Source organism: Schistocerca serialis, chromosome 6 (genome assembly GCF_023864345.2).
Source record: "Schistocerca serialis cubense isolate TAMUIC-IGC-003099 chromosome 6, iqSchSeri2.2, whole genome shotgun sequence".
Taxonomy (NCBI): Eukaryota; Metazoa; Arthropoda; class Insecta; order Orthoptera; family Acrididae; genus Schistocerca; species Schistocerca serialis.
In genome coordinates this window covers 639,607,389-639,679,477 of record NC_064643.1, presented here as the reverse complement: position 1 = coordinate 639,679,477, position 72,089 = coordinate 639,607,389, and positions in this window count along the sequence as shown.

The following is a 72,089-nucleotide window of genomic DNA, read 5'->3' as shown; positions in this document are numbered from 1 at the left end:
CATGCTACCAGTGTTAAAGACTGCGATGGAGCTCCGTATGCCACGGCAAACTGGCTGACACTGACGGCGGCGGTGCACAAATGCTGCGCAGCTAGCGCCATTCGACGGCCAACACCGCGGTTCCTGGTGTGTCCGCTGTGCCGTGCGTGTGATCATTGCTTGTACAGCCCTCTCGCAGTGTCCGGAGCAAGTATGGTGGGTCTGACACACCGGTGTCAATGTGTTCTTTTTCCATTTCCAGGAGTGTATACTACTTACAGAAACCTTCCTCGTGAATCATTCTACAATAGCAAATTTCTTTAACTACTTTAAGTGTCTCATTTCCTAATCTACATCCTTCAGCATCATCTGATTTAATATGACTACATTCCATTATCCTCATTTTGCTTCTGTTGATTTTCATCTTATACCATTCTTTCAAGACACAGTCCATTCCGTTGAACTGCTCTTCTTGTTTGCTGTCCAGAATTACAGTATCATCAGCAAACCTCAAAGTGTTTAATTTCTTCTCCATGGTTTTAATTCCTGCTCCAAACTTTTCTTTTGTTTCTTTTACTGCTTGCTCAATATACAGTTTGAATAACATCGGGGATAGGCTACAACCCTGTGTCACTCGCTTCCCAACCACTGCTTCCCTTTCATGCTCCTCGACTCTTATAACTGCCAGCTGGTGTCAGTACAAATTGTAAATAGCCGTTCGCTCCCTATATTTTATCCCTGCCACCTTAATAATTTTAAAGAGAGTATTCCAGTCAACATTGTCAAAATCTTTCTCCAAGTCTACAAATGCTAGAAACCTAGGTTTACCTTTCCTTAATCTATATTCTGAGATAAGTCGTAGGATCAGGATCTTGTGGTCCAACATTTCTACGGATTCCAAATTGATCTTCCCCGAGTTCGGCTTCTAACAGTTTTTCCATTCGTCTGGAAAGAATTCATTATAGTATTTTGCAGCCGTGACTTATTAAACTGATTGTTCGGTAATTTTCACACTTGTCAACACCTGCTTTCTTTGGGATTGGAGTTATTATATTCTTCTTCAAGTCTGAGAGTATTTCACCTGTCTCATACATCTTGTTCACCAGATGGTGGAGTTTTGTCATGGCTGGCTCTCCCAAGGCTATCAGCAGCTGTAATGGAATACTGTCTACTCCCAGGGGCTTTTTTTCACTTAGGTCTTTCAGAGCTCTTTCAAATTCTTTACACAGTATCATATCTCCCATTTCATCTTCATCTACTTCCTCATTCATTTCCATAATATTACTCTCAAGTATATCGCCCTTGTATACAGGGTGTTCCAAAAGGTACGGCCAAACTTTCAGGAAACATTCCTCACGCATAAAGAAAGAACATATGTTATGTGGACATGTGTCCGGAAACGCTTACTTTCCATGTTAGAGCTCATTTTATTACTTCTCTTCAAATCACATTAATCATGGAATGGAAACACACAGCAACAGAACGTACCAGCGTGACTTCAAACACTTTGTTACAGGAAACGTTCAAAATGTCCTCCGTTAGCGAGGATACATGCATCCACCCTCCGTCGCATGGCATCCCTGATGCGCTGATGCAGCCCTGGAGAATGGCGTATTGTATCACAGCCGTCCACAATACGAGCACGAAGAGTCTCTACATTTGGTACCGGGGTTGCGTAGACAAGAGCTTTCAAATGCCCCCATAAATGAAAGTCAAGAGAGTTGAGGTCAGGAGAGCGTGGAGGCCATGGAATTGGTCCGCCTCTACCAATCCATCGGTCACCGAATCTGTTGTTGAGAAGCGTACGAACACTTCGACTGAAATGTGCAGGAGCTCCATCGTGCATGAACCACATTTTGTGTCGTACTTGTAAAGGCATATGTTCTAGCAGCACAGGTAGAGTATGCCGTATGAAATCATGATAACGTGCTCCATTGAGCGTAGGTGGATGAAACTAAAATGAGCTCTAACATGGAAATAAAGCGTTTCCGGACACGTGTCCACATAACATATTTTCTTTATTTGTGTGTGAGGAATGTTTCCTGGAAGTTTGGCCGTACCTTTTTGTAGCACGCTGTATACCCTCTATATACTCCTTCCACCTTCCTGCTTTCCCTTCTCTGCCTAGAACTGGTTTTCCATCTGAGCTCTCTTGATACCCATACAAGTGGTTACACGATGCGAACCACTAGCCAGTACATGAAACAATTCACATGCGAGAAAACAGTCCTTTTCAACGAAATTTACATATGCTACTTGACTGCTGAACAAGTTACTCAGATTAAAATATTGACCCTGAATACTGTTAATTTGTATATTTAGTCCTGCAAACAATAAGTGTACCAGAACTGTTAATTTAAGTACACAGCAAAGGAACATAAAATTTAACACATCTGACTTTCTGATAAAACCGCTTGAAAACTCACAAGCTAGCACTTTTCTGAAATCCTTACCTCATTTGAAACCTCTGAAATGATACGATATTTTTACAGATACATTCCGACATTCACTCTACCTTAAAGTAGATACGAATTTTTTTTCATGATTAAATTTGTTGCCCTACCTGTGCGCACGGAACGCTCACCTGTTCTGCACACTGTTGCTATTAGGAGAACTGATCTGACTGTCCAAAACCAAATTTCGTTTGCCGTACTTGCGATGTGCAGTGCAAGACAGTAACTTAGCAATTTTCACAAAAATGCTTTTGCAGCACACAACTCGCGATGTGCAACGCGAGAACACAAACACATTAATAAAGGCAAAGAATGAAAGATGACGAAATGAACTTGACGACTGCTGATAAACGAGAGCAAATAATCGAAGTATAACTATGTTTCATTAAACCATAACAACAATGCACCCTTTCATAAAGTTCCCACAACGAGACAAGTTAGTAGAAAAATATTTTTTAATAATTTTCCCGTGTATACTTGCTTTCCTTGAAATTAAAATGAAATGAACACCCTTAGCTGTTTACAGGCGTTGACATACGTCAACGGGGACAGAGGAAAATGTGTGCCCCGACCGGGACTCGAACCCGGGATCTCCTGCTTACATGGCAGACGCTCTATCCATCTTTTTTGTTTTTTTGTGTTTTTCTGTTTTTTATCTTTTTAATTGTTTTTTGTTTCTAGCTTTTTTTATCCCTGATTCCGCCGGGAATCGAACCTAGGACCCCGTGCGCAGAAATCGAGAATGAGAACGCTACCGCTTTTTTTTCAGTGTTCAGCTATGAGTAGGTGGAGACAGGGCGGGCAGAGGTGGGAACCCGAGGCCTGGCCGCGATGTTTCCCCATCTGAGCCACCGAGGACACAGAGGACAGCGCGACTGCAGGGATTTATCTCTGGCACGCCTCCCGCGAAACCCACATTCTCAACGTATTGTCCCGCACTACATTCGTAGTGCCCCGCCCATTATACTCATTACTCGCGGCGCGTTTCCGATTCCCGTAAGAGTTCGGGCACTGTTTGTGCATTCGCACAGAAGAAGAAGATGGTCAAGTGGCCGGTGAGCCTTAACTATATATATATATATATATATATATATATATATATATATATATATACCAAGATGGTATCTGTTCTTTCGGACATGTCCGTAAGAACAGACGCCATCTTAGTATATACTTACTTTCCTTGTTACTTGTTTCAGTTATAAGGCAAAAATTATATATTGCATTATAAAATTTCTACACCATTCTTCAATCATACGCAGTGTTCTAATAATAAGAAACTACACAATTACAACTATAAAAAACTGGGTTACCTGACACGTTGGCTTACATAATTCCATCATTAATGCGATCCTACTTACTCGATATTTTTTTGTGAAATATATTATTACAAAATCCTCTCTTAAATAGATGCTGCCTCCACTGCACGGCAGGCCAGCAACCACTTTTTTCGAACCAAATATGTTGCCAAGACTGTCTAACGCGCACTGACTGCTACTCTAAGTAAAACTAATCTCTCTGATCAAGATCTGTGGTCTCAGGAATAGGCTTACAAAGAATATGGCTATACGGATACTACGGAAATTGAGTACATGTATCAAATTCACAATGCCATTCACATTTATGGCCAAAACTACCTGAAAATTATCATGGCAAATAAAACAGCCACCTTTCAAAATGAGGCCTCTGCACTGTGTGCAGCCCGCGGGACCCCAGCTTTTTTACACGCACGTCGTATCAAGCCGACTGCGCACGAGGAGGAGAAGTGTACGCAGCAGGCAGCTAGCCTGCAGTAGCCGCCCGCCCCTACGGCCGACGACACGCTCGGCTGCCGCTGCGAGAGCGCTGAGTTACGGCCGCACCTCCCGCGGCGACCCCTGCACATAAACACCGAGATTCCGGGCCCGTCGCGCTGCGCGAGCACTAGCAAACAGCCGCGCTGTCCCCGAGAAATGACGTTATTTACATCGAGTTAATGCCGGCGGGTTCTTTCAGGGCGTGGTGTCGCTGCGTGTTTTGTCCTCACTGAGCTGCTCTACATCACAGACACGTAATACAAAGTGTGCTGAGGGTCCACGTCACACCAACTATCGCGATGACAAGTGTGGCCATCTGTTTGGTTTCTAATGGGCAATTCAGAATTCCCGGCTGTCCCAAAACTGTTTTGGTATGATTAGAGTTGCACTCTACCAAGACTACAGTTCGGTAGTTTAGGTACCCTACATAAAAGACGTACTAAACGTTAGGATTGCCTCTAGCACTGACAGCATTGGCACGGAAAGAAACATGAACGAATGTGTAACAGGGAGACGAAGACTTCTGCTTTTTCCTTTGGTTGTTTGTTTTGTACATAATTAGAACCGCACATTATTCAGTGTTACTCCATTGTGTATTTTATATGTTTACAAAATGTAAATTGCGATAAAAATTACTTGCGCTTTTATGTAACCAAAGCAATTACTTTTGGTACTAGTATAGTTTACATGCACATTAATAAAAAATATATAATATCGTTGTTATTTTATACTGAGCAAAGCGTTCAAGACGATCAATACCAAGGGTGTCCTGTTACTATTGACAGATGCAAAAGTAGGTCAATTAAAAAGAAGCACTCCGTCTTCAGGCTACGAGTGGCCTACCGGGACCATCCGACCGCCGTGTAATCCTCAGTAGGAGGATGCGGATAGGAGGGGGGTGGGGTCAACACACCGCTCTCCCGGTCATTATGATGGTATTCTTGACCGCAGCCGCTACTATCCGGTCGAGTAGCTCCTTAATTGGCATCACGAGGCTGAGTGCACCCCGAAAAATGGCAACAGCGCATGGCGGCCTGGATGGGCACCCAACAAGAGCCGACCACGCCCGACAGCGCTTAACTGCGGTGATCTCGCGGGAACCGGTGTATCCACTGCAGCAAGGCGGTTGCCAAAAGTAGGTCAACAGCGCAAACATATTTTATATAGGTTAGACGAAGTATTGAAGCAATGTTTGATATATTTTTGTTATGTGTTTTTTTTCATTATTTTACTTTTTGGTTGAGGAAATTACGTTTTCTAGCCGCTGTATGATAAATCTGCATTGTTTTCTCTATTTTTACTACTACATCCCTCTGTTTCACGTTACAAATCAACAATTTTCGAACAAAATATGAATTAAACGTTGAGAATTTTAGTTTTCCTATAACTGCTACTTATTATGAGGTAACAGACAGGAGGATAACTGCGTGGAACAAAAATGTTGCGCAGGTTACCTGACCCTTTATTACCTTCACTCACTTTCTAGGCGGTTCACCGCTTCCGGTTGGCAGGGAAATCTAGTAAGACACTGATCGAATACGTAAAGAGAACCACCGTTATGAGGTAGCGCCCGATAGCTATGCAAGACACACAACATACAGATAATGCCGGCACGGCCTTAAATTAGCGAAGCTACTGGGAAAATTACAGTAGTCTATGCTTAAAAATATTTAAATGTGTGTGAAATCTTATGGGACTTAACTGCTAAGGTCATCAGTCACTAAGCTTACACACTACTTAACCTAAATTATCGTAAGGACAAACACACACACCCATGCCCGAGGGAGGACTCGAAACTCCGTCGGGACCAGCCGCACATACCACGACTGCAGCGCCAGAGACCGCTTGGCTAATCCCACGCGGCAGTCTGTGCTTAACTGTGGTAGTCTACGGTAGCCTACAGTAGACATGCCACATACTTCGTTCATCTGACTGTGGCAGAAGAAAGTACAGAGATGAAAAGATATTGTATAATTGTGTACAACACTATCTCTGTGTGAAACTAATTCAGTATAGGCATCATTTCCCCCAGTCTGTTATCTTAAAGGAGTACTTATTAAACTCTACTACTTTCGAGCGTGTGCTCATTTTGAATCTCACAAACGAATATGGACACATCCTCGCAAGTATTAGTTACAAATCACATTCCACGTATAATTACGAATGACAAGGTAGTTCAGTGGGCACGACATGGAAGTAAGTATCTGCATGTGTCTGAACTATAGAACATTCTATGTGTGTGCTTTTTGACACTTATTCTGAGTTTGTTCCTGTCGACGACACTTTCATGCCGAGTGAAGTGGTGCGGTTCAAATCCCCGTGTGGCCATCCCCATTTAGGTTTCCTGTGATTTCCCTAAATCGCTCCAGGAAAATGCCAAGATGGTTCCTTTGAAGAGAGCACTGCCGATTTCCTTCCCTATCCTTCCGTAATCCGACCATCTGCCCTGTCTCTAATTACCTCGCTGTCGACGGAACGTTAAACTCTAATCTCCCTCGCTCCCAACAGTGTCATGCCTGACCCTGCACGGCTCGTAATTTTTGTCATGTACACGGGCCTGTCACATTAATGTGACCACCACCTATGTTCGACGTCGATGTGTAATACCCACTCACAGATGGCAGGTGGCAGCAATAGCAGTGGGGGATATGTAAAGCGTGAGACGAGGCTATTTACTTCACGTCCGAAAGGGCAAGATCATTAGGTTACGGGCGAAGGGTGGATGCATTTTCGACATGCGTAAGTTTGTAGACTATTGGCTTGCCGCTTTGGTTAAGTAAACACGGCATGGCAAAATGGTGATGTCCAAAACCTGCACCGAGGCAACTGTGATGCACCACGGGCCATAGATAACAGGGTTGAATGACAGCGGAGAAGAGGAATGGGTCTGCAACTGAGTGACTGTGTTGGGTAGCGACAGATTGCCTTTTCAGTTGAACCTCATTTTACGCTCCATCCGACAGATGGTGGTTGGCATGTACGGCATGGGCGCGAACAGCCTGCAACAATCGTCGGAAGGATCTAGGCTATAGGGCGTTCCCTGTGTGATCTCGTCATTCTGGAAGCCACAATGGATCAACACGAGTATGTATCTATCCTTTGGGGACAATGGCCATGCAGTTTCTGTTTTGGTATCTACCAATAGGACAATGCAATGTGTCACACATTTCGCAGTATACGTGAGTGGTTCGAATAGCACTTGGATGAACTTTCTGCACCCCCCTAGATACCACAATCCCTGCATTTAAACCCAATCTAGACTCTGTGGGACCACCTCGGTCGAGCTGTTCGCGTTATGAATCCTAAACCGAGAAACCTAGCGCACCTGGCCGCACCACGCGAGCCGGCTTGCCACCACATACCTGTCGTTTTCTTCCAGAACGTCACTGACTCTCCTCCAGCACGTCTCGCAGCAGTTCACTCTGAAAAAGGAGGAAATGCAGTATTTTGACAGGTGGTAGCATTGTGACTGGACAGTGTATAAAGGGGCAGTCAAATGAATTAGAGAAATTAGAGCAAATACGGAGACTTACAAGCAGTCGTTCTTCCCACGCACAATTCGTGAATGGAACAGGGAAGGGGGGATCAGATAGTGGTACAATAAGTACCCTCCGCCACACACCGTAAGGTGGCTCGCGGAGTATAGATGTAGATGTAGATGAAAGAGAGAACGACTACATAAAGAGGATGGAGGTGTGTGCATAGAATTGCCCTCCATTTGGAATCAGGAACAGAGCGAACGTTCACCGCTGTGCCATTTGTGTTACACGGGTTCGATGTGAGGTCAGCGAGCAGTGTGTGCGTCCGACTTCACTATGAAGGCAGGGAAAGAAGAACAGCGAGATGCAGTGCAGTTTTTGATTGCGTGGAAAGAGTGTCAGGAAGTTAAATTCTTGCCTGATTCTCTTTTGTGTACGGCGAACACAGTAACTCATGTGCCAGTGTGTTTTCTTGGAATAAACGATTTCAAGAAGGTTGGGGGCCTTTGAAACACAGCGGTCGCCCAGGACTGACATCGAAATAATTGTCCAAGGAATAGAAAAGCAACTGAAACCACTCAACAGAGGAAAGTCCACTGGACCTGACGGCACACCAGTTCAATTCTACACAGAGTACGCGAAAGAACTTGCCCCCTTCTAACAGCCGTGTGCCGCAAGTCTCTAGGAAACGGAAGGTTCCAAATGATTGGAAATGAGCGCAGGTAGTTCCAGTTTTCAAGAAGTGTCGTCGAGCAGATACGCAAAACTATAGGCCTATATCTCTGACATCGGCCTGTTGTAGAATTTTAGAACATGTTTTTTGCTCGCGTATCATGTCATTTCTGGAAACCCAGAATCTACTCTGTAGGAATCAACATGGATTCCGGAAACAGCGATAGTGTGGGACCCAACTCGCTATATTAGATACAGGCTCCCAAGTAGATTCCATTTTCCTTGACTTCCGGAAGGCGTTCGATACAGTTCCGCACTGTCGCCAGATAAACAAAGTAAGAGCCTACGAAATATCAGACCAGCTGTGTGGCTGGATTGAAGAGTTTTTAGCAAACAGAACACAGCATGTTTTTTCTCAATGGAGAGGCGTCTACAGACGTTATAGTAACCTCTGGCGTGCCACAGGAGAGTGTTATTGGACCATTGCTTTTCACAGTATATATAAATGACCTAGTAGATAGTGTCGGAAGTTCCATGCGGCGTTTCGCGGATGATACTGTTGTATACAGAGAAGTTGCAGCATTAGAAAATTGCAGCGAAATGCAGAAAGATCTGCAGTGGATAGGCACATGGTGTAGGGAGTGGCAACTGACCCTTAACATAGACAAATTAATGTATTCTCCGCAGCTCGTGGTCGTGCGGTAGCGTTCTCGCTTCCCGCTCCCGGGTTCCCGGGTTCGATTCCCGGCGGGGTCAGGGATTTTCTCTGCCTCGTGATGACTGGGTGTTGTGTGATGTCCTTAGGTTAGTTAGGTTTAACTAGTTCTAAGTTCTAGGGGACTGATGACTTGAGATGTTAAGTCCCATAGTGCTCAGAGCCATTTCTTTGGAATGATCATATAAAATTAATTGTTTGTAAGGCGGGTGCCAGGCTGAGATTCTTTGGGAGAGGCCTTAGAAAATATAGTCCATCAACAAAGGAGGTGGATTACAAAACACTCGTTCGACCTATACTTGAGTATCGCTCATCAGTGTGCGATCCGTACCAGGTCGGGTTGACAGAGGAGACAGAGAAGATCAAAAGAAGGGCGGCGCGTTTCGTCACACGGTTATTTGGTAAGCGTGATAGCGTTACGGAGATGTTTAGCAAACTCAAGTGGCAGACTCGGCAAGGGAGGCGCTCTGCATCGCTGTGTAGCTTGCTGTCCAGGTTTCGAGAGGGTGCGTTTCTGGATGAGGTATCGAATATATTGCTTCCCCCGCCCCCCCTACTTATACTTCTCGAAGAGATCACGAATGTAAAATTAGAGAGATTCGAGCGCGCACGAAGGCTTTCCGGCAGTCGTTCATCCCGCGAACTATACGCGACTGGAACAGGAAAGGGAGGTAATGACAGTGGCACGTAAAGTGCTTTCCACCACACACCGTTGGGTGGCTTGCGCAATATAAATGTAGATGTAGATGTAGACAGGCTCATCGTGTCATTAACCCTTCTGTCACTGCTGCTGTGGTTGCTGTCATAAAAAATGGCCGACAGCGGACAGTGCAAGACATTCGACTCATGTTGGGTATCAGTCTCGGTACCAACCACTCCAATACAACAGAACATCTGGAGTTCCGCAAAATCTGTGCGCAGCGGATTCCCCCACAGCCTGACGGAGGAGCGGAAGTTGAGCAGAACGTCGACAACACTGCAGCACCTGGAACCGTATCACAAAGAATATCGTTTCCTGGCCTATACTGTTGCAAGATATGAAACGTGGTGTCATTATTTTGATCTGGAGGGAAAGCGTCAGAGGGAACACTGAAAGCACGTCATTCAGTCCCACCAAAAACGTCCAAAGCAGTGCACACCAGCTCCTGGAAAGTCATAATGACCATATCCGTCGACTGCAAGGGCCCGCTGCTCATCGAATTCCTGCAACACGGCGTCACAGTTAACGCATAGTGGTAAGTCGACACTTGGCGAGCAAGGAAGTGAGCCATCAAGTCCAAACGTGCCGGAATGTTGGTGAACAATATCATCTGTAGCATGATAATGTCCGCCCACACATTACCAACACATGTTGTTCCAACCACGCAGCAGAAATTTCGTTAGGAAGCCATTTCACATACTCCGTACAGTCTTGGTCTCTCCCTGAGAATTTCCATATGTTTGGAGCCAAGAAGAAAGATGTTGGTGACCGACGATTTGCTTCGGACGAAGAAGTGAATGTCTAGGAACAATCACAGATCCTTAGCCAAATGCAAACATTTTTCCATAAAGACACTGACTGTCTCGTAACGCAGTAGGATAAATTAACTGTTATGGCGATTACTTTTGAAATAATAAGCAGTTTACTATTTTTTTCATCTGTCTCGTTTTCATTTGTCTGTCCCTTATACTTACGAGGCCGATATGTCGATAATAACTTAGACTATGGTGGCTACGCAGATGCAGTCAGTGAGACAGAAGAGTTTTATTAAGTATTCCCTGGTTTATGTAATCTGATCAGATTAGACCTAAGGAAAGGAAAATTAATTAGTGTCTAACTTTTAGTCAACGTCATGAGCAAGAAGATGTGACACAAAGCTTGCAGCTTCGTCGTAATAATGCACTGACGAATACGTTCTTCATAGCAACCTGGCAACTGTAATACCGGCATGGCTCTAAGCCAGACAGTATCTACTCCTGCTATGTGAGACATGGGGTCACCAATCTTGTGGTTGGCGTGATCCAAGCGCCCAAAACTGACTCTCCTGCTGTGTCAACCTTCTCATCTTAGAGTAGCACTAACGGCAAACGTCTTCAATTATTGGATATACATAATCGAATTTTAGTGTGCACCTACGATTTTTGCAGTCTACAACTTCCTATAGGACTATGGAACATTACGTGATGTCTTAGCTCATGTCCTGTTACCCTTTTCCTTCTTCTAGGAAGTGGTTTTCACCTTTTCCTCTCCTCCCCGACTCTACTGGAAACCCCTCATTCCTCATCTTATCAATCCACACTATTTTCAGCATGTCATACGCTTCGATTCTTTTTTCCGGTCTTCTCACAGTCCGTGATTCTTTTCCACTCTCTGCCGTACTAAAGACAAGGAGTCTTAATATTTATACCTTGAGTTAAGACTTATGTTTGATACTAGAAGACCTCTTTTGACGAGGAATTTTCACTTTGTCCGTTCTTGTCCACCTCAAACGTCCTCCTTGCTCCGTCCGTAATGCCTTACATCACTTTGATGGTAGGAAACTCCTTCACTTCGTCTGTTAAATAGCCGCCAGTTTTGATGTCAATTTTCATTTCGAATCCCTTTTATGCTGTTCCGTATCACCTTTCATTAGCCTACTCTCTACTTACTACCGGTCGACGCGACGCAGTGGTTAGTACACTCTCCTTTCATTCAGGAGGCCTACGGTTCAAATCCGCATCCGGCCATCCAGATTTAGGTTTTTCGTGATTTCCCCAAATCGCTACAGGCAAATGCAAGGACGGTTCTATTGACATACCAATGGCCAATATCCTTCGACATCCTTGAAACCATCCGAGCTTGTGTTCTAGCTCTAATAATAATAATAATGTCGTGTGACTAGGGCCTCCCGTCGGGTAGACCGTTCGCCGGGTGCAAGTCTTTCGATTTGACGCCACTTCGGCGACTTGCGCGTCGATGGGGATGAAATGATGATGATTAGTACAACACAACACCCAGTGCCTGAGCGGAGAAAATCTCCGACTCAGCCGGGAATCGAACCCGGCCCTTAGGATTGACATTCTGTCGCGCTGACCACTCAGCGACTGGGGGCGGACCGTTCTAGCTCTAAAGACCTAGATGTCGACGGCACATTAAACCTAACCTTCATTCTTTCATATCTATGTTCCTGTGCTCACGAGACAGATCGTTTCATTCAACAGGTCCTGTTATTTTTCCTCACTTACACAAAAGATAGTAATATCATCGGCGAATCTTAACACTGACATTCTTTCATCCTAAATTTTAATCCAGCTTTTGACGCTTTCTTGTCTTTGCTCCACTGCTTCGCCGATATGCCGGCCGTACAATAGAGGAGAAAGACTGCATCCTCCAGCTTTGTCACAGTGATAGGAATTCCTTTTTCCTGTGCATCATCTGTTAATGAAACAGGAATGAGAACAAGTGGTTCCGGCGCAGCATGAACAGTATCCTCCGCCGTACGTCGTAAAGCTGTTATTCAATTCTGACGTCGCACATTGTTCAACATAAAATACCTTGTTGATATACAGGGTGACCCAAAAGTCAATTAACTTTTGCAAATGCCTTTATTCCCAGAATAATGTACACAGAGAGGTAAAAATTGACACATATGGCATAGGGTTTTGTTGAAACCGAAAACTAGTGTAAAAGCCGGCCAACAGATGACGCCGGACAGCAACTCGTCAGTGACGCATCCGATGCAACCCGTACAAACTCTGTGTCATCATGAACTGCTATCTACAGATTTTGTGACGTGGAGAGCATTTGCTGTGTGGGCACTTTAAAAAATGGAGAAATATGACGAATGGTCGTCTAACGTGTTGTGGACCAACAAGAAATCCCAATTCACACTCCGAAGCTCTGTCAACACCAATAATTGCAGGATTTGAGCTACCGAGTGTCAGAAAACTCTCGTGGAAACCCCACTTCATGATGAGAAAGTGACGGAGTGATGTGGATTTACCCTATCAGTCGTGATCGAATGCTTTCTCTTCAAGGAAACGCGGGATGCCACTTTTCAAACACTCAGCGTGACGGGAACGAAATACGCCGATATGCTACAGAACTGCATAATCCCTAGCATGGGTGATAACACCTGCTGGAAGGTACCACTTTTATGCAGAATGGCGCTCTACCTCGTACACTTGTGAAAGAGCTCTTGTGCACATCGTTTGATGGGGATCGCGTGCTGAGTCACCACGTCGTCATCTTGGCCACTCAGGTCCCCAGACCGTGTGGTTACTGGTTGTGGGGTTTCCTGATGTCTCAGATCTACTGTGATCGCCCGACGTCATTGGGGATGCTAAAAAACAACATCTGACGGCAGTTTCTTACCATACTTTCTGGCAAACTGTAAAATGCTATTCACAACATTGGCCCTCGACTACACGTATAGCTGACGGATGACGGTTCGTACGTCGAGCATTTGTTATAAAGAACATCGTCTTTACTAGGAATCAGTTATAATATTAATTACTGATTTTGTGTCATATGAAGCGCCATCTGTTGGTCATTTTGTGCACTTTCTGCCTTTCGACAAAATCCCTATGTCATTCCAATCATGTTCGTCAATTCTTACCTATCCACCTACATTATTCCGTGAAGTATTGAATTTTCAAATGTTGACGGAATTTGGGTCACGGTGTAATATCATTTAAGTAATATCGTCAAAAGATGCGTGCTGTTTCAACTGAGACAAATAATTCTGAGCAAACGCCTCACATTTTCTGCCGAGCAGTACCGTTATTGCACCCTACCAGCTCCTCAGGAGCTCTCCTGGAGGACAGGAGTCACCAGTCATTTCCCCTATTAATAAATACCACCTCATTGTTTCCACCTGCCCTACATTTCTCAAACTTTTTACTGATGATGTCAAACCAAGAGAAGTCTATAGCCTTATTCAATACTGCCAACATGCTCAAGTTAAAAGTATGTCCCAGCTTCAAGCCGAAGCCAAAAGTTTTACTCAGGATACCCTTGGGATCAGAGAAACTCTTAGGTATGCAGATAATTGATATGACGACAACCTTATCGATACCTGTACTCGAAGGATCGTAGAATTTTAAGAACATCAAAAACAGATCTCAAAAACCAAGCGCAATGGATTGGGGATACTAGAGCTCACGTAAACGTGTACAGTTGCTTTGTGTCAAAGGACAGTTCGTTTTAAGTGAAATGGCATGGAAGACCAGCGCGAGGTGTCGACGCAGCGTCTCCCTTATTATACACTAATCGCAAATTACGTCACACTGTTACGTTACCCGTACATTCAAGAAAGAGCCCCTACTCGAGCGGATATAAATGTGGTAAGTTTCTCAAATTACAGCAAGATTAAACCATGCAAAAACTCCAGCCCTCATGCCTAAAACACTTGGTAGTCTCAGACAAGTTTATCTTAACACCATAAAAAAAGCATTCCGTCTTCAGGCCACGAGCGGCCTACGGGGACCATCCGACCGCCGTGTCACCCTCGGTGGAGGATGCGGATAGCAGGGGCTTGGGGTTAGCACACCGCTCTCCTGGTCGTAAGATGGTATTCTGGACCGAAGCCGCTCCTATTCGGTCGAGTAGCTGCTCACTTGGCAACACGAGGCTGAGTGCACCCCGAAAAATGGAAACAGCGTAGGGGGGCCTGTATGGTCACCCATCCAAGTGCCGACCACGTCCGACAGCGCTTAACTTCGGTGATCTCACGGGAAGCGGTGTATCCACTGCGGCAAGGGCGTTGCCTGTCTAAACACCATACATTTTCAATAATTTGCGCCTGATTGGGACTAACCTCCATGTCAGCGCAGACTGAAAAGAGTGCCGTATGTGTTCTCTAAGGTCTCCCCTCTCCCTTTCTCTCTCTCGACCATATGATACAAAAATGGCCAACATTCGAAAGTCAGCGGGAAATACAGGGTTTGACAGGTATAGTTGTAGATATTTCTATTCCTGTCTGAGGATGGTGGACTGAAAAATATTGCATCAGTAATTACGAGACATCCACAGCTGTTGATCGTCATCATCAATGATAAAATACGTTGCAGTTGTAAAAATTTGTTATTTCTAGAAGAGAATGCACAACCCAGTTTCAGGATCTGTGGCCCATCTTCAGGTGCACCTACAAAATTATAAATCAATAATTACAACCATTCACATTGTAAAGGAAAGAAAGATAAACACAACCAACAGAAATTCCTATAAAAACCCCTGGACGTACTTTTAAATGTGAGTCCGTAAAGGTTGCATAACTGTGGTTAAAAATGTTAAATAGTGAATCCCTGGTACATGACATGAAACGGGATGTTGTCTTTAGTTCTGTGCCTGCCAGAAAGCTTCTCGCAGAGGATGAACTACATAATATTACAGAGGTTTGCCATCCAAGGAGCAGAACCATCGTTAAATGGAATGAAACAAAGTATTAACGGCTCACCACCCCAAATCCTCGTCACAAAACTTACAACCGTTTGGACTTAAGGGCGTGCACATATAGACCTACATGAAGGTAGACAAGCGGCCTTTCAAACATGGAAACGTCCAAAATACAGACAGTGTTTGACGGGGGCCTCGTTGTGGGCCGTAATTTGGCCGGCTGATCGAATCGTGCACTATGCGGATTTGTAAGGCATTCGGACGTGACAGCGGCCCGATGTGCGACTGCATAGAAATGTGAGGGCAAGCAAATGTGTCGTCAAGTTTCCGATTGACAAGGTCTGACCACCACAAGGAAGGATCGCCTTGTTGTAGACCAAGCATATCGCAGTTCTCTAACGTCTGCTCCTGCCGTCGTATACTCGCTGGAACGATCTCTGTCTTCCCGCGTCTGTGGTCAGAGACCAGTAGCAGCAGGATGACGGAACTGCCGTCGCAAGCGTAGGCTGCGGTTAACACCTGTGATAATACAGTTAAATTCAAATTGCAATGTCGAAAAATTTCATATTTACTTAAACAGTATAGAGTAAAATGATCGACCTTATACAAAAGGTTAGTGTTAAAGAAACCTCTATAGCTATGTCCATAAGCACAAGTGCAATGTCTGTGATAAATGTTCGTTGGTAGCAGAGAGAATTTTGTGAAAAAATAATAATTTAATGAAAAATAAAATATAGAAATGAATGTAAGGCATAAATGTTCAGACTGTGAGACTCTAAGGGTATAGGAACATGCAATTCATTTAAACAGAATGATATCATAAAGGTAGAGAATTTTGGTGCGAGCACCGCAAAGGAGGAAAGAACGGAAAACCAGTGATTTGCAGCCGAGCCTTGACAGTGTACGTGTAGTGGCGTGCCTTGTCTGCCAGTGTAAGCCGTAAGCAATAACAATTCGAAGGAAAAGTGCATAATATTTGGTGTGGCAGTGGCTTATAGTTCCTGAAGTCATCCCAAGTTCATTTTCTGCCGGAAAGGAAGAATATCCGACTGGTTTAATACGATGGAATATGGAGCCCATGATGCAGCAAGTTTAGTTATAAATTAATTCGATCACCGGAGACGTGAAGCGCCTATCCAAATTTGCATACAGCAAGCGTCAACTTCGACACCGATACGACTCCAACGAAAAAGACAAGACATTTTCGTATTAACAGTCTTTAAAAGTGTATCAGAATGTTACAGTCAATCCAGTGGTTTGCCAAAGTTCTGATATAGTATTGTTAAAATTATTTGTTAGAATCATGGTCCCAAAGTCATATACCGTTCCAAAGTTTCCTGTCCATTTTAATAAACGTGTCATTTTGTATAGTCAAAAGATTGTAGTTGCTTAATTTTGGTATCACGACAATCTTGCAGTGTCATATAAAGTGATTTCCAAGAATAATTGTTTAGTTTCAATGTCAAGAGACTAGACGTATGGTCGCTTTGGTACTTCATTGTAAAGTTCAATTTAATGGGATTTATTACCTTTAAATTTGCATTATCGGAATATTAACTTTACATGGTTATTCAAAATAAAGATGGCAGCCATTAAGGCACATAACAATATCTGAGTCTACATCCATCTCGTTTCCAAGTAAAATACTTGCCACAAAAGTCATTAACGTAAATTTACTTCTGGTACATTTAAAGAAATATAAACCAAAATAAAGTATTGACATTCCTCCTTCAAAGCTGGCAACCAAAACAATCTTCGTAGATATAATTTTCTTTCATCGGAGTTGTCGTAAGGTAAGGCCACATAGCTAGAAGCTGTTCGCTACAGTGGTGCGGATAAAACCAAATCCAGGTAGTTCATATAAAGCGTTGTGTGTGACAACTTGTGTGGCATACCAGTGCTGAAAATCGAACCCCATTATCCACACCTGGCTTTGAAGAAAAGTTTAACTGCCTTGCTAATAATAGTATTCCGTTAGGTAACACGTGTCAAATTTGTGTTACAGATTGTTGTTAATGTTAGTAAAACCAGTGAAATTTTGTGCAGTTTTAATGCAATTGCTCTACTGGGCAGGCAGTGGTACACGCGCGGGGGTCGTGAACGGGATCATTAACCGTAGCACGGCCAACGCAGTATTTTAACTTCTGGAAAGATACAGAAATTATACTGCACATTATTACTTACATTTTAAGCAATATCAGCCAGCAATACAGCTAAGTATTGTCACATTCGTAGTCTAAAAGCATTCCTTTACCAGCTACATAACGATAAAAACGGTTCGATTACCCGCGATTCGGACGTTTAAAATACAAAGACGAATCGTTCAGACATGGAATCAGTGGTTTCTCTGACAAACAACATCACAACGGTTGTACTTTTCAGTGGTGCCGTGAATGAAAAGCGCGAACTGCTGATGAACGGCATCACTTGTGCTCAGCAATGAGTCGTGTTTCTGCTCTACCCGCTGATGATCATCGTCGGCGAGTGTAGAGGTGACCTAGGGAGAAGTTCTATTTTTCCAGTGTTTTGGAGAGTCACGACGGTCATGGCGTGGGGAGCCATCGGGTACGACTTCAAGTCTAGGATAGTAATGACTGGGGGAAGTCTGACGGCACGATGATATACGAGGGCTATCCTGAAAGTAAGTTCAGATCGTCCGCGAAACTGTAAAAATCAAAAATGGTTTATTTGCGACAGCTAGCCACAACTCCCAGCTAATTACCTAAATAATCGCCGCTCCGACTTAGACATTTGTCGTGGCGTTGTACCAATTTTCAATACCCTTGTCACAGAAGGCAGCCGCCACTGCTGTCCGCTAATTCTCTACGCAGGTCTACGGCTCGTTGTCTGCGACAAAATGCTGTCTTCATTGTGAGCGGTTCGCGTGAGCAGAGATGAAACTCAGGTCAATTGCAGTCTGTGTTGTGGGTGATGAAATACGAGGGCAGTTCAATAAGTAATGCAACACATTTTTTTCTGAAACAGGGGTTGTCTTATTCAGCATTGAAATACACCAGGTTATTCCCCAATCTTTTAGCTACACAACACTATTTTTCAACGTAATCTCCATTCAATGCTACGGCCTTACGCCACCTTGAAATGAGGGCCTGTATGCCTGCACGGTACCATTCCACTGGTCGATGTCGGAGCCAACGTCGTACTGCATCAATAACTTCTTCATCATCCGCGTAGTGCCTCCCACGGATTGCGTCCTTTATTGGGCCAAACATATGGACATCCGACGGTGCGAGATCGGGGCTGTAGGGTGCATGAGGAAGAACAGTCCACTGAAGTTTTGTGAGCTCCTCTCGGGTGTGAAGACTTGTGTGAGGTCTTGTGTTGTCATGAAGAAAGAGAAGTTCGTTCAGATTTTTGTGCCTACGAACACGCTGAAGTCGTTTCTTCAATTTCTGAAGAGTAGCACAATACACTTCAGAGTTGATCGTTTGACCATGGGGAAGGACATCGAACAGAATAACACCTTCAGCGTCCCAGAAGACTGTAACCATGACTTTACCGGCTGAGGGTATGGCTTTAAACTTTTTCTTGGTAGGGGAGTGGGTGTGGCGCCACTCCACTGATTGCCGTTTTGTTTCAGGTTCGAAGTGATGAACCCATGTTTCATCGCCTGTAACAATCTTTGACAAGAAATTGTCATCCTCAGCCACATGACGAGCAATCAATTCCGCACAGATGGTTCCCCTTTGCTCTTTATGGTGTTCGGTTAGACAACGAGGGACCCAGCGGGAACAAACCTTTGAATATCCCAACTGGTGAACAATTGTGACAGCACTACCAACAGAGATGTCAAGTTGAGCACTGAGTTGTTTGATGGTGATCCGTCGATCATCTCGAACGAGTGTGTTCGCACGCTCCGCCATTGCAGGAGTCACAGCTGTGCACGGCCGGTCCGCACGCGGGAGATCAGACAGTCTTGCTTGACCTTGCGGCGATGATGACACACGCTTTGCCCAACGACTCACCGTGCTTTTGTCCACTGCCAGATCACCGTAGACATTCTGCAAGCGCCTATGAATATCTGAGATGCCCTGCTTTTCCGCCAAAAGAAACTCGATCACTGCCCGTTGTTTGCAACGCACATCCGTTACAGACGCCATTTTAACAGCTCCGTACAGCGCTGCCACCTGCCGGAAGTCAATGAAACTATACGAGACGAAGTAGGAATGTTTGAAAATATTCCACAAGAAATTTCCGGTTTTTTCAACCAAAATTGGCCGAGAAAAAAAAAGTGTTGCATTACTTATTGAACTGCCCTCGTACTTCTCACTGAAAACGCTGTAGGAGGATCTTCATTGCACCTGCAGACTGCAGCTGAGAATCATCATGAAGAAGGAACGGCGTGACAGTTGTGTTACGTGGGCTGCAGAGCTTCAGGTGAAATTTCTCACCAGGCCGTCGTACTTGGCGGGAGACACTATTTTCTAGGTACATTTACGTCCTCACTGTGAGCTCAGAACTGAAAAGAGGGATGTGACACGATCGAAGGGCGTTCTACAGACACTGCCCAACACATCTGTGCAAAGCTTCATCGGATTTCTACAGTGGTTTCCATTTCGCGATCGATCAGAACTTACTTTCCGGATAGCCCTCGCATCACGGACGCCGTGTGTGCTCATATGTTACTTCCAATGCGACAGTATTGCGACGCAATTTGTCTGTGGGCACTGCTCATCCACACCTGGCGCGTGTCTCTATGAAATGTCTTCGTGATGTTGAGATACTCTCGTGGCCAGCAAGGTCCCCACATTTCTCCCCAATGGAACATGTGTGGAACCAGCTCGGACACCAGCTCCGCCACAGTGGCAGTACCCAGGACATTACAGACCAGTTACAACACTTTTGGGCCGGCTCCCCTCGTGAGAGGATGCAGTGACTTTATGACAGCCTTCCCCACCGAATCAGTGCATTCGTCCAGCCCAAAGGGAGTACAACTGTAACGTCCCCTTTGAAAAATTATGAAATATGAAACGTCCCCTTAGAAAAATTATGAATGAGGGGGCTGGAAAACTTCTACGTTATTTGATACAAAGACAGCTGAGTAAAACTGAACGTACTCAGACAGTTCTCTCTTTACTTATTCTGATCGTCACTAAACCGACACACAATATTTTTAGCGCAACGCAATCTGACTTTCAATAATCCCTAAAAAAGAGTGGCCCTGACTAACAATAACCTATACTTTTCATGAATCACTTACCTCACAAAAATCTACGTTATTCGAACTACTGCAGTACAGCGAGCGCCAATACTGCCAGCTAAATAAAAGATTCTAACTACTGAAGGCACTAACTACTGACAGCCATAGTTACCAAATGAAAGATTTTTATAGGGAACAAACGATGTATTTGCCTTAATAGTGTTCAAAAGTCATCATATATATATATATCATGAGATCCATCTTCACAAATTTCGTTTTTCTGGCGGACACACGTCCAGATCTTCCGCTTATCTTATCCTCTCAAAACTCTGGCATCTTTCTCTCCACATCCACCACTGCTGGCGGCTCACCTCCAATTGCACAACGCTATGCGCTGTTCACATCCAACTGCCCAACACTACACAAGCGAATATTCCAACAATGAGTCCAACCAGCCACATACTGCACACAGCACGGACAGTGATTTTCATACAGAGCGCTACGTGGCGTTACCAACATAAAACACTAAACAGCCTACTTACACAACGTCATACTGATCAGTGGGCTAACACTGCTAAATTCTTTGTGAATTTGGCTCGACGTTATAATCACTGCAGTAACACACATACACTCTCAACCCGTAGACTTTCATTTTGCTTCCTACTCCCCTTTCGGGTGCCGCACTTTTCTTATCAGGCAGTGTGTAAATCAGAGTTTACGGGTGAAATTATGAGTGAAATCCGACCACATCCTGTCCGCTTGACTGAGGCGACAGTGCCGTGGTGTCGGGCAAACAGATCTTCCTCGTTTCGTGAGGTGGACTTGAGATCCGTTAGCGGCTGTGAATCGATGCTGTCTGACTGGCGGTGATAGACCGCTGATTTAATAAGGCGGCCCGGCCATTGCCGGACGCTCTGCAGCGCCCATCGCAGGCAATTAATCTCGCTGCGGCCCACGGCGCACGTGCAAGGCCGCGGGAGGGCAGCTGCAGCACGCTGCAGTCACACACACGCCACCTGCTGATAGGGCGGCTAATTGTAGCTATTGTGGCGGCTGTGACGGATGTCTCTCTGTTCCCCCCACTCCTACCAGGGAGAACAGCAATCCCGTTTAATGCTCGCAGTCTGTTTTGGGAGGATTTTACCCACCCATTTTGGATGAAGGCTACTATAGCCAAGTAAAATATCCATCACCATCAATTTCATTCGTAGCAGCGTTGAAACTATTACAGCCAGAACATCGTAGTATGCTGTGAAACATTTGTTGTTGTTGTTGTTGTGGTCTTCAGTCCTGAGACTGGTTTGATGCAGCTCTCCATGCTACTCTATCCTGTGCAAGCTTCTTCATCTCCCAGTACCTACTGCAACCTACATCCTTCTGAATCTGCTTAGTGTATTCATCTCTTGGTCACCCTCTACGATTTTTACCCTCCACGCTACCCTCCAATACTAAATTGATGATCCTTTGGTGTCTCAGAAGATGTCCTACCAACCGATCCCTTCTTCTAGTCAAGTTGGGCCACAAAGTTCTCTTCTCCCCAATTCTATTCAATACCTCCTCATTAGTTATGTGATCTACCCATCTAATCTTCAGCATTCTTCTGTAGCACCACATTTCGAAAGCTTATATTCTCTTCTTGTCTAAACTATTTATCGTCCATGCTTCACTTCCATGCATAGCTACACTCCATACAAATACTTTCAGAAACCACTTCCTGACACTTAAATCTATACTCGATGTTAACAAACTTCTCCTCTTCAGAAAGGCTTTCCTTGCCATTGCCAGTCTACATTTTATATCCTCTCTACTTCGACCATCATCAGTTATTTTGCTCCCCAAATAGCAAAACTCCTTTACTACTCTAAGTGTCTCATTGCCTAATCTAATTCCCTTAGCATCACCCAATTTAATTCGACTACATTCAATTATCCTCGTTTTGCTTTTGTTGATGTTCATCTTATATCCTCCTCTCAAGACAGTGTCCATTCGTTCAGCTTATCTTCCTCGTCCGTTGCTGTCTCTGACAGAATTACAATGTCATCGGCAAACCTCAAATTTTTTATTTCTTCTCCATGGATTTTAATTCCTACTCCGAATTTTCCTTTTGGTTCCTTCACTGCTTGCTCAATATACAGATTGAATAACATTGGGGAGAGGCTACTTCTCTGTCTCACTCCCTTCCCAACCACTGCTTCCCTTTCATGTCCCTGGACTCTTATAACTGCCATCTGGTTTCTGTACAAATTGTAAATAGCCTTTCGCTTCCTGTATTTTACCCCTGCCACCTTCAGAATTTGAAAGAGAGTATTCCAGTCAAAATTGTCAAAAGCTTTCTCTAAGTCTACCAATACTAGAAACGTAGGTTTGCCTTTCCTTAATCTAGCTTCTAAGATAAGTCGTAGGGTTAGTATTGCCTCACGTGTTCCAATATTTTTACGGAATCCAAACTGATCATCCCCAAGGTCGGCTTCCACTAGTGAAACATTTAGTAGCTTTCAAACATTTTTTTCGGTTATGCCCGAATTTCAGTTTGCACCCCACTCGTTGCTCTTAGAACATCAAGATGATATTCGAAAGATGCGTACGCACTAGGCCAACATAAATGCCAACGAAAGACAGAGACAGGATTCGGCCGAAAGCTGGTCGCTAATGCATTTGCGTCCGGCTTTCACCCACACCATAAGATGGGCTTGTGGACAAGGGAGTCGGCCAAGTGGACTCGCAGTTGTCTCTGATAACTGGCAGACATTGTTCTCATTTTGTTATTGTTGTAGAGTAGCTTTTTAATGACAATTTTACCAGCCAGTATTATGAGGGAAGAAGAGGATTTAGCAATCGTCGCATGTCCAGCATTTATTTTACTGCAAGAAGCTGATCATCAGGGAAAGATGGAGAAGAAACGACGCTAGTAGACGACCTCTCGTTTAAAAACTAGGGAGCAGAGTGGTGGGACAAAACTAATCTCTACGTTAAAGCTGGAATGTAAATTGGCTATTTCATAAATTTTTCCCTAATGATAGCTAGAGATTCAAATGGTTATTGAATTGTGTAGGCCCTAAATGGCTCTGAGCACTATGGGACTTAACTTCTAAGGTCATCAGTCCCCTAGAACTTAGAACTACTTAAACCTAACTAACCTAAGGATATCACACACATCCATGCCCGAGGCAGGATTCGAACCTGCTACCGTAGCGGTCGCGCGGTTCTAGACTGTAGCGTCTAGAACCGCTCGGCCACCCCGGCCACCCCGGACGGTGTAGGCCCTAAAATTTCCGAAGATAGCATCCCTTTTAGAAGAGCTGTACCTGCAGCAGAAAGTTAATAGTCACTCCCTGTTTTGTTCGTTTCTTTTTGTCGTTCACTGCGGAAACATGTCAATAAAGACATTTTGTTTTTCACGTCATGCATGTCACTTTCTAATAACTCAGTTATTTCCATCCAAGCGTTCGGTTCGTTATAAACCCAGTCTGTATGGCTCCATAAACATTTCCATTCACGATAATGCTCCGTCAGCTTCAGTGCTCTGTCCATGTTTCGCTCTATACTCCAGTATTTTTAAACACAATAAATGCGCACACTTAGCGAAAACAGGAATTTCCTGCAGAGGAAACAGCGACTGTTGAAATCAAGTTTCTCAAGACAGCCACAAACCGCAGTCACTATGTTTTATTGGCCCGTTTAGCTTTTTAGATCAACAGCTACGTAGTGTACTTTAAACTATAAATTCCAGAATTTCTGATGATCGTCTTGTTAAAGTAAAGATCGAAACCAGTCAATAAAACATACTAATTGCGACTTGTGGCTGTGCTCAAAAACGTAAACACGTACCCGTTCTTGAGACAAAAAATCGCCACTGAACCCACAAACATTCGACTCGACGTTCGCACTAAGAGAGGGGCCCGAACGCCAACGCATCACCAAAGCTTTGATGTTACTGCCAGAAGCGCTAATCGCAAACAAGGCTAACCCCTTCGTTGGCTTCGATTTTCCGCCAGTACACACAAAGCATATCTCGGCCGACGAAGCGGTTGGCTGTCGTTCATTGGGCATCGTTGGCATAGTGTGTACTAGAGATGGGCAAAGTCGTTCATCTTTGGGAACTAGTTCACTGGTGATCGCTCTTTTTTGAGAACGTTTCATTTTTACTCGTTCGCCGTTCATTGTACTTGGTATATGGTTCTTATGAAAAATTGAAAATTAGTAGCATAAGTGACTGAAGATGGAAGGAGCCAAGAGGGGGCACTCTCCTCCCGCCCTGGAGTTCACAGTTTTTATTCATAACAGAATTCTCACACACTTGTAATTTTCGTGATTCTGCAAAACATCTCGTTTAGCCGACTGTAGCGGTATGTGGCTGATCGCAGTGAAATAATATAAGGTGGGGCACGAAAAACGGGCCCCGTGTACAGACTGCTCGCCAATTACGCACGATTTGTTGACCGCTACGAGCAGAATAGATAAACATGTAATAATTGGGCAGTGAAGAAATAACAAATAAACAATGCAAACATCTTCGAAACAACAGATGGACAATTGGTAAGCTACAATGAGGAGTCTATTACTCGGGGCGATTTTTCGTGCGCCACCCTGTACCACTGAAATAATATTGTAGGAGTTATCATATTCTCTTTACAAAACGTGACACCATACACTCGATTACGAAGCGCTGACTTCATTCGGTTGTAAGTCGGTCTGCCTTCCATAACAATGAACATGCTCTTTTACCTTGGATTAAAAAAAGACGGAAAATGGCCAGTCGTGTGTGCCGTGCCGACGTCCTTTGCATGTGCAATAACAACAAAATCTTGCCTTTTTAGAATTATTTCTTGTGCAGTTTATCGAAATAGTGAAGTAAGCAGATACGCCGTTTTGCTACCTGAAAAGATGTATGTATTACATACCACGTAATTTATACGTAATTATATAATACATTTTAATCGTTTTAATTACCTTTCGTGGACGCTGAATAGAATACGAAAAGAACCAGAAGTTCAGAGTTAGATAAAGGTTTGAAACAGATCTGCAATGGGAGTGCGAAGCGAACGAAACGAACAATAACTCGATACTGAAATAACTATGAGCAGTCGGCAGTGGAAATGCGACGAGTGGCCACACGAAGAAGGACGAGTCCCGCCGAGCGAGACCGAGACCGAGACAGACGGGAACGGGACCGAAGCTAGAACGAGGCCGGCCGACGTACCGTTTCGGGAACGAGACCGACCGTTTCCCGTTCCCGGGAACTGTAAGTAGAAAGCCGCGACCGAAGTGGACTGCGAAAGACCGTTCCGTGAATATGTTCCTCGCTCGTTCCGTTAATCTTGGTGAACCGTTCCTTTGGACCCGTTAGTTCGCGAACGACCAATCTCTAGTATGTACGTGCCTGAATACTGCCCATGTAGGCTACAGGCCAGCATTGCCGCAACAATTCTGAGTGCTTCACTGATTCGTGTACGAAGGGTAGGAGAGTACTTGACTGGAGTTTTGCACACGCGATCGGTAGCGTTAATTTCACAAAAAGAAGTCTAGTGGTGTGACATCAGAAAATCCCCGGGGGGGGGGGGGGGGGGGCGTGCGAACAGACCACACGACACGTCCACCTGTCGGGTAAATTTTCACTCAGCACATCCTGCACGTTCAGACTCCAATGCAGTGGTGCACCGTCATGCTGGAAGACGACGGTGGTTGCTGCTCTTCGATCTGTGGTAGGAAATTGTTTGGGCTTATCGAAGGTAGGACACCCGTTTGGAGTACAGCGTTGTATGGACGCGAATCATGGTCTGTCGCAAAACAGGAGAAGAAGAGAAAAGCGTTTGAGAAGCGGTGCTATAGGAGGATGTTGAAAATTGGGTGGACTGGTAAGATAAGAAATTAGAAAGTTCTCTGAACTATCGACGAGGAAAGACACATGTAGAAAACACTGACAAAATAAAAGGACTGGACGTTAAAGAAAGAAAGCAAAGAAGATTTAGTTGAACTTACCGTCGACATCGCGGTCATTAGAGAAGGAGGACAGTCTCTGATTGTGTCAAGGACGAGAGAGGAAATCGGCCGTTTCCAAAGGAACCATCGCGGCATTTGCCTGGAGTGACTTTGGAAAATCAAGGACAATCTAAATCCGGATGTCCAGACGCGGGTTTGAACCGTCGTCCTCCCGAATGCGAGTCCAGTGTGCTAATTACAGTGCCTCCTCGCTCGTTGGGGCTGACTGTTACGCTATGAGTCAAGACATGACGGAATAACTACTGTGGTGGTATTGGGAGCAGCAGAGAAAAAAAACCTGTTTGGGCAGACAGACACAAATAACTGAGGACGATGGGTGCTAGCGCCACTGTGAGATGAAAAGGTTAGCACAGGAGAGAAAATCGTGGAGGCGCGCATGAAAGGAATCAACAGACCGATGACGAAAATGAAAGAAGACAATCACAGTAGCATTGTAATCGTAACAGAGGAGTGGAGCTGTGATTGTTTAACCATTTGTTGTGGGTCAAAGCAGGGCTGGAAACGTTTTTAAAATCACTTTCAGAGGTATGTCAAGTTCAAATGATCCGGATCCACCAAGGAGAAAAGGAGCTTTTTAAGTAAAAAATAACGATTTACGTAATAAGAAACTTCATTCTACATTGAAGGTCGAAAACGTTATTATTCAATCCAGAATTCACAATGTAACCTAAAAAATGGAAGATCAGGGTTCAATGTCATTTCGACGATTACGTCATTAGAGACAGTGCACAAGCTTGGATGGGGGCAAAGGCAGGGAAAGAAATTAGCAATGTCCTTTTCAAAGGAATCAGCACGGGATTTTTACTTGCGCGATTCAGGGCAAGCATGGGAAACCTAATCAGGATGGCAAGACGGGTGTTTAAACCGCCTCTCTCCCAAAGATAGTCCAGCGCCTTATCTTTTCGACACCTCGGTCCGCCATAGCGTCAGAACCTGGTAACCTTACGCAACAATCTCAGATTGTCTTGCTACTACACGGAGGCGACAAAAGTCACTGGGTACCTCCTAATATCGTGTCGGACCTCCTTTGGCTCGGCGCAGTGCAGCATCTCGACATGGCATGGGTTCAACGAGTTGTTGGAAGCCCCCTGCTGAAGTACTGAGCCGTAATTTCGAAAGTGTTGCCCGTGTAATGATTTTGTGCACGCACTGACCTCTCGATTATGTGCCAGAAGTGTTCGATGGGACTCAAGTCGGGCGATCTGCGTGACCAAATCATGGCCCAGTGACATGGCGCATTGTGATCCATAAAATTTCCATCGTTGTTTTGAACCATTAAGTCCATCAACAGCTGAAAAAGGCCTCCAAGTAGCCGAACATAACGTTTTCCAGTCAATGATCCGCGTAAACACAGACGACATCTTTATGGAGCCACCACCATCCTGCACAGTGTATTGTTGACGACTTGGACCCGTGGGGACTGCGCCTACCATCAGCTCTCACCAACCGAAATCTGATCTCACCTGATCACTTCACGGTTTTCCTGTCGTCTAGGGTCCAACCGATATGGCCAAGACCCCACGAGAGGCGCTGAAGGCGACGACGTGATGTTAGCAAAGGTACTTACGTCATTCGTCTACTGCCATAGCCCGTTAATGGCATATTTAGCTGCACAGTTCCAACGGATACGTTCGTCGTACGCCACATATTGATTTCTGCAGTTATTGTAAGGAGTGTTGCTTGTCTGTTAGCACTGACAACTCTATGCAGACGCTGCTGCTCTCGGTCGTTAAGTGAAGGCCGTCGGCCACTGTGTTGACCTTGTGAGAGGTAATGCCTGGAATTTTATATTCTCGGCACAGTCTTGTCACCGTGGATCTCGGAATACTGAATTCTCCAACCATTTCCGAAATGGAATGTCCCATGCGTCTAGCTCCAACTTCCATTCTGCGCTCAGTCTGTTAACTCCCGTGCGGCCACAATCACGTCGGAAATCTTTTCACATAAATCACCCAAGTACAAATGACAGCTCCGCCAATGTGTTTCCCATTTACACTGTGTTACGCAACACTACTGCCATCTCTATATGTGCATATCGCTGTCTCATGACGTTTGTTGCCTTACTGTAAAGCTCGATGATAAAAATTGTTCAAAACCACTTGTACATCTATATCAACATATATACTCCGATAGCCACCAAGCGGTGTGTGGCGGAGGGCACAATTAGCACCAAAGTCATATTTCCCCCCTCTGTTCCACTCGTGGGACGCACGAGGGAAAACGACAGTCTGAACGCCACAGTACGAGCTCTAAATTCCCTTATATTTGAATGGTGATCATTGCGCGATTTGAAAGTTGCTGTTAATAATATATGCTCTACATTCTCCGCGAAGATCGGATTTCGGAATTTAGTGAGCAGCCCCTTCCCTTTAGCGCGTCGTCTATCTGCAAGTGTATCCCACTCCAAACTTTCTATGAAATTTGTAACGCTCTCGCGATGACTAAATGTACCAGTGACGAATCTTGCCGCTCTTCTTGGACCTTTTCAATCTCTTGAATAAGACCCAACTGGTAAATCTCTCATACAGATGAACAATACTTTAAGACTGGACGAACTAACGTATTGTAAGCAATTTCATTCGTTGAAGCACTGCATCGCTTCAGGATTTTACCAATAAACCGCAATCTAGAGTTCGCGTTACTTGTTATTTGTGTAATCTGATCATTCCATTTGAGATCATTTCGAATAGTCACACCTAGATACTTGATGGATGTTACCGTTTCCAAAGACTGGAAATGTATTTTGTACTCGTACAGTAATGGGGATTTTCGCCTTCTTATACACAGTAGGTTACACTTACTAATATTGAGAGATAACTGCCAGTCATTACACCACGCATTTATTTTCTGCAAATCCTGATTGATCTGTTGACAACTTATGTGTGATACTAATTTCCTGTAGACTACAGCATCATCGGCAAACAGTCTAATGCAGCTGTCAATACCGTCAACCAGATCGTTTATGTAAACCGTAAAGAGCAGCGGACCTATTACGCCGCCCTGGGGCTCACCTGAAGCTAGGCTTGTTCCGTTGAAGTCACCCCATTCAGGACGACATACTGCTCTCTGTCTGTTACAGAACTTTCCATCCAACCGCATATGTCATCGGATAGACCTTAAGCGAGCACTTTTTGGAGCAAGCGACAGTGCGGAACTGAGTCGAACGCCTTTCGAAGGTCGATAAATACGGCACCAACCTGGGAGCCAATATCTAGAGCCAGCTGTATATCACGCACAAAGAGGACCAGCTGTGTCTCGCATGACCGCTGTTTCCTAAAACCGTGCTTGTTTCGGCAGATGACCTTCCCAGAGTCTAGAAAGGTCATTGTGTCTGAACACAAAATATGTTCCATGATTCTACAACAAATCGATGTCAGTGAAATTGGCCGGGAATTATATGCATCCGATTTTCTACCCCTTTTTATAGATTGCTATCACCTGGGCCTTCTTCCAGTCCCGTGGAACTTTCCGCGGTTCCAATGATCTCTGGTAAATGATGGATAACAATAGTGCTATATTTGTAGCATAGTCAACATATAATCTTCTGGAACCAGCTTCCGTCCACTTGCCTGCTGCCACGAATGTGAGGTTGTTTTCTTTCTAAGGAGTGGAAACGCTGAAAGGAAGGACGGGAGGCTGGTCCAGTCGTTTCCTCGGCAGGCGAGACTGCAGACAGCAGACTGAGCGGGCGTATTGCGAATGGAAGGGCCCGGCCGCAGGGGTTCCCACAGCACGGCGCACCGCGGCACGCCGCTGGGCGACGGGTTTCCCAGCACGGCCGCCTTTAATTGCCGGCCGCAGAAGCGTCCATCACGGGCGGCGCCGCGCCGCTGACCCACTTGCGCCCGTATGGGAACTCACGACCGCGCGCGCCCGCCGGCTGTCGGGCTGTTCCCACACACACGGGCCTCCGCGGTGAGGCGCAACAGGTGACCGGCCACTCTCCAGCTGGAGGGCCCACTCTTCAGACGCGGCGAGGCTCAACACAGGCCTGCCTGCCGCTACCCCGTATCGATTTGGGATTGTGTGATAAGCCTTTCGATCCGTTCATATAAATCCAAACACATCCGCTGAAGAATTCAGGTCGGAGTTTTTCGCCGCTGGGGAACTGGATGTTGCGCTGTCCTTACGTTCATACCCTCACAATTGACCATCCGGTAATGAGATGGCTGTACTGCCAGGTCCAATAAGCCAGTTAATTTTAAAAAAAATTATTGCTACAAAGCCAACGGCACTGCTGCAGTGGTAACACCGGTTCCCACCAGATGACCGAAGTTCGCCGCTGTCGGGCTTGGCTAGCACTTGGACGGATCACCGTCTGGGTCTGCCGAGTGCTGTTGGCATGCGGGGTGCACTCAGCCCTTGTGGGGCCAATTGAGGAGCTATTTGACCGAAGAATAGCGGCACCGGTCATGGAAACTGACAATATCTGGGAGAGAGGTGTGCTGACTACATCCCCTCTGTATGTGCATCCGGTGGTGGCTAAGGGCTGAGGATGACACGGCGGTCGGTCAGTATCGTTGGGTCTTCAGACCTGTTTGGACGGTGCTTGACTGCTTTCTTGTTCTACAAAGATGCCGGCGGCGGCTCGTGCAAAATTTTACCAGTGTGCTGCAACATTACGAAAATAAACAGAAAACAAATTCATAAAAAATTTATCAAAAAAAAGTAGAACTCACTCAGTGACGACAAATAAAGTCCATATGTCGCCGATTTCCTCCTGCGGAATTTGTCTGTAAGTTTGGAATTAAAACCTTCAACGTTGGTTACCAAATTCTTTTCATGAATTTTATGCATAGTGCGTGCTGTTGAACTCCGTGTCTGTTCCTTTATAGGGTGTAGAAAAATTTCCGCTATCAGTCACAATAAAAGGTTATTTATTTGTCACACGACCGGTTTCAGACTTGCGCCCATCCTCAGGCGTTTATACATTCGTGTACATGTTTATATTGCTAGAGATCGCTGTATAAATATAAAAAAAAAATTGCTGGTGACAATTCTCCCACTTTTATTTGTTTAGTCACCAGAAAATAATTGTTTTGTATTTATACAGTGGTCTCTAGCAATTTAAACATGTACATGATTGTATAAACGCCTGAGGATGGGCGCAAGCCCGAAACCGGGCGTGTGACAAACAAGTAACCTTTTATTGTAACTGGTAGCGGAAATTTTTCTAAATTCTTTTCAGTTCTTCTGTCCAATCACACCTTCGGAATTCGCGACATATTCGTACAGAACCGCCAAATATTTGTGACAAGGAAGAATAGAAATATCATTGCTGATCCGAGAATTTATTACAAACGCGAAGAAGGAAAATAGATGTTAGCTTACAACAGGATACGAACCTACTACCTTCGATTCTGCAAGTCAACATGTCTGACCACAGAACCACACTGTACACACGCAACCTATAAAAACATTATTGTTTATGTTAGGATATTCAGAAGTTTTTTTACCGCCAATCCATCATTACTCGACATTTAATTGTAGGAAATCGTAGCAAGGTTAACGTGTTCGCGATAAATCTTTAGTGCAAAAAACAACATTAATAATGTTGATAATCATTTCATATTTTGGTGTAGAGTCACGTGATAGTGTTTGAATGATATTTTCACCATTTGACTAAAAGCATGATACTAGTAGTAATATAAAATAAAGACGCTGGTACAGTTAAATAGCAGAAATATCATTGAAAACTTAGTAATGTTGTGTCAGACGAAAATAAACTCGCCTATACTGTGCCGGGTTCTTTCGTTTGTTCTGGGAGGAGACGGAGTGGAACTACAACACATAAAATCATAAAATATTAGTTCCCTTTATTGCAGTAGAGATATTTAAGATTTACTTTATTTCTTACAATCCATTTTCATAGGAATGTTCTGAGTATTCACAATTGTCTATGAATACTAAACTATCACGTGATACAGTCAACTTTATAAGACTCTACACTTGTAGTATAATTGACAATGCTCACCTAATGTTCTGCCTAACACATTTAATGCTCTGGCGGCCTATTTAAGACAGTGCTGTCGTCTTGATTTGAGAGTGCGACTGTGGCTAGCGTTCCTCGGCGAAGAAATAAGTAGACCATCGATGGCATTGCTGTAATAAAAGTCTAGGAGGCGTCATTAAGCAGACGTTCCTCATTCGCAGGTGGTGTGGCATGCAGCGACTATACTCGTCTGTGGTTTCGTTTCCAGAAACAAGCCTAGCTTTGGTAACTCGTTCTTCAGATGACCACAGAAGTAATGTAAACCTTTGAAACATAGTGCTTTTCGACTGGCCTTCCAGTTCTGACTTTTGACTGGTCGCTTGGTTAGAACTCATACGGCGAGGTGGGGATATTGCTAGACATCGTGTTATTTCCGCTCTTGCCTCTAGTGACGTGATGCTGCGCGTATTGAAGCGCGACTAGTGCTTTCAGGGATGACGACAAACCTGAGCATGCGCAGTCGCTCACAGACAGCTGAGTCTCTTCTGCAACAGTGAGTGCGGCTGAGATCATTTTCAGCACTCGACACTATGGTATCCGAGGAGGGAGCGCTATACAATATGTTTCCGACCGTTTTCCTTGCATATTGAAATACATTCGAAGAGATATGGCGTAATGTTATTGCAGTCTACGGTTCGCATTCGAAGAGAAATGGCATAGTTTTGGTGCGATATTTACAATGAGCTGCAGCACGTTTGCACATGACCACTGGCTGCCACCGAAAGTTGCGCAGTATCGCAGAATACTTCGCCGCCTACACAATGTGTGGTGCAGCAGCTAAGTTTTCAATGCGTTTATTATAACAATATTTTCGTTTTATACAAACTGCGAAGTGTTTTGTTTGCCTTTACTTGTTGCATTTATGTGCATCACGGAGGTACGGTAAGCGCTGAAACCTACACTTGGCATGTTCCCAGTTACTATACCCAGCTGTTTGGTAGTGATTCACTGCAGTAAGAAGCCTGAAGATACAGCACATATCCCGCGGCGATTACCATCTTACAGCGAAATAAATGAAGCAATACTCATTGTCATGTATTTATTTTAACATAAATTCAGTCGCTTCCTCTTGGCCTCTCTAGAAAAAGTACATCGTAATGGAATGAGTAAGTCTTTTTGTTATGTGCCCAAACGTTGTACGACGCTGGTGGCAATAAATATTGATTGAATGATGTCTACTTCCTTATTTGTTCAAAAAGAAGAATATTTTCAGTTGAGCTTGTTATCGAAATGTAACTATTTTGTTAGATGCGCATAAAATAATTTAATTTTAAGAAGTTGTAAAAGTCAGGTGTATATCTTTGCCTGTATAATGCTACGAAGCTAAGTATCTACAAAAGAATGATTTCGTGTTTCAAGGACAAGAAAGAGATTCACACGGTGTGTTGATGAAAATTTTAGTTTCACATTACCTGGAAAATAATCCTATGTCTATTAATGGTGGAAAATATCAATTGGAAGTATAATTGTTTGCGCAGAAACAAACGATTCAGCCATTTTACTGAGGTCCTATTCAAACAGCATCACTGGTTGTGCGGGCGACGGAGAAAATCAGTAATAGAATTTAGATAACTTTTAAAATGTCTATGGAATAGAATTTTCCTACCTTTACCATATTCTTCCTGAAGTGGGGCGGTCCTGAAGATATTCACGAATTTCACGAAATACAGTCAAACAGTATCAAGTAGTCAACAAAGTTGTGGTAATGGCGGGATAGCTCACGATCTCAACGTCAGAACTTACATTCTTTATTATGGTTTCATAAGCAAAAGATGCCCGTTCCACCAAAAACGACATAAGGTCTGCTCGCTGTCATCAGTCTCTCGGCAGGTTTCGTCCTGAACACCATCTTTTCCTATCTAATGGTGATTTCTTCTCTATGCCCTGTAGCACCCAACATTCTCTGTAAACTACTACTCTACCCGTCAGTTCCATTATCCCACTCTGCTGTACTTTCCAGTGTCAGGTTAAGTACTCCTGAAAGCCAGAGCAAGTGTCTCGCTAATTTGTCCTATCGTCTGGCAAGGGTCTACTCTACATATCCTTAATTGACCATACTTTTTAGTATTTCTTCATTTAGTACTTGATCTGTCGATTTAATTTTTTCCACTTTAAATGCTTCGAGTATCTTCCCCGGATTGCCTATGGTCAATGTTTCACTTTCAGACGTTGCTGTGCTCCAGATGTATATACCCAGTAACTTGTTACTCATTTTTATCAATATCTGCCATCACTAGAGTTCTTCGCCTGAGCTAATCCACTTCTGACATCTTCCTTGCTTCGGATATCGTGTGCAATTTTTCTTCCTAGATAGCAGATTTATTTCACGTCAAGCAAGTTTTTATTCTTCGTTCTACTGCTTTCACTTACCTCGTCCTCTACTTTGTTTATCCTGAAAACATAGTCGGCCCTATGTATGCTGTCCATTCCATTCGACAGATCTTTTAAGCTTCCTTTACATCACGCCCAGATGGCCGTGTACGGTTTGGTCCAACATAGACTTCCATTCCCTTCGCTTTTGCCAGTAATTTTTCATGCGCTGGCTAATCTGCTGCCACTGTTCTTCGGGGAATTTCTTCTTGTCTATTTCTCAGGACTACTTCTGTATGTCGTCCTGTTCTGTATAGCGTCCTGGGTATTGCTGGATTGTGCTAAGTCCTTTCTGACTATCTCAATGTACCTGGTATATATTTTCTCACAGAAAATCAATATTCCTTTCGCCAACATGCTTCAGTGCCTGGACTTCAAGCCTCGGTTCCTTGTGATCACTCATAGGTTCAGTGTGTTGACACACTTCCTTTTTTGTTCCAGATCTCCCACTTGCCGTCGTGGTTCTTCCTGTCTACTAACGTGTTCCTAATACATCGGCGTTCTCTAAGCTGCAGTTTATTGAGTAGGTCTGTCTGATATAGTATGTCTCGGCGTCATAATGCACCAGTTGTGTAATAAACGTAGTGTGACGATGGGTTTTGGCATTGGTGCTAATGGTTCTCTAATTATGGAGTTGAATCATGCTCCCGTGTGCTGACGAGATAATTCATGGGTGAACGGCCGAATGTCAGTATCCAAGGGGCACCATGTTTCAGAGACCACATTGTCACCGTCGGATACAATGACGAACTGAACGGTCAGTTCACAGCGCACCTGGTAGTGGCAATATGATCGCTTTCCGAAATATTGTAATCTTTAGACATTGACATCTGGTCGTCCAACCATGAACTATTTCGTCACGAAGACGCTTTCGTATTCCCTCGCTCACTACAACCAAACTATGAGACCTACAGAAGAAATGAGTAGGACCTTTCTGTAGGAGATTTAGTGTAGTTAAATTTTGGACTGGGATACGTTTTCGCTATAGGCGGTAGTTTTCGAATTATTCAACAAAAATATACGAAAGTGACACTGAAACACGTTTCTCCTGAATAACTCTAAAACCATGGTTTCCAGAGAAAACAGTTCCCAGTACAAAATTTAACTACATTACATTTTCTACAAATAGATGCTGTTTAATTTTTTGTCTTGGGGCTAAATTTTGTGCATAGCGAACGAATGAATATTAAAATCTCACATATGGTAGCTGAAGGCAATGCAGGTTGCATAAAAATGATCGGTAGGGGCCGTATATATATATATATATATATATATATATATATATATATATATATATATATATATTTAACCACTACCCAAAATGGCAGCGCTTCTCACAACTTTTCTAACAGTTGATCGTCTATTTTGTATGACAGTTGTATTCTTACGGGTGAGTATCGACAAATTATAATGCTTTGATTACAGGCTTGGGTAGAATATACCCCACATCATAGGTAGGTTGGCGTCCTACTGTCGAATTGATGTTTTTAAAAAAAACATCAATATGGCATACTTTTGGATGTATATTGATGACTCTATAGCACCACATATCGATACCACCGCATGGCTGTCATGGCAATCGAACTGCAAGTTTCCGTCTGACACAGTAGCTGGCAGGCTCAATGGTGCGCGCTTCCTGAGCCACCGCTCTGCCCACTTGCACTTGAGGCAGCTAGCCCTAATTGTGCAAAATGTAAGTTAATGCGGATGAGTAGGAAGATCAAACCTGCAATGCTCGGATACAGAATTACTAGTGTCCTGCTCAGCACAGTCAAGTCGTTTAAACTTCTGGGCGTAAGTTTCAGAGCGATATGAGGTGGAATGAGCATGTGAAAACTGTTGCAGGGAAGGTAAATGGTCTTCTTCGGTTCGTTGGGAGAATTTTAGGAAAGAGTGGTTCACTTGTAAAAGAGACCGCATATTGGGTGCTGTGTGACCTGTTCTTGAGTATTGCTCGATCGGATTTAAGGAAGACATCGAAGCAATTCATAGGCGGGTTGCTAGATTTTTTCCAGTAGGTCCGAAAAAAAAACTAATTGTTATGGAGATGCTTCGAGAACTCAAATGGGAATGCCTGGAGGAAAGGCGGTGTTCTTTTCGAGAAACACTATTGAGAAAATTTAGAGATCCGGCATTTGAAGCTGACTGCCGAACGATTCTACTGCCGCCAACATTTATTGTGGGCAAGGAGCGCGAAGATAAGATACAAGAAATTAGGCCTCATACGGAGGCATACAGACAGTCATTTTTTCCTCTGTTTATATGCGAGTGGAACAGCAGTGGAAATGACAAGTAGTGGTACAGGGTACCATCCGCCAGTCACCGCACGGCGCTTTGCGGATATGTGTGGATGTAGATGTAGACATTGTTATAGTTGAACTCAGCTTTATTTGTAATGAGTCTTCATAGGCTTGGGAAAAGACAATTTAAATAAATCTTCTGTTCGCTGTGTTAACTTGTTTGCTAACCACTTCTGTTCTTTTCCAGTTTTCCTATGACGTCAGTTACCGCACAGGTCTGTACCCGTGTTCTCCTTACCACTGTGTACGAAATCCTACCCAACATACATGGTGACAAGCCATAAACCCTATGTGTGGTAGTCTTCCAGATGCTCTCTTTCTGTTCTGTCGCTTTTTTGCTTAGAATTACTGGTTGTCCTTGGCTATGGAGCGAATGAGAGTTTACCGCTTATGTGGAATTTCCCATGTTCAACCATGAACCGCTTTTTCGCAATAAAGAACAGCGGTAGTTGTTTATTTCCTATTGTACTTCGCCCAAACGTGAGTAATTCATAATCATACCAACGGTGTTTGTCGGTATTTTGCGTGATGTTTAAAGTCCTCCGGGAGATGTATAGAATGATGAGCTGCGTTAGCGTAATGGTTATAGTGTTTGGCTGCTAAGCAAAAACTTATGAGTTCAAACCCTGCTGGATGTTTAATATTTTCTTTATTTAAAAACAATATCGAAGAGTCTTATATCATGAATTTTATTTGTTTGAATGTAATTTTTTGAAATTTCTAGTGGCAACAAAAATCGACCATACGGAAAGTATACGCTATACACTTTACCTCTGCAAACTCTTCAAAATTTCGTGCAATGTTTACTACATCTAATGCTGCACAATAACTGCGTTGAACATCGAAACAAAATTAAGTCATTTATGGGGGGAAGGTATCAGTCAAGAAGATGTGTAAAAACCAAATTTTTGGGCCAAATAGTTTTTGTGAAATCGAATGATAAAGTGTGTCAAAGCAGTCGAAACACCATGTGTCTGCACAGGCGAGCTGCGCAGTGATGACAAAATCGCGCACATCGCGGAATGCGGGGAGCACGTCTCTGTAGCAGCGAAAGGGTTAATGCGGTTGTGGTGGCTTTACTTCATAAACTGCGCGCTACCCCCTAAACGTAAGTTTGCGAACTATACTATGGCGCTGCTTCTCTTGGTCCGTACAACTGGCAACGTAGCAATCTCCCGCGTCTGGGCGGGCATGCCCGAACCGCCAAGATAAAAGAATTGAACTATAGTGGCAGCTGTCCATTACAAATTCTTTATGTTGCGTAAGTAACAAGGACAGACGTACCGTCAGTGGGTGACTGTACTGGAAAGCCTTACTCGACAGTGTGACTGTGGCAAGCACTACAGTGATTTAGTGGTTCGTGATGCCATCACCCAGAGTGTAGGTGATTCTCGAATTCAGGAACAGATTCTCTAATACCCCGATCGTTCCTTGATACAAGTTCAAATGGTTCTGAGCAGTATGGGACTTAACATCTGAGATTATCAGTCTCCTAGAACTTAGAACTACTTAAACCTAACTAACCTGAGGAATCACATACATCCATGACCGAGGCAGGATTCGAACCGTAGCGGTCGCGTGGTTCCAGACTGAAGCGCCTAGAACCGCTCGGCCACAGCAGCCGGCTTGCAACGAGTACTGTAGATTCTAGACCATCAGAATTGCTGGGAAAGTGCAGCATACAGTTTAAGGTAGCGCCTGTTTGTACTGTACACGGCCGTGACAAACAGGCCCCGCAGCCGGTTCGCGAACAGCAGGCCAACTGGCCACAGCCGCAGCCCTCATGTAAACACATGTCGCGTCCGGCGCAAGAAGTGAAGTCGTGCCCTCGCTGTAATACGGCACATGATCGCCAGTCTTGCCCCTCACACGAGGCGAGTTGCTTTTTTGGGGCAAACATGGTCATGTACAATCTGTGTGCCTACAGAAACATAAAAGCGCCCCCTTCTGCTACTCTTTCGCTCAAGTCTAAGTCACAAACAATGTGTAGCGTGATCTCAAAGCCCCACGGAGTTGTTAATGCAAAACAACAGTTTAATAGCCTTTCCGGAAAGGCTCGCAATTCATCCGCAGGTCTAGATGAGGACGGAAAACTTATTGTGTTTCTTACTATTGCTGGACGATCAGTCAGTTTGCAACTTGACACAGGAGCTTCAGTAACTTTGCTCAATCCTGGAACTTACAAATTGCTTGACTAACCAAAGTCGTGCACATTACACCATATGCTGACGGTCTTAGGCAGTTGTAGCCCTCCTGCAACTTCCCGAAATTTGACAGAGGCAGGAACATTTACAGTGCTTTCCTCCAGAGATAGTGCTAATATCCGCGGCCCAGACTAATTTGATTTGTTTGTATTAAGCATTCAGGATAACGTGCTTTCTGTTTCTTCCTTTGATCTTCGGGAGAGTGTTGCAAAGTTGAGTGCAGAATAACAGAATTTGTTTGCAGAGGGTTTAGGCAAAGCCAGTAATTTTCTTTCCTGTGTGACAATCAATGACAATGCACTGGAACGTTTTGTTAAGGCTCATCCTGTTCTTAATGCTCTTCGAGATCAGGTGTTTCGGGAAGTTATTGCTTTGCAAGCCAGTGTGGTCGTTGCTCCCATTACTGCCACTCAGTGGGCATCCCGTCTTGTTATTCTGAAGAAGCCACCCGGGAGACTTCGGTTGTGCACCGATTTTAAGAAAACAGTGAATTTTCGGTCATTGACAGTTACCCCTTGCCGTGGCTAGAACAACTCATGCTGGAATTGGGTGACAGTCTTTACTTTTCCTAAATTGATTTGCGCAATACCTATATTGGAGCGATCGACTTGCCATTTGTCTTCTTAATTATTGGCAGAATTTCCTGTTTATCACACTTTGCTCTTGCATTAGTACAAAATTTCTCCAAATGATGATCTACACGTTTTCTGATGTCCAAATTGATCTTGGAGAATTTGGGAATGTTTTACTGCAACAGCCAATTCTAAATCTTCTCTTTGTTGAATATATTTAATGAAATTGCGTTGCTAAAAATGAACTCACTTACAAAGAGAGTAATCATATACTTCATCGTGCGAATGAAGGTGACTCATAGAGCGGCAACAGTCGAGGCGGGGCGGTCAGTCCACTCGTTGACGTCATCCAAGCATTCAAATAAAGCATCCAGAAGTTCCACAAAAAGATTATAGAGTCAGCTTCTGCATCAATCTTGTGGCACACAGGTTCTGTAAATGAATCTTTTCTTTTGATACGGGGTAAAATTTGGCGTTCGTCTTTGATAAAATGTCGCCCATTGCATTGTGAAAAAACGAATATGCCCTTCCAATGACCCCGATAAAATTTCTGTTGTCTTGAACTTGGTAACATGCTGAGATTGCAAGATTTAAGCGACGTACAATGTACTTGTACACAAATAGCTTCAGGTTGTAATTGAGCAATACATGTTTGAGTCCCTTTAAACTTTCCACTGAAAAACGAGGGCCATCATAATCTTGCTCTCTATGATATTTGACACCCACAGCCAGATCTTGTGTAGTTGCCTCAGAAATACTTAATACACTTGTAGAAGTAACAGTAAATACAAAAAATCTTCATATATCTTCAATTGCTCCTAACCACAATATCTAAGAGGGGAAGACAATCGTATAATAGATGCAACACCATTTGTCTCATCAATTATGAATGAGAAACATTTAGATTGTTTGTCTCAGGAAACAACAGTTTTCAAGTATTTAGTTTTGTATCACAGAATTTGTATGCAGTGCATTTTTATTTGCAGTTTGTAAATGAGCTTCCAGAGATTTGTCTCCAGACTGAAGGGCAAATCTTAAGAGAGTTCTGAAATTTCTTTTATTTTTAGAGGGTGAACTATCCAAATCAACTGTCCTATGATCCCTATGTATGCGTAATGCCAAACCTTGTTTTCCAAACGTTATCGTTTTTATTAAGGGGTTCAATTGTTCTCGGTTCTCTTTAGTCCCTTTGATTTGATTTTATTCCAATAAAATATGCACAGATTACTTTGTTATTGTGTATTTGCCTGAAGTTGGTGTAATGTGTCAAAAGAATTTATAGGACAGTACTTTGTGTTTATTTAAGTTTCCTAAATCCTTCACTAGATAATTTCAGTTAGCTGCAAATTTATTTTCAGTTGTCCAATGTTATTGTCGTCTTCACTTACATTCTGGGAACACAACTTACTCTCCTCGTTGTTCTTACTATCATTAGTACCATTAATATCATAGCAAATGGAACTAGGTTTTCCATTACCCACCACTGTAACACAGCTCTCTGCTATCAATAAGGAAGTATTACGATCGCTACCATTACCACCTTCACCATTCTTGATCGATTCCACGTTCACCACATTGCCTTTTGATCTTGTACCTTGAAAATATTGAAGGAAACAAGTTTGCTTCCGTTATTCCTTTCCTTGGTCTTGGAATCTGGAGTAATGAAAATATACTAATATAGTTATTCATGCGAAAAATAAATATTAATAAAAACAGAAAAATGTAATGCTTAAGGGCACTTAGAAGGGCACAACAACATTATGAGACTTCAGTTTTAGTTTTTCATTTTTTAAAGATCTTTCATGGTTCTATATGTGGAAATGAAAGAATCTGGACTCACAGAAAATCCAGATTCAGGCTATTTTACAATTTGTTTCCAGATGATACAGCAGCAGTACTGCCCACACACAAGTATTTAATAGAACAGCAAAAATAAAATTCATCCAAACACAAATGAAACTACGTTGGCAACTTCCATAAACAAACAAACGAAATAACAACAAGCATTCAAAATAAAAATAATCATACGGCAACGTTTAGTACATGTGGTGTTGTGCTAGACGACAGAATCAGTCCTACGAAACCAAAGCAAAATTTTGACGAGAAGAGAAAACGCCCCATGGTGGAACAGTATTGTCTGCAACAATACAGGTGCCATTTAACGCCATCAACTGTTATTACAAACGAACGGTTTATATATATACAAAGAATATACTGATGTAGCATGTTTATTGCGCACACAAATTTTATGCACTGAAAATGTATTTTAATAACGGGGAAACGCGCCTGGTGCGTATTTGTTCGTGTTTTATTTGCAGTTTGCATTAGTGACAGATATCTATAAACAGGAAATGAAATAGTGCAACTGCAGAAGAAAAAATTTCAAATAAGTACATATGCAAAACACTTTAACTTTACAGACTTTACTCACCTCATAACGAGAATCACGAAAGACACTAAAATATTAGGTCCTTTAATAAAAACACTCTAACAGTCGAGATGTTACGTGAGGTGGGTAGCAGAGACAGAAGATAATGGCCACCGCACTGTGACAAGAGATGAAATGGAGCAATATTTTTCATTTCCAGGTACATTACTGACAACTTAGTGCCGTGTATCGATTAGCTGCTGTGATAGAAGACACACACGGAAGTAACAAGTTTCGGCGAAATCACGTTATAGAGACGTTCATGTTCAATTTGATATAACATATAAAATTAAATTAAGCCTTCTGAAGCACGTATGATAGCTGTTAGACTTCTGCAGTTGGAAACACTTGAAAACAAGATATCACGTACACTATCGACTTATACGGATCTGTATCGGGGAGAACTATGGGCCCGAGCAGACAGCATGCACGATGGGAGTAGACTGTATACTCGTTTCATCCTTAGTTTAAACACCATATAAACAAATGCACGCCGGCTTTAGACCAGCGATCGTAGCATACTGGCGTTTGACAAATGATCATAGCACACGTCACCAGGTGTCGTTACGTTACTGGAAATACGTCCTGTTCATCTATGAAATATTTTGTTCTTATGTTACAGTGAATGAAACTTCGAGACTCTCTCAAGCATTAACATTCTTTTACTGTTTTGCTAATCAAAGTTTTTAACGTTTAAGCTGCGTACTTTATATCTTAGATGCCATTGCACAGTTGTGTTCATTTCAAAGTTAGTACACCATGCAATGAGTCCTGCATACTAGTTTTGAACGGTACTAGTTGTTAGAAGTCGCCAGTTTTATGACGAAGTACCGCTACTGACAACATTAACAATCAAATTAATAATTGTATCACAAAGGGTTTAATTTATATTAATTACCAGATAAACACCAAATATGAACATGAAATTCTGTGTAATGAGATTTCACTGAACGTGGCTACTTTCGTGAGTTATGCCTACCATCACAGATGATGAATGCGAAGTGTGAAGCGAGTTTAGTATCGGCACTGCACGGTCAGGTTGTTTACGATGGTTGGGCTGTACCATTAATAGTGTAACATGTAGTGCGGAAGAATCCAGTGTGTGATGTATCAAATTTACAATGAACGGAGAACAGCCAAAATATGTCTTCGAGACAATGAAGCGTGAAAGTTATGTAGCAAAGAATTTTTTTTCTTTTTAGGGAGATTAAGAAGATGTATTTCTAGCGACTGCGGGAGGGGGAGAGGTCTAAGTCAAAGCCTGTATGTTTTCATGTGTTGTATTAACTGTTGTCTAAGTTTGATCCTGACGTAGAATGCTATGCGAACTTTTGATTTTCCAAATAAGTTGAAAATTTTATGCATAATTTGCCAAGTGAGGCTATGCTGGCATTTTTATTTTAGATGCATTACCTATAAATCTGTTGCTTTCTTTGAATGCTAGAATGGATGTAAATACGAGTAACTTGTTGATAAGTGTACCAGAGTATCCACTGGGCTTTTGCAATTGTTGTAATAGTCTGTAGGTATCGCTGGAATCTTCGAAAGAGTTCAAGAAGAACTTCAGGCATTTAGACTGCACGACTTTAGCAAATCATCATGCTTTTTTGTATTCCTGGAGTTACTTTACGTTGCGTTATAACAGCAGGAACAAGGAAACGGTAATAGGATGTGTTCCAGATATCTCAGAACCCTCTTTATTTTACACTACAGACCTTACAAGACCAGTACAGGACTACACAATGATGGTGAAACTCCTGTGAACTGGAAAGACGTAAAGAACAGAAATAATTTAAAGCAAGCAGGTTAATGGTGAATGATAGAAAGTCATTGGTTACAGACTCCTCCATTTTTAAATTATTTGTCACAAGATTATAGTTTTATTTTTAAGGCATATGCTTAAAATACTAAAATTCCTTTAGCAACATTACGAATAATCTGTCACATTTGCTTTCAGATGTTCTGTTTTATGCTTTCATGTGTGCTGTCCCTCTTCAATATCCAACAATATTCGGTCATCATATTGTCAGTCCATCGTAGGCGGTACCTTTCCTCCATCTCCTTAATGTCCTAGTGGAAGCGTTCTTCTTACTCTTCAGTATAATTTCTCAGGTTATCAGGGAATTAATAGATTTGTGAGTGAGGCGAGCTGCGGCTCGCCTTGGTGCTGTTTGTAGGTTTATGTTGGAGGCCACACCGTATCGTTTACTTGACATGGTTGTGGTTGTTTGTTTTCTTCTCGTGTTGACTGGCGCCACTTGGTTTTGCAGCGGTTGCCTGTCTGCTAGTGGCAGCAACGGCCGTTATCGATATGTAGTAACTGTGGGCCTATCTTTAGGGCGACGTCGTTGTTCTTCTGGGTCGTGTCAGTGGGCAGTTCGGTTGGGGAATCAGGAGGAGCCAGGTCCATGCAGTGCGCGAACGCGCCAGGACAGCTGGCGGCGTGCATGGACTGCCAGAACGAAGGCCTGTAGTCACGAGGGTGCACGACCTCATTGTAAACGGGATCCTGCAAGTTTTGAGTGCATTTGGATTCAAGTAGAGAAACCTTCACCATTGTGAGATCTTGCAGTTCTCCAGTGACTTGGGTTCGTGTTGCTGCTCATAGTGTTGCTGAGGCGAAGAGCAACAAGAGTGCTCGGGGAAGGCGGATCTGATTAGCATTCCTGGACTTCTAATTACTATTTACTGCGTGCAGTTTGTTACTTTTTTTAAGTTCAGTCAGTGGTACTTTTCCTGCCTCGTGGAAGCTAACGCCCCAAATACCTACCCTGGTGGTTAGTATACGTAACGGCAGCGTACGTTTCCTCGCATTGCCGCTGCTGTCCGGCGAGGCGCGTAGTTTTGACAGCTTTCTTGATTGCAGGTTGGTTGGCGATTTTTCTACTCTTGTGGTAGTGATTCCTTTCTCGTTCCGGGCTCTCTAAACACGGTATTCTGTGGGTGGAGTCCAGACCGATGGTTCCGCCTTTGGCGTATTTTTACATCTTTGCATTTCGTTTATTGGACGTCAGATAGCCTCAGCAAGATTATCATTAGCCATTCGTTAGACTGCCACTAGTGTGAGTTACGATCTTGTGAAGTGAATGCAACTCTTGGCTGCCTATCTCATCGCTCGTGAAAGTGTTTTTTGCTGGAACTACTCAGAGGTCGTTTCCTGGTGCACTGTCTATTACTGGCCCTTGTGTTTTATTATTGTATTTACTGTTTTATTCTACGTTTCTAAGTTTTTTTATATTATTGCCATTCTTGGCGTTAGAGCAAGTCTAAATGGTTGTGCTACCAAGTTTATCATCATTTTGTCTCACCTGTTTGGTGATCAGGGGTTGCTTGTCCTTATAAATTAACCTTTGCTGTTGTATTTGCTATTTTACTGAATGTTTTTTAAATATTTTTCTAATTGCCGTTCTTGGCGTTAAAGGCCTTCAGCCGTGACTGTGGTTACTTGCCTTAAAATTTTAACTGGAATCACATTTGGGTTGTTTATAGAACATTATTTTCTGTGTCTGTATTTTATGCTGATTTGGTAAATTGTAAAGCACTGAAAGCACTATTAATTACACAGCTGTTTATTCCTTCATTAATAACGTGTGATACCTTTATTTGTCGCTGAGTCGGGAATTACCGTTTTAAAATAAATGTGTGTAATTGCAAAGGGAACCAACAGTAGTTGATTACGGCCCCGTCCCCAATCGTAACTGATTCCTGCCTTCCTTGACTACCAGGTTTCTGTGAGTGTAGGAAGTGGACATTTACTTTCATGTTACAGCCAAATTCTTGACATTTTACATGGCTTTGTAAAAGTTCTTGTAATTTTGACGATTTTTTTATATGTAGAAGGTTTTGATAAACAAATCTGAGCGAAGTCCAAGGGATTTTTTCTCGCACATACATTGTATTGTCAAATTCGAGATCGTTCACTAACATTTGATTCTGACGAGTAACAAAAATTCCCGCTTTCATCCTTAAATGATGAAAGTAAGTTTCATAAAAAGGTACTTAAAGCAGTATCCACATTTTGGAACTGTTTGATCAAGTCCAGTTTAATACGCAGCAGCGGAAGCAATGTTTTCTGTAGTCTATTAGCGATCTGGTAGCAGCGGAACACAATCTGAGATGATTACCTCGCATGTAACAGCGATTGACGCACCATACGGAAGGCGAACATTCTGCCGTTTCTTGCATTCGAGACTGCATGCATGTGTTAGCAGAAACGAAATTAGTGCGGTGGGAACACAACAGTAAGCAACGTGGTTACCTCTGCTTGTCTGACCTGTAACAAGAGTTGCCGAAATACATTACTGCGACAACCTGGCGTCTGACATACTTCCCTTTACAATGAACTTTGACCGCACGCGTGTATAATAGGTAGGTCTTGCCTTGCGATCAGTGAGAGTCTGTAATTTGCCCTTCGAGGTGATGCTGGACAGGATCGGAAAAGTGCTTAATCTATATGCGACATTTAGCGGTATTAGAAAAGAAGTGTGCTCAGAAGCCTTTTGACATGGAAAGCTCAATAGCATACGGATAGCTAAAGTAGAATTACAAAAGCACATACCCTCTTATGTGACTGTATACGCTCATATGGCGTATGCTGTGCACTAAAACTAACTCCGCACATGCTCCATATGCATTTCCACTGAACACCTGCGGGAATATTGTCACCGTATACACCATGAACAATTATATACTGAAAAAAGTCATCCTGGGATGATTGCACATGTAATTGTCCTTTCAGGGCGAAATGATCCCAATATGGATACCTGGCAGTGGGAAAAGTTGTAGAATTCATCTCCGACCAGCAGGAAAACCGAATGGACATCAATAAAAGTAATAATACAAGTGAATCAATCGACATGAACGCTCTCAGAGTTACTGGTGACACAGATGACACAGACAGTTACTGATGACACAAGATGTGGAGACTTCAGCAAGCCTCAGTGACTGCAAAGAATAATGCAAAAACAGTTAAACTAGCTTCTCTGACTCTGCTGGAGAAAAATGCGAATAGGATTATAAGAAAGATGAAGGAAACATAGTGGAAAAATTCGAGAAAAATGGACACGATACCAAAAGCTCATCTTCACTGCGACGTCCTTCTAAATCTTAATTGCGTAAGTACAAAGAAACAAATGTGCCTTGTTCAAAGGGAAAGTAGCGAAGACGCTAAGAAGAGAAATCCAAACTCCACTCTCGAATACCAAAAAACGAAAAAATGGAAAAGAAGGACAATGAACTCGCACCTATTGTTGTGTTGCTTGGCAAAGAGCAAAGAATATCTTGAGCTCCAAGGAAAGGCTGAGGAGCAAAACATTGTATCCTGGGCTGATCAACCACCGGGCCCACAGGATGAATCCTACCTTCTACTGTAGAATCGAAAGTAATGGCACTCTGACACAGCCTGGTACAGGATGGTGTTGAAAGAGAGAAGTGGAATTCAGGTGAGTGTGTGAAATACAGCCACACTTTTTCTGTTTAATGTGACTGCTGCAGTAGTGAACGCAAGTGTGGTTAGATGAACTGTTTCACAAACATCACAGTGAATTTAGGGAGACCTTTTGTGGTTGAGTGACAGCAATATTTTTACTGTTGTTTCTCACTGCTGAACCTGGTTTTCTTTTTGTGAATCGCTAAGTGTCCGTATTACATTAGAATAGAATTTAAAATTTCCAGTGGCCTGTATTTTTCCGTTCATTCTGGAAAGAAATTGAGTGTTCTTGAGTCCATATATTGTTATGTAGTAATGTATAAAATAAGGGTGCCTCCTTGTTTAAACGCATTTACAGATAATGTCACGAGCATTCAACGAACAAGGTGTGGCATCAATAACTTTCCTCAAAAAATAAATATATATTTGCTTGCTGCACAAACATATATTATGTGAGACTGGAATGTATGAACATGGACTTTATCGTACATTTTGGAGGCCCTGACTCTACAGGAGGCATAAATGAAAGCACTTCATCTGTTTCTCTTAATTCAGTAAACGCTTTATACAGTAATACAGGATGGGGTAAATAAAAGTGACTTGGAGAACAGAGTTCCTAGGTACAAAGAAACACAGCAGAGGAAAGGAAATACAGTACGAACCAGACTATAGCAGATGTTGAAAGTGACCAACACTCATCCCTTAGCGCTTTTGGCCCGTGGTCAGTAAGTTGCTGAAGACGGATCGATGCTGGACTGCTGGAATTGCTGTAGTCTCATCCGAAATTTTCTGATGCAGTTCTTGAAGACTGTGAGGGGTGTTGCGATACACCTTATCTTGAGGACTCCCGACACAAAGTAACGGCACACTGACAAATCATGTAACCTGGATGGCCAGCTAGGGTCGCAGACTCACCCCTGCTAACAAATCTGTCATTCGTGATGAATTTGCAAATGCGCTCCAGGGTTCGGCCGGCTGTATTAGCAGTTGCTCCATCCCGCTAGAAGGAACTGTAGGTATTTTCCTCCCCCGTTAATGCTACCACAAATGCATACATTCACGTCTAGTAGTATCAACTCGTCCGGGTCACTTTTATTTGTTACACTTTGTAGTTGTGTGTCCGTCCAAAAACGTAAATAAATGATTTTTTTCATAATAACAAAAAAGATAGCTCAATCGTAGAGGAATTGTCTCCTAAAAGTGAAGGTCTCAGGTTCCAGTTCAGGTCCGGAAAAAAGTTTTAATGAGCCAAGAAGTTTCACATCAGCACTCATTCCACTGTAGATCGAAATTTTATTCTGCCAATTCGAACCACCTGACGTGTGTTGCATGTCGTCTTCGTGGTGTTGGAGTTTTAATGAGCAGCAGTGTAAAGGCGCACTCCATGACTGCTGCACTATCTACACTACTCACTAAAATGAGGAAATAAACAAACAGCAGTTGACCGGCGTTGACTAATGAAACGTTGTTGTGATGCTTCGTGTAAAGAGGAGAAATGGTTACCATCATGTTTCCGACTTTGATAAAGGTCGGATTGTAGCCTATCGCGAATGCGGTTTATCGTATCGCGACATTGCTGCTCGCTTGGTCGAGATCCAATGACTGTTAACAGAATAAGGAATCGGTGGGTTCAGGGGGGTTATACGGAACGCTGTGTTTGATTCCAACGGCCTCGTATCACTAGCAGTTGACATGACAGGAACCTTACCCACATGGCTGTAACCGATCGTGCAGCCACGTCTCGATCCCTGAGTCAACAGATGGGGACGTTTGCAAGACGACAACCATCTCCACGAACAGTTCGACGACGTTTTCAGCAGCATGGACTATCAGCTCGGAGACCATGGCTGCGGTTACCCTTGACGCTGCATCACAGACAGGAGCGTCTGCGATGGTGTACTCAACGACGAACGTGGGATCACGAATGGCAAAACGTCATTTTTTCGGATGAATACAGGTTCTGTTTACAGCATCATGATGGTCGCATCCGTGTTTGGCGACATTGCGGTGAACGCACATTGGAAGCGTGTATTCGTCATCGCCATACTGGCGTATCACCCGGCGTGATGGTATGGGGTGCCATTGGTTACACGTCTCGGTCACTTCTTGTCACCATTGACGGCACTTTGAACAGTGGACGTTACATTTCAGACGTGTTACGACCCGTGGCTCTACCCTTCATACGATCCCTGCGAAACCCTACATTTCAGCAGGATAATGCACGACCGCATGTTGCAGGTCTTGTACGGACCTTTCTGGATGCAGCAAATGTTCGACTGCTGCCCTGGCCAACACATTCTCCAGATCTCTCACCAACTGAAAATGTCTGGTCAATGGTGGCCGAGCAACTGGCTCGTCACAATATGCCAGTCACTACTCTTGATGAACTGTGGTATCGTGTTGAAGCTGCATGTCAGTTCTAGTATAATATATTTGTCCAATGAATGCCCGTTTATCACCTGAATTTCTTCTTGGTGTGGCAATTTTAATGGCCAGTAGTGTAAGTTTGCAGAGAAATCCGTACGGCGTCAGTTTATTTTTGACTGCGCCAGCAGAGCAAGCACCTGGCCGTGGTCGTGAGTGTGTCCAAGTGCGACGTTCCTACGCCTCATTCCTGCGGGTCGCCCCCCCCCCCCCCCGTCCCCCCTGTTGCACGGACGCCGCGGGTCGCCGATCGGATCTCGGCGCCGAAACGCGCCGCGGGCTGCCGTGGCCTCGTTGCGACACCTTGGCGACCGTTCGGGCACGGAGCCCGCGCCAATTAAGACGCGTGTTTTCGCAGCGGGCGTGGGATGCCGCGACCTGAGGTCGAATCGCTGCCGTCCAGTTTGTGTGCCAGCCGTGTTGGCACCTCGGACATTGTGTCTACAAGCGGCTCAGGGACGGCGGTTTGGCAACGCCACCGCACTCGTATCTGCAGTCAAGGTTCGCCAATCCGCCATGCTCTCTGCAGTGTTCACATTGTGTAGTTAGACAGGGCCACTGTAAATGAGTCATTCGCTTGCAGAGCTCAATGTTTTCCACACTGTTACATTTACGAATATGACATGTGTCAATAGAACCGTAAGCCCACTAAATTTGGGTCTTCCACTCTACAAGAATCTAAGAGTTCTCCTCTGGTCACATGACACACGTCCATCTGGTACTCAAGTATGTTCCATACCTGTTGCAGCGGCATCCCATCTCCACAGCAGAGATGATGCGTCCTCTGACCTGTTTCAATGTTCTTAACAGAACAGAAGACGGTCCTTCAGAGCCATATCATCTTGACCAGTACGGTGAGTACGGGTGTTCGTCGTTCAGGCAGCGACGAACATCGATGCTCCAATGAATGGGTGCCCAGTCATATTGGACGATGAAATTCTCGGTGGCAACTGTCAGCTGTGGACGTAAGCACAATTGCAGCATATTGGTTTGACAGGCACCCATCACAATCTTCTCACAGAAGAAACACGGCCCGTACAGCTTCACCAGTGCCATTGCGCAGAAAACATTAACCTTCGGTGAAAGTCTTCCATGCGTCACAATTTCTTGAGGACTTTCAGTGCCGTACACTCTCACTTCGAGGCAGTTAGCCTCTCTAGGTAAACGGCAGGTCCCTCGTTGCTGAATATCGACCTGGCGGAGAAATGTTCATCCTTAAGTGGATGCTTGACTGTGATGCAAAATGCAACGCGCTGGACACGATCTTCAGGCTACACTTGTTGCACGAGCTGCAGATACGGCATGAAATGTAACCGCTGTCTCAAAATCTTCCGCGCCATTTTTTGCGGTATTCTAAGTTATGGCTCGCAGGGACAGTTTTTTTTTTTTTTTTTTTTTTTTTTTTTTTGGACTGCGTGTGAAACTGTTCATCTGCCACAATTGGTAGACCAGAACTTTTCTGTTTACAGAGTCAAACAATGACCGTAAACTGTCGATGTCGCGGCCAATGTTTTTTTCACATGGCGGTTCTTATCCACAATTCCTTCTCAATGCATGCTGTGGTTTTCTAACACATTAACATGTCGCATATTTCAGCACACAAAAACTCTGTTCCCGGTTTGTCGTCATCTTGTCAAGACACTGCACTCATAACGCCAATTGATGGGTTCAATACAAATTTGGCTAATTTCTGTTCTCTTGATGCATCAGTCATACATGTAGATGTAATACTTTGGAAAATACAGAACCTGGAAAGCGAATGAAATATTTTACTTGTATCATTAAAAGTATTTCTCCTTAAAAGAAACAATAGAGTACTGCAGTTGGTTAACGCCCTAATGTCTTCGGAATACAAAGTACGTCTGTAAGTGGTATTATTAAACAGAGAAAACAAAAATATCTCTGTTGACCTCAATCTCACTCTCTCTCTAATGCCCTGAACGAGGTGGCGCAGCGATTACCCAGTGGACACACATTCGGAAGGATAGCGGTTCACATCCAGATTTTCCGCTGTTTCCCCAAATCGCTTAAAGCGAATGCCGGGATGGTCCCTTTGAAAAGAACATGATAGATTTCCTCCACCTAATCCGAACTTATGCTCCGTCTCTACTAATCGCGTCGTCGTCAGGACATTAAACTCTGATTTTCCTTTTGTACAGTTTGAGGAATTTCTCAACGAAGGCTTCTTTTGGAATTATTTATTCACTCGTCAGTGAATGACGATCGAAATTACAGATACAGCCATGTACTGGCTGCTTAACCCTCCCCAGTTGATAATTGTAACACGTAATCCCATCCATTTTGATCATGGCATGCAGGAAAGGTGACTATAGCCCCTCAACGAAATCTCTCGCTGGTTCCAATTACGCAGCCTTTGGTCTTTAATCAGTTGGTGCTGCATAGAACGGGAATGTATCTCAGCCTAACCATATCTTTGCGAAACTTGATGTTCGCGGTTTTGGCTAATCACCAGTTCTTCCTAATTCACTCTTACATAAAACTTTTTGATATAGTTTAGTGCCTACGACAGGAAGTGGTTTTCATTATTTCTCTTCCCGTACGATTGCCAACACACGAAACTTAATGTGGAATGCGGAACATTTTACAACGACTGACAAGCAAAAGTGTAGCGCACAGAAGGAGAGGAGCGATATTACACTCCTGGAAATGGAAAAAAGAACACATTGACACCGGTGTGTCAGACCCACCATACTTGCTCCGGACACTGCGAGAGGGCTGTACAAGCAATGATCACACGCACGGCACAGCGGACACACCAGGAACCGCGGTGTTGGCCGTCGAATGGCGCTAGCTGCGCAGCATTTGTGCACCGCCGCCGTCAGTGTCAGCCAGTTTGCCGTGGCATACGGAGCTCCAGCGCAGTCTTTAACACTGGTAGCATGCCGCGACAGCGTGGACGTGAACCGTATGTGCAGTTGACGGACTTTGAGCGAGGGCGTATAGTGGGCATGCGGGAGGCCGGGTGGACGTACCGCCGAATTGCTCAACACGTGGGGCGTGAGGTCTCCACAGTACATCGATGTTGTCGCCAGTGGTCGGCGGAAGGTGCACGTGCCCGTCGACCTGGGACCGGACCGCAGCGACGCACGGATGCACGCCAAGACCGTAGGATCCTACGCGGTGCCGTAGGGGACCGCACCGCCACTTCCCAGCAAATTAGGGACACTGTTGCTCCTGGGGTATCGGCGAGGACCATTCGCAACCGTCTCCATGAAGCTGGGCTACGGTCCCGCACACCGTTAGGCCGTCTTCCGCTCACGCCCCAACATCGTGCAGCCCGCCTCCAGTGGTGTCGCGACAGGCGTGAATGGAGGGACGAATGGAGACGTGTCGTCTTCAGCGATGAGAGTCGCTTCTGCCTTGGTGCCAATGATGGTCGTATGCGTGTTTGGCGCCGTGCAGGTGAGCGCCACAATCAGGATTGCATACGACCGAGGCACACAGGGCCAACACCCGGCATCATGGTGTGGGGAGCGATCTCCTACACTGGCCGTACACCACTGGTGATCGTCGAGGGGACACTGAATAGTGCACGGTACATCCAAACCGTCATCGAACCCATCGTTCTACCATTCCTAGACCGGCAAGGGAACTTGCTGTTCCAACAGGACAATGCACGTCCGCATGTATCCCGTGCCACCCAACGTGCTCTAGAAGGTGTAAGTCAACTATCCTGGCCAGCAAGATCTCCGGATCTGTCCCCCATTGAGCATGTTTGGGACTGGATGAAGCGTCGTCTCACGCGGTCTGCACGTCCAGCACGAACGCTGGTCCAACTGAGGCGCCAGGTGGAAATGGCATGGCAAGCCGTTCCACAGGACTACATCCAGCATCTCTACGATCGTCTCCATGGGAGAACAGCAGGCTGCATTGCTGCGAAAGGTGGATACACACTGTACTAGTGCCGACATTGTGCATGCTCTGTTGCCTGTGTCTATGTGCCTGTGGTTCTGTCAGTGTGATCATGTGATGTATCTGACCCCAGGAATGTGTCAATAAAGTTTCCCCTTCCTGGGACAATGAATTCACGGTGTTCTTATTTCAATTTCCAGGAGTGTATTCAGTGATCACAGAATCAAGTCAAATGTACAAAGAACTTGGCCGTACCAGACCACTTTTCAGTATCGTACCAACATTTATTTCTTTTAATACATTTTTTTTCATCACTGGTCACATTATTTAATTTATATGACTTTTGGGAGGTAACACAATGAAAAAGGAACCATGTGCATTTTCATGAAGTTGTAGTGAGTTTCATATGTTATTTGACTATTTACTGTTTGTAATTAAATTTTCGAGGGCGAGGCAAGGTTTGGAAAGCCCAAGTCAGACTGCGATAAATAATATTGCGAATGACGTTATTCCCAATCAGTATCAAATTAAATCACAATGTGCCAGACCACAAGAGCGATCTACAATTCGTCGTCGACTGTGCCGTCGACATCACTCGTTGCAGGATTGTATTTTTCAAACAAACACGGAAAAAATAAACTGAAACTTCATGCAAATACACGTGTTTTTCTTTCGTTATATTACCTCTTAAATGTCATATAATTTAAATAATATGACCAGTGACGAAAATATAAACTAATGAGTTTGAGTCGAACCGCCGCTTCATACGCGATTGGTTTAAGACGTTCGAATGCTAACCGCTTATTTTTTTTTTTTTTCTTTCTTTTCATTTTGTTCGGTATTGTTCGTTGCGTTTGGTCTGGGCTAACGTCACAAGACATCCGTTCAAGTTGATCGTTCATTCTTTTACTCAGTTTTTTTTTACTACGGGGGGCGAGCAGCCCTCTGACCGAACCCGCTGAACTACCGTCCCGGCTGACCACCAGAACCTCTCACGTCCGGACTCTATTCATGGATATAGAGGGCACATAATAGACGCGTAAACCTTCTGTTGCGATTTTCTCGGAATTGCCAGGATAGCGCACCTTACTATTTGCGAACCATGTTGTTTTAATGGCCTACTAAAGGTGCACAAAGTTTGAAATAAATCTGTGATACCAACGTCGTGGTCTCCCGCATTACAGAACGAAAGACACCCTCAGGAGCACAGCAGTAGGAACCTACTATCTATACACTGTGCATGATTCTCTGGTCTGTTCTCAGACAGGGGGAAGACATGTTGTCTCTACGCTTGTGTATGTTCTCAGATTACACAAATTTATCCTTATTTTCGAAAGTCCAACACTTCGCAAACGGTGGGGTGGGGGGTGGGGGGGGGGGAAGGTGGGGGCAGGGGAAATGCAGGTATTATTAAGGTACTTCGTGAAGTGACAAATCAAGGAATATATTTTTCTGTAAAGTAGTTCACTTGACTTGGAGAATCTCACAGTGAAGTAACTAGGTGATGTACGTCAGTTTGTTGTGTCGTTGCCGAATTTTCATAGTGCTTTAGAATGAACAACGTTCTTTGAAGAGTGAGTTCATTGAATGAAGGATGACACTGATCTCTCGTAAGGTGTCAACTGACGTGGCACAATGTATTATAAATTCAATCAGCATTATGAAGAACAAGCGCACAGAACCTTTATTGTCACCACAATTACGAATGCCCGTGGTTTTCTCAATGATATTACACGAATGTCGTAGTGATTTCCTTCGATAAGGCTACGGAAGATTCTTTCCCCTGTCTTCCCGTACAGGACATAGTGCTCCACTGTCCGCCCCCGGTAGCTGAGTGGTCAGCGGGACAGAATCTCAATCCTAAGGGACAAGGTTCGATTCCCGGCTGGGATGGAGATTTTCTCCGCTCAGGGACTGGGTGTTGCGTTGTCCTAATCATCATCATTTCATCCCCATCGACGCGGAAGTCGCCGAAGTGGCGTCAATTCGAAAGACTTGCACCCGGCGGACGGTCTACCCGACAGGAGGCCCTAGTCACACGACATTTACATTTACCGTGCTCCACCTACTAAGATCTAGTTATTTACGGAACGTTAAGCCCATTCTTTTTTATATAATTATTTTTAGAACATATACAGTACTCTGCATTTCATTTATAATTATGAAGTTGTTCTACCAAGAAACAATTGAAGCACAATTAAGATGTAAACTGTTTAATCCGTAAACAACATAATTCCTTCATCGAATTGCTCTCTCATACCTGTCTTCCTCAGTTCAAAATTCACTATCTGGTTCGTTCATTTCCCACATCTGCACATACAAATCTCGCCCTAGGTGATGCCACTCCAACAACATTAGAGTATGGTTAGCCTGCATGGCGGGTAAGACTACGCAATGCCTATATCTCACATTTGTTGGCTGCTTGCTCGGTACACTACAGCTTCTGTGGTTTAACATTATTTTCATAAACCATATTGTACAGGGTGATTCAAAAAGAATGCCACAACTTTAGGAATTTAAAACTCTGCAACGACAAAAGGCAGAGCTAAGCACTATCTGTCGGCGAATTAAGGAAGCTATAAAGTTTCATTTAGTTGTACATTTGTTCGCTTGAGGCGCTGTTGACTAGGCGTCAGCGTCAGTTGATACTAAGATGGCGACCGCTCAACAGAAAGCTTTTTGTGTTATTGAGTACGGCAGAAGTGAATCGACGACAGTTGTTCAGCGTGCATTTCGAGCGAAGTATGGTGTTAAACCTCCTGATAGGTGGTGTGTTAAACGTTGGTATAAACAGTTTACAGAGAATGGGTGTTTGTGCAAAGGGAAAAGTTCTGGACGGCCGAGAACGAGTGATGAAAATGTAGCATGCATCCAGCAAGCATTTGTTCACAGCCCAGGAAAATCGAATCCCAGAGCTAGCAGAGAGCTGCAAATTCCACAATCAACTGTATGGAGAGTCCTACGAAAAAGGTTAGTTATGAAGCCTGAACGTCAACTACCCGAGGCGATGGATCGGCCGCCAGGCAGCCCGTGACAGAGCACATCATCACTGGCCTCCAAGAAGCCCTGATCTTACCCCCTGCGATTTTTTCTTATGGGGGTATGTTAAGGATATGGTGTTTCGGCCACCTCTCCCAGCCACCATTGATGATCTGAAACGAGAAATAACAGCAGCTATCTAAACTGTTACGCCTGATATGCTACAGAGAGTATGGAACGAGTTGGAGTATAGGGTTGATATTGCTCGTGTGTCTGGAGGGGGCCATATTGAACATCTCTGAACTTGTTTTTGAGTGAAAAAAACCTTTTTAAATACTCTTTGTAATGATGTATAACAGAAGGTTATATTATGTTTCTTTCATTAAATACACATTTTTAAAGTTGTGGTATTCTTTTTGAATCACCCTGTATTGTGAAAATGATCAGTAACTCATGCAATAACCAACTTACGGAATTTACCTCTATCACTTCACGTACAACGATGTGTTGTCATCGACATCCCCGCACAGTTCGGGGACTGAAGGAATGAAGGGAAATCGGAGTTCCACGTCCCATCGATAATGAGGTCATTAGAGACGGAGTACAAGCTCGGATTAGGGAAGGATGGGAAACAAAATCGGCCGTGGCCTTTCAAAGGAACAATTTCAGCATTTACCTTAAGAAGTGTAGGGAAATCGCTGAAAACCTATATCTGTATGGATGGACGAGGACTGAATTATCGTCCTCGCTCGGTCGTAGTTCGGGGTAGGTTTACGAGTCGCAAGTGTGGTCAGATTGTCCAGTGCGTTATCTCACTCCATGTGTTGCCATTACCTATCTTTTAGTTCATATTGAGCTATATATGTTTACGAACTTAACAGATGCATTCTACACACCGATTATAGGCATCAAAGAGAATTTTTTTTACTTTTTTAATACTTCCAAAAGAAAAACTGAACGGAAGACATGCACTCCAGTAAAGTGAGAAGATGAATGATTTGTAGCAAAGGAACTTGGAATAAGCGAAACTGATCTCATAAATCATCTTACAGACGTATAGGTATTACATTATATAAAAATTAGTTTAATATTAACACTCCTACCCAGAATTTTCTCTAGGTTTTGGAATAAGAATTGGAAGAGTTAATAACGAGCAGAAACTGAAACTCGTGAAGCACTGCAGATTTTGAACAGATATTATTACGGTATGACGCTCAAAGCTCTCAGAAAATTGTTTTGTGTTTATTCTAAGGATGTGTGTATTGTGCATTGAACCGGAGAGGCTTCGTCCCCGCCATAGCCCTCAAGTGGTTCACAATCCCACAACAGGCTACTGCAGTCCACTCACCCTACTGCCGCCCCACACCGAACCCAGGGTTATTGGCGTTATTGTGCGATTTCCCCCCCCCCCCCCCCCGCCCCCCCGGCCCCCTGCGGGACTGTCTCACACCAGACGACTGTAACCCAAATGTTTGCGTGGTAGAGTAATTATTAATTATAGTGTACGCGTACGTGGGGACAGTGTTTGCGCAGCAATCGCCGACATAGAGTGACTGAGGTGGAATAAGACGATCCAGCCCGCATTCGCCGAGGCAGATGGAAAACCGCCTTAAAAACAATCCACACGATGGCCGGCACACCGGACCTCGACACTAATCCGCCGGGAAGCAGCGCGTTAGACCGAGCGGCTAACCGGGCGGGCAGTCTAACGGTAACAACAGAAAGAAATTATCGAAAACACTGAGATGGCTGGAAAGAGCTGGGCCTATGATTTCATGAAGATACGAAACCTTAGCTTTCGTATCCCAGAGAAAACAAGACTCGGACGTGCGATGAGGTTTGCCAAGCATCGGACGAGCAGCTTCTGTGGCGACCTTTCGATACTAATAAAGAGATGCACAGGATGAGTAACGTAAGACGTAAAACCCATTATATTTCGTGAACGGTTTTAGATAAAGAAACGAGGTTTTCGGTAAATGATAGTCAGTTGAGGGGCATGTACTTTGGTATGTGATAAAGAATCTTTAGTCCTGTATCGATCGAGATATTGAAGCAAATATTATTATTTTTTAAGTAGGATGGTCTTCTTTTTTAGCGGCACTCGAAAGCGCTTGAAATGACTAGTACAGTGACGTAACGCTTCTTAAGATTGACGCTGTTAGTAAATAATCCGAGAAATGTTCTAAAACTGACGGGCAGGTCAACCAGAATCGGCTATCAAGGTGTAAACACTCTCATGCCGGGCAACATCGTTGTACACTCCTGGAAATGGAAAAAAGAACACATTGACACCGGTGTGTCAGACCCACCATACTTGCTCCGGACACTGCGAGAGGGCTGTACAAGCAATGATCACACGCACGGCACAGCGGACACACGAGGAACCACGGTGTTGGCCGTCGAATGGCGCTAGCTGCGCAGCATTTGTGCACCACCGCCGTCAGTGTCAGCCAGTTTGCCGTGGCATACGGAGCTCCATCGCAGTCTTTAACACTGGTAGCATGCCGCGACAGCGTGAACGTGAACCGTATGTGCAGTTGACGGACTTTGAGCGAGGGCGTATAGTGGGCATGCGGGAGGCCGGGTGGACGTACCGCCGAATTGCTCAACACGTGGGGCGTGAGGTCTCCACAGTACATCGATGTTGTCGCCAGTGGTCGGCGGAAGGTGCACGTGCCCGTCGACCTGGGACCGGACCGCAGCGACGCACGGATGCACGCCAAGACCGTAGGATCCTACGCAGTGCCGTAGGGGACCGCACCGCCACTTCCCAGCAAATTAGGGACACTGTTGCTCCTGGGGTATCGGCGAGGACCATTCGCAACCGTCTCCATGAAGCTGGGCTACGGTCCCGCACACCGTTAGGCCGTCTTCCGCTCACGCCCCAACATCGTGCAGCCCGCCTCCGGTGGTGTCGCGACAGGCGTGAATGGAGGGACGAATGGAGACGTGTCGTCTTCAGCGATGAGAGTCGCTTCTGCCTTGGTGCCAATGATGGTCGTATGCGTGTTTGGCGCCGTGCAGGTGAGTGCCACAATCAGGATTGCATACGGCCGAGGCACACAGGGCCAACACCCGGCATCATGGTGTGGGGAGCGATCTCCTACACTGGCCGTACACCACTGGTGATCGTCGAGGGGACACTGAATAGTGCACGGTACATCCAAACCGTCATCGAACCCATCGTTCTACCATTCCTAGACTGGCAAGGGAACTTGCTGTTCCAACAGGACAATGCACGTCCGCATGTATCCCGTGCCACCCTACGTGCTCTAGAAGGTGTAAGTCAACTACCCTGGCCAGCAAGATCTCCGGATCTGTCCCCCATTAAGCATGTTTGGGACTGGATGAAGCGTCGTCTCACGCGGTCTGCACGTCCAGCACGAACGCTGGTCCTACTGAGGCGCCAGGTGGAAATGGCATGGCAAGCCGTTCCACAGGACTACATCCAGCATCTCTACGATCGTCTCCATGGGAGAATAGCAGCCTGCATTGCTGCGAAAGGTGGATATACACTGTACTACTGCCGACATTGTGCATGCTCTGTTGCCTGTGTCTATGTGCCTGTGGTTCTGTCAGTGTGATCATGTGATGTATCTGACCCCAGGAATGTGTCAATAAAGTTTCCCCTTCCTGGGACAATGAATTCACGGTGTTCTTATTTCAATTTCCAGGAGTGTATTACGCCTTTCGACTGTTAGACATGCTGTTATACAGCAAATGGTGAAACGAGACGTATTGCCAAGGAATGTGGGACTAGCCAGAGCAGTGTCATTCGCTTTCTGCATCGACATAAATTCCACCCTTATCATTTGTAATTACATTAGGCACTTGGTGAACGCGATTTCAAAAGTGTGCGTCGCTTGGGGGACGATACTACCTTATTCCGGTGTGTGCTCCTTACCGTGGAAGCAACGTTTGCGAACAACGGTAATGGAAATTTACTGGCCAGCTGAAAATCCACACTGGCTTCGTCAGATACAACAGCGTGAAGCGTAAGCCTACGGTGCGACATCATAGTAAATTTGGCCGGCCGGAGTGACCGGGCGGTTCTAGGCGCTTCAGTCTGGAACCGCGGGACTGCTACGGTCGCAGATTCGAACCCTGCCTCTGGCATGGATGTGTGTGATGACCTTAGGTCAGTTGGGTTTAAGTAGTTCTAAGTTCTAGGGGACTGATGACTACAGCAGTTAAGTCCCATAGTGCTCAGAGCCATTTGAACCATTTAGCCATGGCGCTTGCAAATACGCCTGGCAGTCGATGGTAAACAATTTGAGCACATACTTGAGCAAGGTGAGAACTACGTCCCGACGGAGGGTGATTTGCTCTAAGAAGCATTCAGGCGTCTCCAGGCAAAGACAGGTCACTTTATTTCTTTTTCAAATCTGAGGAAGTTAGTGCGGTAGTTTCCTTTTCCCTTTGAATAGGGCTGTTTATCATTATGAAGCTCATAGCCCGACGTTTCTGTTTCGGATATCACAAGTAACTAGCAACAAGGAGGATTTAAATGGATAACTGCCTGACGAAACTGTAGTTGTTTCAACAAAAACCTGCAAACGTTCACACATTTGAAATAGTTTACTGAAGTCCCACTTGATGCGCCAGAAGCGCCGTAGTTGCACATACAAGAATCACAGCTGACCCCTCTATCTGCGTTGTACAGAAAATGAGGTTTAATCTTAACTGTGTAGGCCTGTCTTGCTGCATATAACGACGGAGTCTCACACGAGAGCTCTGCTTCGCAGTATTAGCTGGCACCGGTCACATGGCTTTCCACTTTTAGAAGAGTTCTCGGATTCCTTTGCGAAGAGCAGTAACGTCAATATTAACAAGCGTTATATCACTATATTCATATTTTCAAGCGCTTTCGCATTCCGTTAAAAAGTATAGAAGTCTACTTGGAAAATTATACATGCTTAGATATCTAGATTGATACAAGATTTAGGACACAGTCTCACATATTAAAGTTCGTGCCCCTCGGCGTACTAGAATTTGCCAAAAATTTCGTTTCCACGAAATAAAAGGGGTGTTACGCATTATGTGACTCTTCCTGTGTATCTGAACCTCTTCGCGTACTTAACTAGGATTAGCCAGATATTATAAGTATTCCCAACAAAACTCCGAAAGTTATTGCAAAAAGCGTTTTAAACCACATGGATAAAATTGCATTGGCAGAAAGATGTTAGTTTTTAATATTTGGATGTTGGAGGCGAGCTTGAGGAGAATGGATGGCTCAAGGAATACTAATTCCACGAAAAAGGAGAACGAAGAGTTTGGAGAATTGTACTTCTCCTGGATGACCAATAACGTGTCTGGACACTGGATACGCCAACTCAGATCTGTAGCTCACATGGTTGCAACACTCTGAGAAATAAATACAATGAATTGAAGAAAATCCGTGTTTGTTAATTCTGGACAAACAGAGGTTACATTTGTCTGAACGTGCTAACATCCATTTGCTAACCACTTCTCCACACCGTTGCCACACACTGCAGCCACTGGAACCGCCTCTTCAAATCTTACGACTTTTATTCGCAGGAATGGAAAGGGTGGCTCATTAACCACCCTCGACATGTAATTATGCAGGAAATTATCACTGGATTGTTTGGAACTGCTTATCATAGCATGGCTACGATAACTACATCAACAAAGGCGTACAAGATATGTGGTACTTATGCGACAGAACGTTGCATGTCCATCGCGGAATGTATCTTGCCTTCGACTGGTAAAGACCACAGTGACAGTTTTTAATTGCCAAGAAGGAAAGACAGTCAAAGAAAACAGAAGAAAGGTAAGAAGTCAGAAATAGTATCTGGGGCTCAATTCAAGAAGCTACTGTAGGTGCTGCAAGGAGAACAAGAAACAAAACAAAATACTAAAGAAACTGTTGGATTACGATCAACCAAAAAACGGAACGGAATGCTAAAATACGTCGACATGAAGTCTATAAATTTTCACTGCCAAGGCTGCCATGAACAGTATAAGAAGCCACCAACGGAAGACTCGATTCAGTGTCTCAAGTTTGAAGCGGGTTGCATGAATCCTGCTTTTGTTGTGCGTGTTCTGGAAACTTCAGTTTTGATCTTTTTTTAAACAGTAGTTTCTCTTATTGGATTATTTTCGCAATTTTTTTCCAATTTTTACTCTGTCTTGTTAACAGGCTACAGAAATTTTCAATAAACGTAACTGTCAAATGTTAAGAAACAATGTATATCATATGAATCAATATGCGAAATTAAATGAAGAAGAAGAAATGAATAGCACTTACGTTTTTCTAATTTTAATACAGAGATTTATCCCAGGAGAAACACATTCTACCCCACGCTCGGCAAGACCACATTTGAATTCCTTTTTGCTTACTATGCACACATTAGAGTATAAATTTCGGTTATCAGTTTCGGTATTCGTTGCATAAGAGAAAAAATTCAGACGAAATATCATTTAAAATTTTATTGCAGTTCATGAACTTTTTCGTTTGTAGATTTTTTCACACACATATATATAGTATTCAATCTGACATAAGTTTCATAAATTGCTGAAGTGATGTATCAGTATCGTTTCAGTGTCACCTATCTCCGATTCGCCATTTCTGTTTTAGGCTCACATAGTACTATCGACACATTCTCGTCGAATTTAAAATAACACACGCAATAATAAATCTCCATAACGTGCTGTGAGAGCGTACAATACTTCCGTCAAAACGAATAACTTTTTTCTATGCATTACTAACTTCATTTCATAAGTATCCTATGTGAACTGATGTTTGAGTTTTATGATAAATAATCTGAGAAATATGAGCATTATCTTGTTCTTCCTATAACCTCTAAAGCTTAAAAATTTCGGCTTCCAACAGTGCAGAGTACAATCAAGAGCACCTTTGTGGTTGCAGGAATATGTGCCACAATTGCAATGTCCTATGTTCGATTTCGGGTTAGTTCAGCGCTATTTTACGGCAGTTAACGTGACTTTCGTATACGCTAATGCCATTTGAACAAGTATAAATTTCATTATATGGTGTTAATTATTTCGTGTTTTACAGCATATCCCCCATACGAAATGTGCTAAAACAGTCTTGGAGGTGCAATGGCATTGAGGAAAGGTTTCCCAGGCAAGGCGTAAGCTTTCTAGTTCATTTTTGGTATTCAAGGAATGTGACATGAGCTCTGTATTTTCATGCGACGTGTCATTATATTAGCACTCTGGATGTTTTTCAACCAGCAGTCTTCAGTAGCCGATACATGACGTCACAGAGGTTCCGAGTACAAGCAATGCTATCTTTGGTTGTCGGTGGCACTGGCGTGGCAGTAGCATTCTACGAGAATTGATCGGGTGTTCGTCACGCTACTGAGCAGTCTGAAAATAGCTGCAGAGCATAGAGATAAAGATAAAGAGGATGCTGAAATTTGGAAATATGATTTGGTAAAGATTAATTTGAGAAGTGTGAAGATTTACTTGCAATGTTGTTGCTGCATTGTTTGCCTGCGCATAATTTAGGATATGTTCGGAAAACAGAAAGTTTTAGTGGGATTTTTCTTTATTGATTCAGGTTAGTTCCATGGTTGAGACGTGACTAAGTAAAGTTATCAGTTTACATGGCTTTACTCGAAGTTATTTATTCACCACCCCTTTATCAATCTACTATTTCGTTTCATGGCATTAGTCATATTTTTAATAAGAAATAATTTTGTACAGATGATTTTAATAGTCGAAGAATGAGTTTCATTGTTCACAATATTGTTTGTGAATGCTAGTCCCTTTTTAATCATTTAGTAAATGCAGTATCTTCAAGCGTCTCCTCACGAATTTCATTTTTTTGATTACGTGTGTCACCGCATTGTACAAAGCGGAACACAGCTTAAAAGAGACGCACTCTCTACTTAGCATGGGTGAACATATTTGTGTTGTATTGCGCAAGGGTTTTTTTTATTTAGGTGGTTTGTTGCTACTCTGTATTTTGGTGTATATAACTGTAGAGCAGTGTCAAGTTCGATTGCCACAGGTAAGCGATAAAAGTTAGAGTCAGATTAACATCAAACACCGAACATAGCAAGGCCATTTACAGTTAGCATTGTATTTCAGAACTACCATCAGGTTCAGATTAGGCGAAGCTGAGTTTAAATTTCATTTCTTGTCAGATAGTCTCATTCTTACAGTCCAGTGTTACATTTTAGTGTGTATTATCCAGCTTTTGGAGTTTTATTTAGTCAGATGCTTACGTAGAATCAAAAGGCATTTTTTGGAATCATTTTCGGTTGTTTATTGTTTTATTATTTGAAAATGCGTTTTGCAATTTCATGCGGCACGTTTATTCAGTTAGTTTCGTTTGTTGAAACTGCAAGTAACGGACTGTAACGTGATGCACTGTAGCACTGTCATTGCAGTGCACAATACAGAATTTCAAGCGAGACTTTCTTTAGAATACAGTTTCATGTTTTGTGATTGTATTGGTGAAGCTTTTTTCAAATCCCGTTATAATGTTTGAGATAGTTTGGCCGCTCACTTAATCAGATGAGATTTATGTAGTTACACCACTGGTATTGTACAGGATTACAAGACAAAAACATACGAAGTTACAGATAGGAAACCAGTTCAGTTCAGTTTGTTTTTAGCTCGCGAAATTCACTACATTTATTGTTATATACAGAAAAGTTACAAAGGTTTCTATTATGGTGTACGTTGAGGGCACTCTGTCTGGGGAATATTGTCTTGAAAAACAATTCTGTTGGAGGAACATCCGCAACTGATTGTTATAGATACACCTGGTCCTGTACTCGTCCACCGCGGCGCTAGGGGTCACTGCACGAAGTTGCAACACCTCATGATAGGCATATACGAGTCCGAAACTGTTCCGTGTTCTAAATAAAAAGAACCTATAAAGGCACATTTGCATGCCGTGCGTGAGTTTCCTCGGAAACGCGAAATCTTAATTAAATAATTAATCTGTGAGAAATAAATAAAGCCTATGGCACAGAACTGCAGCGCTGTGTCGCTGATAAAACAAAAACACAATTACGATACTCTTATGTTTGATTAAGGGGAGAGAGGACTTGGATAAGTGGTGCGGGAAGCACGTATATTTTATTGACTGGCACACCGCCATATTTAATGTTATATAAGATCACTGCGAGTTGCAATCTTACTAGGCACTCGAATCTGTAAAGAATTTATATTTATGAAAGTAAGTAGAATTATTTAACTGTAGGCTTATTCGTTGAATATATCTGATTTAACTAACTGTGTAAACTTTTTATGTTTAGTAGACAGTCACCTCTGTACGACGTATTGACATGGCTGGCAAATTATTCTAATATTGAGATTTAGATTTGAGTCCGCACCTACCGCAGCAGTCTTTGGAAACGATTTAAATACGAAGTCCGATTATTTGAGTCTTATTTCACGGTCAACTACGAATAACATTACATTTACGAAAAAGCCATTGTCAAGCGTCTGATACCGAATAATTAAACGTCACGTAAATATTAATTACAACCAATCACTATCATACAATAATACATAATTAATATTTTATTTTATTTTATTTTATTTTATTTATTTTATAAACCTCACAACTGAGGAGATATTTTCAACCTTCGCTGTCTTGAAAAACGTAACAACACCTCTCCAACGTGCCACGTCATCAATTTAGGCTAGGATAAGCAATTCCTGTGGAGAAATGAAGTAAACGTTAACAGCTGTGGATTGCTTCGACACTGTAACGGCACCAGGGGGCATACCTTGTTTCAAAAATGGTACAAATGGCGCTGAGCACTATGGGACTTAACATCTGAGGTCATCAGTCCCCTAGAACTTAGAACTACTTAAGCCCCATTAACACAAGGACATCACACACATCCATGCCCAAGACAGGATTCGAACCTGCGAGCGTAGCGGTCGCGCAGTTCCAGACTGAAGCGCCTAGAACCACTCGGCCACACCGGCCGGCGACCTTGTTTCGGAGTGTGGAGAAACAAATGTACAAGCGCCGGTCCTACTTCGCCGCTATAGTTGTACGCCCTGTAAACAAACGTTAAGATTCAGTTATAGTTGGACGCTTCCAGATTCCCTCGTGAATCATCCAGATAAAGACTTGTTTTTTTGCCTGAACTCGTTGCTCTGGGGCGTACCTTAGGCTAGTCACTTGCACGTGACATATATAGATATGTACAACGATGAACTCGGGACTGAAGCTTGTAAAATTGCTATTTGTTTTTCATGCCACTGACTGTTCTTATATGACTCGAACCAAAAATACGTCGCAACGAGCACCACTTCCAAAAAAAATCTGTTTTTGACATTTATTATTGTTAATCTGCCAAGAAGCACTTCTAAACATGCACCACACTAGCAGGCGTTTCAGGCCCCTCTTAATACATACTGCAACACAAACTTAATAATGAACTGATACGTAATTGAAAGCAACTGCAACACCAGCGCTCGGCTTGAAAATACAAGAGGCAGTGAAACGAAAAAGAGAGAGACGGAAAAACGTAAGTACACTATTATTTCAGAAGTAATCACCTTGACAGTGAATACATTCACCTCACTATGAAACAAAACGGTCAGTGTTTTCGTGGACATATCTCTGTTGTTGCCTTCGGAACCATGAGTGTACCCAGACGTCCACCGCTTCGTCCAAAGCAAGTCGACTGCCACGAATGTCTTTCTTCAGGGCTCCAAAAATATGGAAATCGCATGGCGAGAGAACGGGACTGTATGGAGAGTGAGTAAGGGCTTCCCAGCCAAAGAAACCTTGGCAACACGAAGGCAGGGATTATATTTCAACAAAATGATGCCGTCCGTCAACATTCTTGGGCGTTTGGACTTAACGAGGCACTTCAATTTTTGGTAAGTGTACACGTATGTCCGTCGTGCATTAATTGTGGCAGGGTTCCAGAAAGTCAGTGAGTAGCGGGCTGTGAATTTCCTTCTGACCGACGGATGTACACCTAGGTACAATCATGGATTCGTAGGCAATCGCAAACATTTTTCCATGAAGGCACTAACTTTCTTGTCTCAAGGAGGGACAAGTGTGAACAGCTACGGCGACTATTTTTGCAGTAATAAACAGTTTACCTATCTTTCCTCCATCTGTCTTCTTTTCATTTGACTGCCCCTTATACAAACGACGAATAATTAGAAATGCAACGTTAAGTATCTAGTTTTTTTCATGCAGTTAAGTATCACCTTTGTATCCACTTATCCCCCCGGTAGATAATTAAAGATGTTCATGCTATCAGACGTGTCTCCTTCTTTGACATCTTTGTGTTGCATATTTGCTATGTAGTTAATATTGTTTCTAATTGTCTGCTGGTATCCAGTGCCTAGTTGCGAAAGTGCGTCGAAAAGATTTATTTACGGCTCCTCACACAGTAACCGTAAAGCATCGAAGTTACTTCATATACTTAGTGCGATGTGCATAAATGAATTGACCGTATGGCATTATTCACCAGGAGACACGCCCTCTGCGGTTTTTCCGTCGCCTTTCTATTTGTGTGGCGATGAATATGAGATAAAATGATCAGGAAAACACAGACGCCCAGAAAACGAGCGAAGTAAGTCTGCAGCCTGGCATAAATTGAACTAGAGAACCGATGGTCTAGACTCTACAAGCAATGTCGCTAACCATGACACCTTTAGCTCTGGACGCGACGCATTTCTTCTTGCCGCAACTAATACAATTCGAAAATCACTTAACGTCACGTTCCACGGAATCTGTGCCCCTGAAGGTAAACCAACATTATTTCTGTGCTTATTATACGCAGCAAAGATGCTGGCAAATCGTTCAGTTTAGAGTGAGTCCGTTGGCGAAGCAAATGGTCCCCGTCATTTGTGGTTTAGTCTAGCGTCTTGACGTGACAGTGGAATTTGCAACGTAGAATCAGCTGATGATGGCTCTCCCACCTCTTGGGTGAACACCGATAGCCGACTGATCATGTCTGATCCAGGCAAGCTGCGTGAAGCTTGAGTTCACTATCTGACGACGTAAACTTTATACCTGCAATGTATGGAATAATTAAATCTGCTGACTACTCCAGCAAGAACAGGCAACGCGTACATACTCAGAAAAGTTCAAGTAATAGTTTGTGCGATATAATTCAGGACTGGGAAATCGTCCAGTTGAGACCAGGAATTTCCCAGACAATCAGTACGTTTTCTGCGTATTGCGATGTTTGTACTAACACCAGTCATTATAAACTTAGATTTTTTGCCCAGACGCAATAAAACTACACAGTAAAAACCCAAATTCACCTCTGTCCACTCTATTGTGTGTCTTAAACGTACTCTTCAGCGAAACGGACGAACGGCTATTGATATGTGTTTGCAAATAGTACTCTATTTTTTCTTTCGTCTACATAAGCGTGAGTATAGTCATCACATCTACTTTTGATGAGGACACAGCTGTTACTGATAAGCATATTCTTGAAACTGCATTGGACTACTTCAGTCGCATTTCTTCTAAAATATCAGAGCTCCTTTTTACTGCACATCGATATTTTTCGCTGTTGCTGCTCTCTCTCTCTCTCTCTCTCTCTCTCTCTCTCTCTCTCTCTCTCTCTCTCTCCTCTCCCCCCTCTCTTCACTTGTTCAACACAGCACACCTTAGACAGCTCCGTTCTTTATACATTGTGCAGTACACAAAAAACCTGATTTTCTGTGTACGTTTTCTTTGTTTACAGAAACATACATGCTCCACAGCGTGGGGAAACAGATATCTTCCATTCCTTCCATCTATTTACACTCCACAACGGAAGGACAAAACAAAATTGATAATATTACTTTCCTCGCTACACATTCGATAAGATAATCCATAATCCAACACATCTTACCTGCTCTGAAACAGCGTATTATCTTACGGACTGGCTTTAAATAATGCTGCACAAGTTTTAAATCACCCTTAAGCGACGGAGCGGTCGTGCTACACCACTTCTGTTCTGTGGTTCGGTGGCAGTAGTGTTATGGCCCATTTTTAAACCACTCTTTATTTATTATTTCTAAATGGTACTTCGAAACTAAATGTACATCTACATCGATACTCCGCAAGCCACCCTACGGTGTTTGGCGGACGGTACTCTGTCCCACTACTACTAATTTCCTTTCCTGTTCCACTCGCAAACAGAGAAAGGAAAAAACGACTGTATGCATGCCCCCGTATGAGCCCTAATTACTTGTAGCTTAACTTCATGGTCCTTATGCGTAATTTATGTTGCTGGCAGTAGAATCGTGTGGCCGTCAGCTTCAAATACCGGTTCTCTAAATTTTCTCAGTAGTGTTTATCGAAAAGAAAGTCGCCTTCTCTCCACGGATTCCCATTTGAGTTCCCGAAGCATCTCCGTAACACTATCGTGTTGTTCAAACATACCGGTAACAAATCAAGCAACTCGCATTTGAATTGGTTCGATGTCTTCCTTTAATCCAACCCGGCACAGATCTCAAACACTCGAGCAGTACTCGAGAATAGGTCGCACCAGCGCCCTATATGCGGTAACCTTTACAAAAATGGTTCGAATGGCTCTGAGCGCTATGGGACTTAACTTCTAAGGTCATCAGTCCCCTAGGACTTAGAACTACTTAAACCTAACTAACCTAAGGACATCACACACATCCATGCCCGAGACGGGATTCGAACCTGCGACCGTCGCGGTCGCGCGGTTCCAGACTGTAGCGCCTAGAACCGCTCGGCCACTCCGGCCGACGGTAGCCTTTGCAGGTGAACCACACTTTCCTAAAGTTCTACCAATAAACCGAAGTCGACCATTGGTCTTCCTTACTACAGTTCTCACATGTTCTTTCCATTTCATAGCGCTTTTCAACGCTATGCCCAGATATTTAAACGACTGTATTGTGTCAAACAGGACTCTAGTAATATTGCATCCGAACACTACTGGTTTGTCTTTCTTACCCATCCGCATTAACTTGCATATTTCCACATTTAGAGCTAACTGCCATTCATCACACCAACTAGATTTTTTTTTTTTTTTTTTTTTTATAAGTCGTCGTGTATCTTCTTACATTTACTCAACTTCGACACGTTACCGTATACCGCAGCATCATCAGCAAACAACCGCAGATCGCTGTCCAGCCCGTCCGCAAGATCACTTATGGATATATCATCGCGAATGAGAGGAGCTTCTCTGCAGTATCATCAAGGAGAAATATATCTTTTCTCCTGTAAAAAAATGTTTACATTATTTTAACGACACTATTATTTTATTTCTTTTACAGCTATTCGAGTAATACAGAATTGATAACTCATGCAGCATTATAATGCGCTCGAGACATCATTCACTAGAAAGCTTTGTGACATTCGAACACCTTTAAAAATGAAAAGCACTTCAAGTGAATCGCATATGTAAATTTGTTGGAAAATTTTTGCGTTGTATTATCAAATGCGTACGTTTCAGTCATCTCTAACGGTGGTTCCTCTCTTCATCTGATGGATAGCACTATTAAGCACACATGTGTGTTCTTGTAATTCCAGTGCAAGTACGACAAAAATTTAAAATGCATCTTCCTTTTGGAGACCCCTTTTTATTCTTGTATTTTCAGCGACGAATGAAAGATGTCTGACATGGACTGTCAACTGCTGCTCAATCTGCCGAATCACGCAGCACCACTACGAGGCCAGTAACATTAAAATCAGTTAAACTAACTGATACTCTCGTACATTTTTAAGTGCCTTTGTGAACAGCCCGTAGAAGGCGATGGAAGTGTTGCTGTTATGTCAAGGAAATAAGGAATCTGCTGTCCGTGATATGAATCTAGTACGGTTGCATAACAGTACAACGGCACGTCGGAACGTACGGGTTTTTCTTGTTCGGCGTTTGTTTCCCAGGAGCAAAACCAGTTTTTATTGTATCTTAACTTGGGAAACCTTTGTGAGCTGCGCCCCTTTAATGACGATAATTAAGGTA